Below are 72,089 nucleotides of genomic sequence, written 5' to 3' on the forward strand. Positions count from 1 at the left end.
ACATCTCTAAGTCCCCTGCCGGGGCAAAGAAGAAGAATAAGGGTCAGTCCTCCAAGGCTGGCCCCCAGCCTGCTAGTAGCTCGGAAACCGACAAGGATCCGGTCTACACTATAGCAGGCGGATTTTCATGTGGTGGCCCTACCATCCGGGGCACCAAGAGCCATCTTTGAAAGATGGATAAGGATGATGATGAGCAGGCGTCTGCCTCTTCCACCTTCCCAGACGTCCTCATAACTGAGAAGGATAGGGGCAGCGTCCGCCGTCCGCATGACGACCCGGTCGTCATTGAATGTAAGGTTGCCAACCAGCTGGTTGGACGGATCCTTATTGACACCGGCAGCTCGTCGGATATTATCAGCCTCCGGTGCCTGCAGAAGCTGAAATACAATGTCAGCAGCATGCATCCGGTTACCCACCCCTTGGTTGGTTTTGGGGGTGGGATGGTCTACCCAGCCGGCAGAGTTGACTTGCCTATCCGGCTGGGAGAAAAAGGCCAGGGACGACATATTGTCGTCAGGTTCTTGGTCGTTGAGGAGTTGACCGCCTACAATATCATCCTTGGTAGGCCAACCCTCAACGAAGCTAAGGCGGTCATTATCCCGTCTCTCATGCTCATCAAGTATGAGCGGGATGACGGCTCTGTTGGTTCCCTGAATGGGGATCAGAAGACGGCAAGGGAGTGCTATCTCTCAGCCGTGAAAGATACTGTGGCCCCAGACGGCCAAGAGAAGGAACCAATAGACCTTGACGATGTCAAGGATACCAATCCTGCCCCACCAGCCGTTGGTAAGAAAAGAAAAGCGCCTCTGCTGGTGGAGGTGAAGAAAGAGAAGAAATAGCAATCACTGACCGGTGAACGGTCAGACGAGCTCCGTCCCCAACCGGCTGGAGAAAACATTGATCTCGTTCTAGACGACAGCAGTCCAGAGCGTACGGTGAAGGTTGGGACGGTTGCTTATGCTACTCTGGGTGCAAGCTTGCACCTTCTGCTGAAAGAGTTCAAAGACATTTTTGCCTTTGAAGTGGAAGAGATGCCAGGCGTCAGCCCGAATCTCGCTGTCCACAAACTCGCCGTGGATCCCAAAAAGAAGCCCATCCGGCAAAAGAAAAGAAACCATGGCGAGGAAAGAAGTCAGGCGGCAGCTGCCGAAGTCAAAAAGCTGCTAGACGCCAGGTTCATTCGGCCCTGTAATTTCCCCGACTGGGTGGCCAATGTGGTCCTTGTCAAGAAACCGAATGGGACCTGGCGCATGTGTGTAGACTACACAGACCTCAACAAGGCGTGTCCAAAGGACAGTTACCCGCTTCCAAAGATCGATAGTCTGGTCGACTCTACAGCCGGTCACGCCTTGATGAGTTTTATGGATGCCTATTCCGGCTTCCATCAGATACCCTTCTGGAAAAAAGATCAAGAGAAGACGGCCTTCGTCACTGATTTGGGGTTATTCTGTTATACTGTGATGCCGTTTGGCTTGAAGAATGCGCCTGCCACTTTCCAACGGATGATTAATACGGTCTTCATTAATCAAATTGGGAGGAATGTGGAGGCGTACATAGATGACATGATAGTCAAATCCAAGCAACAGGCGGATCACCTTGCTGACCTTCGAGAAACATTCACCACCCTCAAGCGGCATAAGGTCATGTTAAACCCCAAGAAATGCGTCTTTGGTGTTGAGTCTGGGAAGTTTCTCGGATTCCTGATTGATCAAAGGGGGATAGAGGCTAACCCCGAGAAGATACAGGCGGTAATTGACATGAAGTCACCCTATTCTGTCAAGGAAGTTCAGAGACTAACTGGTTGTCTGGCCGCCTTGGGAAGGTTCCTCAGCCGGTCAGGTGACAAATGCCTCTACTTCTTCCAAGCAATCAGGAAGAAGACCAGGTTCGAATGGGGAGACGATGCTGAGACGGCATTCCAGAAGCTGAAAGAGCACTTGCACTCTCTGCCTAGGCTGGTCAGTCCTTTACCTAGGGAGACGTTGTATATGTATTTAGCCGTCTCAGATCATGCTCTCAGTGCCGTTCTCCTTGCTGAGCGAGACGGCGTTCAACTCCCGGTTTACTTCATTAGTCATGTTCTTAAAAATGCTGAACTCCGGTACCCTGTGGTGGAAAAATTTGGTCTTGCTTTGTACATGGCATTCAAAAAGTTGAAGCCTTACTTTCTGGCTCATCCGGTGGTGATTTACACCGACCAGCCACTCAAGCGGCCAATGTCTACCTTGGAGTCATCCGGCAGAATGTTAAAATGGGCTATTGAAAAGCAAAGTCTTGAAATCACTTACGAACCAAGAAAGGCAGTGAAAGGTCAGGCGTTTGCCGACTTCATTGTGGAAATGACCCGTCCGGTGGCCCCGGATAATCTCAATCAGGTTTGGAAAGTGTATGTAGACGGGAGTTCAACAAAAAACGGCTGTGGTGCAGGCGTAATTTGTGAGTCTCCTGAGGGGGACAGATATGAGTATGCACTACGGTTCAAGTTTCAGGCCTCAAACAATGAGGCGGAATATGAAGCCCTGCTAGCCGGAATCCGCATGTGTAAGGCGGCAGGGGCAACAAAAATTGACGCCTACTCTGATTCACAGTTGGTCGTTAGCCAATATGAGGGCACATTTGAAGCAACTCACCCGGCTATGATCAAATATCTTCAGGCGGTCAAAGAGGAGGCTGGGTCACTTGAGGAATTTCATCTGAATCAAGTACCTAGGTATGATAACAACCAGGCGGATGCTTTGTCAAAACTTGCATCCTCCGCCTGCCATGATACGCCTCGGTCAGTCTTTTGGGAAGTACTTGAAAAAATAAGCATCTATGAAGATCCCATTGCAATCCTAGACCGAAGCTCTACTTAGATGGATGGCATCCGGGCTTATCTCTCAGACGGGACACTTCCTGATTCGCCATAGGAGGCAGCCGTTCTGAAAAACCGAGCTGCAAACTTCGAGTTAAGAAATGGAGAGCTCTTCAAGGCGGGGTTTCTTAAGCCTCTTTTGAAGTGTGTAACCCTAGAGAAGGGGAAGGAAGTTCTCGAAGATTTGCACTCAGGGTTCTGCGCCTCCCATATAGGCGGCAGATCTCTAGCCGTCAGAGCCAGACGACATTATTTTTGGCCCACTTTAGAGGCAGACGCCAAGGAATTGGTGAGAAAATGTGACAAGTGCCAGAAATTTGGCAAGCTTATTCACCGTCCGGCTACTGATCTGACGGCCATCCACATCCCAATCCCGTTTACAAAATGGGGCATGGACATCTTGGGTCTTTACACGCCTGCACCAGGCGGAAAGCGCTACATCTTGGTGGCTGTGTATTACTTTACCAAGTGGGTAGAGGCTGAGGCGGTAAAAAATATCAGGACCTCAGACGTGATCTCCTTCATCTGGAAGAATATCATCACCCGGTATGGGGTTCCTATGTCTATGGTGTTTGATAATGGGCCTCAGTTTGAGACGCCTCAGCTCAAGACTTGGTTGGGAGATCAGGGGATCTCATGTTATTTTGCATCAGTTGGCCGACCCCAAGCAAACGGCCAAGTTGAAGCCTTCAACAAATTAATCTCAGACGGTATAAAGAAGAAAATTGAAAGAGCCGGTGGCTTATGGGCTGAAGAATTAATTCATGTCCTATGGGCCATCCGGACAACTGCAAAGGGGGGCAACCAGTGAAACCCCATTTCTCATGGTTTATGGTGCTGAAGCCGTCTTGCCCATTGAGCACTATGAGCCTACTCTCCGAGTCATGCTATATGATGAAGAGGCAAACTGGGAGGCAATGCGCCTAGCATTGGACTCACTTCCAGAAGCAGGGGCAATGCCGCCTTGCGTCATGAGATTTACCGTCTGAGAATGACAAGAGCCTACAACAAGAGAGTACACAGGCGTCCCTTGAAAGTGGACGACCTTGTGTTACGAAAAATGGAGGCAACCGGTAGGGCCAATGAGCTTGGAAAGCTAACTCCTAATTGGGAAGGCCCCTACCGGATTTGTGAAGAAGTAAGAGACGGCACTTACCGCCTGGAAACTCCAGACGGCAGGCGCCTGCCTAGAACTTGGAACGTAGATAATTTGAAAAGATACTACGTCTGAGATTTTGTAATAATTTTTTGTAAACAAGAAGTGTACATTAATGAGAAATGGCTTTTTGTTTTCATTTTTGAAGTTTTTTATACCCCGTCTGAAACACAGACGGATTACATGTTTATTTTTCAAAGTTTGATACTTGGAAATTGAATGAACGTCTGATTGACAAAGAGGCCAATGGCCAGATAATTAAGCTGAGCACAAAAACGCTCAGTGGCTACACAGCCGGTCTCAATCAAGACCAAAGGCCAATGGCCAGACGGCTGATTTTCCCATAAAACCGCCTGTCCCTACATGGACTAAGGCGTCCGGCGACACCCCTCCGGGTGCAATCGTCGCAGAGAGAAGCCAACATGCTTACTCTACGTACCAATGCAGGCGGCCACGATTGGACGGCTGAATCAGCCACTCATAGCCGTCTGCCTGAACAACTTAAGGAAATATTAAGGTTGGAGAACCGGATGTCAATTGACATCAGTCGGCTTCCTCTACCGGTTGCATTCCTTACTTAGCGTTTTTCGCATTAAAATTGTACACATCCTCGTTTGGGGCAAAAGAGTTGTACAATGGCTAAATGAACTTCACTTAGGCGGTCATAACCGTCTAGGTAGAAGCGGAAACGCTTGTAAATGTACGGCTGTGCACTTGGTTTGGGGCAATCACTATTGTGATTGATTGACTTGCAAACGTATCATGCTCTCTACAGCATCAGACGTTCCCAAGTCAATCAACCAACCCCGCTTGAAACCAAGCACACAGCCGTCCAGGGGCAAGGACAGCCGCATGCTTTTGATAAGTTAGGCAAAAAATTGAAAAATTAGAGTGCAAACACAGGCGCAGAAAATATCAAAACCGACTCAGTCGGTGCATTCATTAAATTTCCACCCAGCCAAACGGCTGTGGTGGATCAATTGTTATCCGGACCCCGTCCGGGAAAGAGAAATTGTTTGACAAACACGGCTCCTTAGCCGGTAAAGATACAAATATACTCGGCACACAGGCCGGAAAAGCAAGTTTGTTGGCATACTGCCGCAGAGAAAAAAAATAAAAAAAAGCAAAGACTTGGCTCACAGCCGCTGAAACTATTGCCTTGCAGACGGCCCCTCCTGGTCCTTCCCGCCTTCCTCGAGGATCTCAACCTCTGGAGCTTCAGCCTCAGCTTCGGCTTCAGGCTTAGGTTGCTCCGTCTCAGCCCAGACGAGGAAGGACTCCGGCTCAGGCAGACCCTTTTCTCTCAAGTAAATGACCTCGTCGGCATACTTGTGAGCCAAAGCCCAGACGCCATACTCCTTCCCAGGATACAAGGCTTCCCAGGCGATCCTCATCATGGCGTCATTGTCGGAGGCCATCTCAGCGACTAGGCAGTTTTGCTCCGCCTTAAGAGTTGCTCCGAAGTTCTCCTGAGCTTTAGCCGCCGCCTCCTCCATCTGGGCCACTTTGCTCTTCAGATCAGCATTTTCTGAAGAGGCGCTTTGGAGCGCTTGGAGGCTCTCCTGGGCCTTTTTGAGGTCCTCCCTAAGTTTAGGGAGGTCAGCCTCCGCCTTCTTCTGGGCCGCCTCTGCAGCCTCAGCCTTCTGGTTGGCTGCCTACAGCTGCGACTCCAGCTCTGAGATCCTGGCCGCCTGCGTCATTTGTGTTGCTTTAGTTTTAAGTTCATTAACTATAGACGTGTGTAAAGCAACGTCAGTGGCATTTGTGGCGGACTGATTGGCCCGTCTTACCTCATCCCGTTTGTGGGTGTAAGGACGCTTGAGCCCGTCTACCCGCAGCATGGCCTGCAAAAATAAACAAGGTCAGGAATACAGGCGGGGAAAGGGGCAGAAACAGTTATAAAAAAAAAAAAGAGAAAAGAGAAAAATGGCTAAGTAAGCTACCTCAGCCAGAAGGGTCAAGATACGTTCCAGATTGAACGTCTCAATCCCCGGGATAGCATCTTTATCCCGTTTGCCCACAGCCTCCAGCATTGCCCGCGTATGCTGCTGGACGTCTGGCCAGCGAGGCGATCGATCTGCACCACAATCAGCATCAGATTGAGTTACTAAAGCTGCGCCTATCTGGTTTCGACCGTCTGAGGATGACGTTTGTTGGGAGTGTGATTTTACTCGCAACGGCCATCCCAGCTCAGGCGGGGATTCAAAAGGATTCTTACCTGCAGAGCCGGCGTGGCGAGAGCCGCTCACAACCGTTGATTGCCCCCCGGTTGCAGGAAGACGGACCAAATCTAGGCCAAAGGGGCCTGACACTTGCTCGCTTCTCCCCCCAACTCTCATTTGCCTCCCAGACGAGACAACAGGGGTGGTCACGGAGGCGGCCTTCTTTGAGGACTTGCTAGTTTTGGAGACAGGGGTCTCCTCCCTAGCCCGTTTGAGATTTTTCTCAAACGTCTTGTCCACTATGCCTCCCTGAAAAAATAACAACTTAATGTCAGCAGACGAAGAGAGGTAACTTGGAAAGAAAACTCTTAAAAGGGTCAGACGGTTACCTTGGCCTTGAGCTCCCTCGCCTGCTCCTCCGCCAAGTCTCGGCGGATCTGTGCTGAGGACCACTTGGGGGTCTTCTCTTCTGGCAACATGTTTAATGCGTCTTCTGCAAGTTCAGACGGGAAAACAGTTAGAACATTATTAAGAAATATATTTCCGATACAAAAGTACTACATACGGAAGTAAGTCAGGCGCATACGTCTATCAAACATGTGCCCTAGCCCGCAGGCGGCTAGGAAGCACTCATCCCTGAACCAGGTGCTCTTGGGGATCCAATTCTTTGGAACCTTTATTGTTTCGCCGGTTGACAGAGTTGCGTCTGTGAGGCCGAAGAGATCAGCCTCAATTATTTTGTCGTAATCCTCATCCGGGATTCGAGGAAGACAACACTTCCAACCCATAAGGTCGGGCTTCTTATTATACTGACGGAGTTCGTAATTCTCCCGCTTGGTGGGAGCCGTGCACAGGTAGAACATGTGTTTCCAGCCGTCAAACTTGGACACCTTGTCCAAGGTCATCATATACTGAGGGAACGTGGTCAGAGTATACCACGCTCTGTATCCGCCTGGGTTGCGGCTAAGATAGTGCATTTTGGCAAATGCCTCCCAGCCGGGGTGAACCCCTTGAAATTCGCAGGCGGCAACATACCCCAATATGTTTGCCCAAGAATTGGGGGTAAGTTGCCAGACGCCGAGGCCATAGCCTCTCAAAATTGCCTTCATCGCCTGGTGAAGGGGGAAACGAAGGCCCGCCTTGAACGTAGCCTCGTAACAGCCAAAGTAGCCGTTTGCATTACGTTCAGTGTTTTCCCAAGAAATGGTGCCGTCTGGGGGAGGCACCCTTATTTTCCACCCGTCTCCCATAGGGTGAGCCTGCAAGAATTTGTCAAGACCTTTTTCCATAAGGTCAATATCTTTTGAGGAGACGTGGATCTTGTAGGGATCATCTTTCTCCTTCCACGTCTTCCTCTCTTCTTCCTCACTATCCTCAAACGGAGGAAGATCGTCGCTGCTCTCTGAGGAAGAGATGTTGAGACCACTTCCCGTCTCCTCCCCAGACAAGGATACGGAAGCTGAGGCGGCCTCCTCACCGCCTTGGTTGTGGATATCTTCCACGCTTTGGTCGCATTCCTCCAAAAAGGAATCTGGAGGAGTTGGGGGGCCACGCGGTGGAGATCTTTCTGGAGCCGTCTGGTGTCCAGAGCTAGACGTCTCCCTTTCATGCGTTTGGCCGCCTGAGGCATCACTTCTATAATCTGGGTCTTGTGCCGTCTGCATTGTCCGAGCCATTGTGTCCTGCACAGACGCACAAATGGTCGGAATCCAAGCATGAGGGTGGTCCCAACACCCTGAGACGGCACTACCAGTCCTAGACTCAGCCGTCCCTGGTGAACGGCTGGATTCTACCCTAGGTTGTGCCGTGTGTGTTAGTGATGAATCCATTTATTGCAAGGAATATATACAAACGGAAAAATATAAAAAGAGCTGAAAGAGTCAGAGACGGTACCTTTAGATTTGATATCTGAAGGTAGACGGGTCCGCCTGTGTTGATGCGACAATTCTTCGGAAAATACGCCTGACTCAGACGGATGACTTCTGTTCTCTCTTTCAAGAATTTCTCTAAGTTTACTCTGAAAATTTTTGTGAAGCGTAAATGAAAATATGAGGGTAAACGGCTATATAAAGAGGGTAAATGAGGGGTATTCCCGTAATTTACCCAGAAGTTGAAAAGTTAAAATTAGGCGGTAAAATTACCACCACTCAGAGAGTGACACGTGTCACAGATGCCACGTGGCGTGCCACGTCACACCTGTGAGGGGCAAATGTTTAGGGTAATTTTACCCCTCCACGTGGCCCAATCAGAGGGTGACACGTGTCAGCCCGGGGATGGTCCAAAATGGACCTATCCCTGTGTGACACGTGTCATCCCAGATATTTGGGAGAATGTCGGCCTTCAGGCCCAAATCCCGAGAAAGCCATAATACGGCGCAACCCATCTCTGATTAGGGTTATGTCACCTAATCAGGGGCACAAATCCCAATGACCCTATAAATAGGGAGATTCCCCTCTTTTGGAGGGCACGTTCTTTCATTTACTACAAACTGTCACTTTGATAAAGACAACTGAGCTAGAAAACCTAGCAGATCCCCACCTAAATTTCCGCACCTTTTTCTCTCCTTCAAGTTACTAACTTGAGCGTTGGAGGCGGAGCACCACCCAAACGGTGTCTCCGTGATTTTGCAGGTACAGAAGCCCTCCAGACCAGTCTTCGAATTGTAACTCTCCCAAGGGACAAAAATACCCAAAACAACAATGGCCAATTAATGCTAAAATAAACAAAAACCCCAATTCAATTAAACCCCCAAACCTTAGAAATCAAAATCCCCAAATAATTTTACACTCATGAACCCTAAAATGAATTCTAATTAAAACCCTTATTAGATTAATTAAGGTGAATTAAAACCTTTAAACAAACTCGGAGAGTTAATTGGGTAGCAAAAGTGAAAAAAGTGGGCTCCGATAATGTCTTAATTGGATGGAAAATGTTCATGGGTAGTGCTACCCAAATGTATTCAAACTTGTGGGTAGTTCTAAACAAATAAAAAAAAAATGGGTAGTTGTTCACAAATGACCCTATCTTTAGGGTAGTTCTACACAAAATTTCCAATAAAAATATGATGTATTAAAGATGAGGCATACACAATTATATTTGTTATGATTTATTGTTGTATTATTAAAAGATATAGGTAACAAAGTAATATCTATAAAGGGATAAATTTATTATAATAGATTTGAAATATATTAAGATAGCCATATTATACTTAAATTCTCAAGGATGATTTTAGCAACAAGGGGAAGAGGTGTTTGAGGGAAAAAACTACACCAAAGCCGGAATAGTTATGATGTCTGCGGTAACTACTTTAGTATTATTTACAGATTTATAATAATAATAAAAACTAGATTTAAGCCCGTGGCGATGCACGGTTTTTAAATATTTCATTTTGTATTTTTTTTTGTAATTTCTTAATATTTTTTGTATTTATTTTCTATTCTATTAATTTAACATTAATTTAAGGTAAAATATTGTGTTAATTTTTAAATTATTCTTATTTAAATTTTACTTATATAGAACTTGAATTTATAAATTGAAATACGTAGTAAATATTATCTCATTCATCGGATAGTTAGATAAAATCATTAAATCAAAATCTATTTTTTAATTTCTAATTATTTGTTAAAATAATATAAATACTAATGTAAAAGATAATATAAAAGATAATTTTTGTTTTTTTTTTCATAATTTAAATCTTAAATTACTATTTTTTGTTTTCAATTCTCAAATTTCATTTATTAATTTTATTTTAAATGGCGAATGAAAATTTAAATTCTAAATTAATATATAAATCTAATTTTTCATTGGTCGAAATATTATTTTTGCTTATGTGGCGTGCAATGCACGAATTTTTTTATACATTTTGTATATAAATATTTTTTTGGTGATCTCTTAATTTTTTTCTTGCATTTTAAGTTTTAAAATTTTGTATGAAGATATCATATCATCAGATATAATATAATTTTTTGTTTTTGGCTTCAAAAAAAAAATTATATATATATATAATTTTTAGTTTTTTTAAATAATTTAAATCCTAATATCTAAAGATAATTTTTAGTTTTTTAAATAATATAAATCTTGTTATCTAAAGATAATTTTTAGTTTTGTAACAAACAAAAATGATAAAATTTAGTGTTTATAAATAATTAAAATCCTAATAAATTACTATTCGTCATTTTTACCTACGTGGCAAAAATTTAAAATTTCATTCGTCACTTTTGTTGAGGTGGCGAGCGATTTTTTTAATTCTAAAATAAAATAGAAATCTAATTTTTCATTGGTAAAAAATATACCTTTTCTTACGTGGCGCTCCCAATGCTCTCGAAAAATGCCTACTTTATTTATATATATTAGATTATTATACATAGATTACTGATTCGAGTGTATATGAAGATTTAAATTTGAAACATTATATTTGCGATATATGCAATAATATTTTGGTGATGATTTTATATATTTTTTTGACAGGAAAATGGCATAAATTCTATTTAGTGTTTGACAAAAATATAGTGATCAAATAGGAAGGTTATATTTTAATAATATGGAACATGGTAAGTATATTTGATGAAGATTTGATGAATAAAAAAAAAAAAAAAAATAAAAAATAAAAAAGTGGTTTTGAAGGGAAAATACAGCACCAGGAAGTGACACGTGTCATTCTTGGTGTCTGTTTTAGTATTATGTTGTTGATTAAAAAGTATATAAGAGCTTACCACAGGTAAAAATACTGATGAAAGCACCTACAAAGATTCACAAAAGAGACCAGAAGAAAAAAGATGAATGAAAGAGAAAGAGAAAAACAGAGAAAAGTGAAGGCATACCTTCAAGAAAGCAGAAAAAATCTAGCAATGGATTGGAGGCTAGAAAAACCCTTTCAAGGGATAAACCCTAACCAGAAAACCCTCCCAAGGAAAAACCCTTCTCCCTCTTCCGTCTTCATTCTTTTCCCCAATTTTTTTTCTACTGAGTTAAGAAGAGCTCTAAAATGATTACCAAGAGGAATCAAGTAAAAAGTAAACATTGTAATCTATATATGCTTAATTTTTAAACTAAATATGCATTACTCTTGTAAAATTTGTGCACGTTTTTAATCTAAATTAGTTTTTAGGCCCGGACGATGCCCCGGATTATTACATGAAACTAATTGATCATAAATATACATTGTAATATATGATTTAATTTTTTTAAATGAATATGTGTTTTTTAAAAAATAATTAAATCATGTGGTTTATATATATATATATATATATATATATATATATATATATATATATATATATATATATATATATATATATATATATATATATATATATATATATATATATATATATATATATATATATATATACATATACATATGTATATGTATATATATGTACATATGTATATGTATATATATGTACATATGTATATGTATATATATGTACATATGTATATGTATATATATGTACATATGTATATATGTATATATATATATATATATATATATGTATATATACATATATATATATGTATATATATAATATGTATATATATATATATGTATATATATATATATACATATATATATATATATGTATATATATAATATGTATATATATATATATATATATATATATATATATATATATATATATATATATATATATATATATATATATGTATATATATGTATATATATATATATATATATATATATATATATATATATATATATATATGTATATGTACATATATATACATATATGTATATACATATATATATGTACATATATATATGTATATGTACATATATATACATATATGTATATGTACATATATATACATATATGTATATGTACATATATATACATATATGTATATACATATACATATATATATATATACATATATATATATATATATATATATATATATATATATATATATATATATATATATATATATATATATATATACATATATATATATACATATATATATACATATATATATATATATTTTTCATGTTAATAACATGTTTGATTATTAGCTTCGATGGCTAAATAGTCAATTTTTATGTAAGTGGTTTGGGGTTCGAATCCTCTCATCTTCATTTTTTTTTACATTTAGTGATGATGTGACATGTTGTGATCGATGTTGGGCAGGTGAGCGTGGTGTCATCAAGTGCTTGTGAATTGACGTGGCGTCATAAATTGTTAGTGAAGTGACATGGCGTAATTAGAAAGAGTCTACGTGGCGCATGGACGTTTTTATAAACGCCTTTTAATATATTAGTATAGATTGTGCATATTTATTGAGTTGAATATGCAAATTTTTTGTACTAAAGGTGCTATTATTTCAATTATATGAGCATATTGCTAGCTAATTAAACATTCTCCAAAAGACATCGTCGCCCGATTAATCCTTATTATTAGGCTTACAAGCTCTTCACGACCACTATTAATTTCTCATCTCTAAAATTATAAGTTTGAACTATGAATAAACTTTAGTGGTGGAGAGAGAGAGAGTTCATCACAATGAAGAGGAAAAACAATGAAAAAATGAAAAAATGAAAGTGAAACATGAATGTGCATAATTTTTTTGAGTTAAACGTGCATAATTTTTGAGTCAGATGTGCATAATCTTTAGGAGAGAAAATGTGAGATAAAAAAAATGTCTATGTTATAGAATAGAGATGTTGGGAAGAGAAGAAAAGGTTAAAGATATCACATAAAAAGTGGAAAATGAAATGTGCATAGTTTTCAAACTAATTGCACATATATTTTGTACTAAATGTGCATAGTTTTACAACAATGAAATTCGATCGTTGGACTAACATACATGGTCAAGATTCCTTCTTAGGCTCTGTTTGATTCACCTTAATTTTGCTGAACTGAAATTATTTTTGCTGAACTAAAATTATTTTTACTGATTTTCTATTATATTTATTCTTTAAGAAAACTGAATTATACTGAACTGAAATTATTTTTACTGAACTGAACTTATTTTTACTGAACTGAAATTACTTTTACTTAATATTATTTTTTTAAAGTGAAGAGAACAGGACCTTATTCTTCTCATTTTAACATCCTTCTTACTGGATCATAACCCTATATATATAATATAAAAGGGCCAAGTTAGCCCTAGCCTAGACAATTTTCGAGCCAGGTCAAACATTTCAGCTCTACTTTATCCCCTTCTTTGTTGATTGTTTTGCTTATTTTAAAAATATGTACATTATTTATTTTTTTAAGTCAATTTGGTTCAATTCATCCAGTTTCATTCACAATTTGGTTACGAAAGATAAGAGAGGATAGATAGGTAAAAAGATAGGGGTCTTGAAATTCTTTGGTTTATTTAAAGGTATGGGGATAATAAGGTAAAAATGGGAACAAATATTGTAGAGAGGAGAAAAATTAGTAAGCATATATAGTTGGTTTTTCTTATTAATCTAATCTAATTTTTATAAAAATTCTAATATGGTCATTCCTCATTTTTGACCATCACTATAATAAAATTTGATTGGCCAATTTTTCCTTTACTTAAATAGTTGGTCAAACCTTTTTTTTATTTTTTTTATTTTTATAATTCTTTTCCATTTTCGGTAATTATTTTTTGATTTTTGGAAATTATATTTTTTTATTTTCGAAAATATTATACTAAAATTACTTTTAAATAAAACCCTAAATAAGATTAAATAAAAAATCAAAAAAAAAAAATTTCCTCAATGTTCTTCGTTGTTTTTCATTGTTCTTAATCTATGAATGAATTTCACCTCTAATTAATGACCAGTTTCCTTTAGTGGTACTTGCGCAACAATGGACATAAAAAATATGGCCAGATCCAAATAGTATATTCGAAATTTTTGAGATTTTCAAATTCCGAGTTTTAGCGAACATGGGATTGGGTTTTTAATCCTTCAATAATTGTTTTTGATTGTACAATATCCATCCATTGATGCGAAATCGCCGATTTTATATAATCGAAATCAAAATTTTTAAGTTTTTCAAGAATGTGGGTTCGTTAGAAAATTCTAAGAAGAAACCGATACAATATTTTAAAAAATCTGTTTGATCTAAAAAAAATGAATATGTAAATTAAAATCGTGTTTGTGTATATGGATCATATTTTACCCAAGTACAGATAGGACATAACCTATATGAAACATCTCTATTAATTATTGGCCACGACCATACGTTCTTTGGACATTACCAAGTATTGTTTTCTAATTCATTAATATCCTATTGTATTCTTAATTGATAGTGAATATGACTTTGGTCTTCACTAGATAAGGTTTGATATCAATGGTAACTTATATATCTACTATAGTGTATTAATTCTATAAGCATATACTTCAATATAACTAATTAAAACAGTAAAACACCCACTAATTATAGGTAGTTTAAGTCCTAATATCTATAATAAGCCATTTTCCTATGATAACAATTTTTTTGTAACTAGGGCAGCTAACGCGCGCGATGCGCGCATCATAGCTAGCCATATCTTGAAGGTTTTTTTGGTTTGGCTTTTAAATCAGAAATTTAGTAAAATTAACAATAGGAGAAATTTTCCTTAAAAAAAGGAAAAAAAAAAAGAAAATAAGAGAAAATATATAAACAACTATATTTAGGTGGTATAAAATATAAATGTTCAAGACAACTAACATAAATGAAATCATAAAAGTACATAAATATTTTAGAGGGTATAATTGTCTAAACACTATTCATTAAAAATAGCATGTACATATTAATGAGGGTATATATGTAAATACACATTTTAAAGGGTATAATTGACATTACACTATTCATTAGAGTAGTTTTCTATTTTTTATAAGGTAGGGATATCAATTATACATACAATGCATAAGGGTAATACCCAAAGCAAGTTTATACCAACACCCTTTTTCTTAATTGTTTGATTACATTCATTTTCCTTACATTTTAAAATTTCGGCCTAACCAAAAGTCCAAAGACGTGTATCAACACAGTTACAATGTGTAAATTACGTAAATATCAAAACACTATTCCTTTGTCTGCTAGTAAATTATATTTTGGGTGACAACTTTTGTATTATGTATACATATAACCCCTCAAAAAAAAAAGTATACATATAATCATAGCAACTATTCAAAAATACAATACAAGTTAATAATGGCATGTGATAAATTCCCGATTAATATACAAAAATCTTTGCCTTTAGTATAAGATTAAGATTAGCTGTTGATTGCTTAATTTTACGAACACATAGCACATTCAATGTTTCATCCATACCTTTATTTGTAAACAAAATATTTCATATGAATTTAACTGACTTAATTGATTTTTTTAAAAAGAAATTTAAAGAATTTAATTGATTTGCTTTATGATTGATTTTTTTAACAAAAAAAGAAATGAATTTGATTGAATTTTTTAAAAGGAAGGAAAATAATTGAGTTGTGAGGATAGTTGCGCCTAAGTGGAAGGAGGGTCCTCTACATTTCTCTGATTAGTTTGATGTGTTTACTGTTTAGGCGTTTCTGAGCTCATAATTAATTTTTCTTTCAAAAAAAAAAAAAAAAAAAGGAAGGAAAATAATTCATATGAGTTTTATCATTTTTGTTAGAATATATGATATAATTATCTTATATTCTGTTTTATACTTTTATGTACATATCTCTAATTTAGTTAAGAGTATATTTTGTGTATATCCTTCCCTTGTATAATGCCTTAATTGTAGGCTAGCGAGCTTTTGACTTGTAATCTGTATATATGGGTTACACAAAGTCTTATATGTGGCTAGCCATACCGTGTGGCCAATTATTATAGGGGTTACTTCGTTAGTGTAATATGGATTTCTTGGTTAGCGTTACAAGGGTTACTTGGTCAGTGTTATAGGGGTTACTCTGATAATGTTACAGGGGTTACTTTGTCAATATTATAGAGGTTACTTTGTTGTTTATATAAGTGGTCACACGGTGTGACCAGCCACACACAAGACGTGCTGTGTGTGTTAAGCATGCTAATGAGAAGGTCATCCAATTCTGAGATGGGAATATTTTGCTCCTTATTCTCATTCAATTGTAAAAATATATACAAAGTATAAGCTTGACCCTAGGCTACAAAGTAGGAATCAATCTTCATAAAATACGTTACATGTAACAGAAGCTTTAAACTAGGAAAATAATTGTAAAGCTAATTATCTACTTTGACAAAAATACTCGGTATATACATTAACTTCAACAATAATTAATACTCCCTCCGTTTCAATTTGTTAGTCCCATATACTATTTTGGGCGTTTCAAAAAGATCTACCCATATTGAATGTATTCCAATTTTAACTTAATTTTTATTTTCTATTTTATACATATTAAATTTTGATTGGTTATATTCATTAAATGTGAATTGATGACATGACTCTATGTAAAGAAATTATTCCCTTCAATTATGCAATTATGTTTGACAGTTTCCTAAAAAAATCAAAAAAATTTAAAGAAGGCAAAACTATTTATGAATTGTTTTGACTTTAATGTTAGATTCCAAATATTTCTCTTTTCTTATTTTATGTGATAGATTCCATATGGAACTATCATATTGAAACGGAGGGAAAATTATAGTTGTTTAATCTTTAAGTATTGAGATATAATTTTCTATTACTAACAAAATTGTGGGTTTTTAATCAATAGGTACTAACATATAGTATAATTAATAATTACCAATAATATTACAATACATATACTTCCTTTGTTCTTTTTTACTTGACCTGTTTCTTTTATCACGCTTGCCAATGCAAAACTTTAACGATCAATAACTTGAATTCCCCATAAGTAAAAATTATAAAATTTATATATTATGATATTATTTATTAAGACGAATTCAAAAAGATCCCACATGAATATGTTTTTTCTTATATATTATTCACAAAAGACGGTCAAAGGAGGGGTGATGAATAATGTAAAAGTCAAAGCGGGTCAAGTAAAAAAGAACGGAGGAAGTATAACATATTAGAATTTGAATCGAATTTCAATATTGTTGGTTTATGACACAAATGGTATAGTAGTAGGATATTACCAGTTTAAAATTGCAAAGTCAAAAAAATACAATTTAGCAATGTCAATTTATTATTTAGAAAGTATAAAAACATAATATACACAGCAATTTTTTTTTCTTTTTCCCGAAAACATATACACGGCAATTAGACATGCATAATTGGTACAAATCCAATTAGATTTTAATCACATCATCTAAATAGCATTCGAAGTACATTTCAATATAATAATTAGTAATGTCCAAATAAACGTATGGTCGTAGCCAATAATTAATGTAGATGTTTCATACATGTAATGTCCAATATGTATCTGGGTTATTTACATAGTTACATATACACAAACAGTGTTTTTTCGGATCAAATAGGTTTCGCAAAAAAATTTTATCGTTTTCTTCTCATAATTTCTTGTCGAACCCAGATTTTTGAAAAACTTAAAATTTAGATTTCGATTACATAAAGACGACAATTTCGCATCAATTGATGGATTTTGTATAGTAAAAACAAATTATTCAAGGATTAAAAACCAATTTCATTTGCGCTAAAACACGAAATTTGAAAAACTTAAAAATATGGAATAAACAATTCGGATCTGGCTATATATATTTGATGCCCATTGATGCACAAGTACCTCTAAAGTACAAAGATCATTAATTGGAGGTTAAATTCATTCGTAGATGAAGAATATTGAAGAAGTTTGAAGAACAAGAACAACGAAGAACAATAAATAACGATTTTTTTTTTTAATTTGATTTTATTTTTGGATTTGATTAAAAGATGATTTTAGTAAAATAATTTCAAAATATAAAAAATAGAATTTCGAAAAATCAAAATATAATTTTCTGAAAATAGAAAAGAAATAAAAATAGAAAAATAAGAAAACAAGTTTGACCAACTTTTTAAGGAAAGGAAAAAATGGCCAATCAAATTTTATTATAGTGGTGGTCAAAATGAGGAATGACCATAGTAAAATTCCCCTAATTTTAACCCATAGACAACATATTTTTTTTATCCTTTTATCAGGCCTATTATTTCTTTATCCTTATCCCACCTTATCTTCTTTGTCCATATCTCTTATATATGAAATTTCTTGTCGATTTAATTGATACTCCTGTAAGTTATAGCTCATTCACTACAAATAAAGAAAAAATAGTTGAGTATGTGGATATAATCAAATAAGCAAAAGCTGCATCATTTCATAATACTCAGTTTTTTACCATACCTGCTAATTGAGAATCATCTACATCTTTGTTTTCTTTTCTATGTATTACAATCTAAAAGACTCATTATTCCTTGACAAACAATAATACTAATAACACCTGCTATTTGCAGTAAAAAAAAAAAAATCATGTAAATGCTAGATAGATCCTGCACTGTATACTGTACTAGTAGCTACTTGCTTCTTATACTCTCCTTTATACACTTATGACTTCCTGTTAAACATTTTAGCCAATCCATCTGGTAGCATTATAACAGTATGAATTCGTCTAGAGACATCATGGAATTCAGCTATAAAATTGAAGTATTATCACCCGATTAAGGTTCCAACAAGTGAAAGAGATCACCCAAGAAAGCCTTAAGACCTACTGAAATTTTTATCTTGGATTGGAATTTCCTTGAGTGTTGCCATCTTGGGAAGCATCAGATTTCTCCTTGTCCCCTAGTATTTCATCTGATTCTGTCGTAGACTCTAACATGTCTGTATTAGTTGCAGATAATACTTCCCCTGCAGCTATGCTGATTGGTCTGTTGGACTCATCACCAGCAGTGGTATTTCCTGAGGTCGAACCAGGACCACTCCCAGTTCCTTGAGCCAGATGAACAAAAGGCGGCTTTGCATTTTCAGAATCACCTTTGTTTTCACCATCTTGAGCTCCCGAGAGCAAAACATTACTTGAAGTGCTTCCACCTCCCTCATTAATAACTATACCAGTAGAAGGCAATCGGTTAACCAAAGGAATCATTTCCTGCATATTTTCTTCTGATACTGTACTTTGTGTCTGCCTCACATTTATCTCAGCATCTATCCACTGAATTTGACTTCTGTAGTCATCACCACCTTGAATAATATTGGTTGAATCAACTTTACCAGTAGGAGGCAAAAGATTGGAAGGCACCTTTGCATTATCAGAATCACCTCTGTTTTCAGAACCTTGAGAAGCTCTTGAGTGAAAAATATTAGTTGAAGTATTTCTGCCTCTCGTATGAGTGCCAACGCCTATACCAGTAGAAAGCTATTAGGTATTCAGTAATGCAGAGAACATATTCAATAGATTTTCTGAAAATAAAGAACACTAGTACAGATCAACTATCAAATAGATCCCAAGAAGTAAAACATATATATGTACATACTTGCTTAAATACAAATATAAATCTCTAGCTACGACCATATCCTGTCAAGCATAAGCTTACAGAAACCCATGACAACCCCAGATCAGTTGTAAGGTGAATATAAATAATCTACCTGCATCAGGAGATATAGTCACTGATCCCAACTCATCATTAAGTGACTGAAGCTTTAGGTGGCCTAGTGGTGAATCTAATACTCCAGGTAGGTTTAGGGAATCAACATGCAATAGAAACTCATCTGATGCAGCTAGATCAATAACAATATTAACAAGTTTTGAACTTGATCCTGGTTGATTCAGGGAACCATGATGAGGCTGCAACTGATGCAATGGGTCAGGATTAGAAGCAGAATTCGATCTTGATTTTGGCTGATCTATATCAGAACGAGGCGACAAGTGAGATGATAAGGCTTGACTGGCTGAAGAAGGCCTTGTAGCTGACACTGGCTGCTGTTGTGCCTGTTGTTTCTCACTACCATCAGGTTCTAAACCAGTATCTTCATCAGCTTGGCTTCGGGTTTTAACTTCATCAGCAACTACAGGATTCAACTGAAATACCTTGAAATTAAACAACCTTTAATACTGCTATATAAGTATCCCAAGAAAATCAACAATTACAAATCCAACAATGAAAAGATAGCAAGCAAGTTTCATTAATTTGGTTAACATGCCAAGTTGAATAATCCAACAAATAAAACACCCATTTACTTTTTTCTCTTAATTAACCATTATTTAGTGATTCGAAAGGTATAATCAACCCATGAAATCAGAAAACAGTAATTAATTTCTTAATACAAATAAAGCAGTAAATTTAATACCAAGAAATGTTCTACAATACGACAAAATGAATGAACCAACAAATTAAACACCCACTTGATTTTCTCTCATAATTCGCCATAAATAAGCAATAACGAATATACATTCAACCCAGAAAAGCGAAAATGCAGAAAATAATAGAGACATTATCAAATGAAAACAGCAAAATTGTACGAGTAATAAAAAGAGTAGAAATTGTCAAAATGAATGAACCAATAAATTCAACATCCATTTAATTCTCTCTCACAATGCGCCATTAATAAGCAATAAAGAATGTATAATCAACCCAAAAAATAAAAAATGCAGAAAAAAATAGAGAGGTAATCAAAGAATTACAGCAAAATTGAAATAATGAGAGTAGAAAATGTCAAAAATCTTACAGCAGAGTTGGTGGGTTTAGATTCTTGATCATTGTTGTCATCGTCTTTCTCCATCATTATCTTCTTGCTTGCAATGGAATTACAATTCTTCAAAAATTTTAGAACAAAGAATTTTTGTTTTTCTTTTGTATTTTTTTGAGAGCAATAAAATTGAAGTGGTTTTTTTGAGTGGAAAAAAAATATTGAAGTGGTTTTTTGAGCGGTAGAGTATACATAGTGGCTCGCGCTCTTTTTTTTTTTTTAATGATTTTTTTTTTAATTTTATTATTATTATTTTTTTCTTATAATATTTTTTGGTAATTATGGAGCGCTTAGTCGAGGGTATTCATTAAATGGTAAGGGAATGAATCAATTTTAATCCAATTGGTGTTGTTTGAATGTTTGTTTTTTATACTGTTTTGTTTACCAATTTGTTTGTTTAGGATTAGGGGATGAGAGGAACGATAGGGTTAAAAGGAAAGTGAATTGCAACAAATTATTTAATTCAAAAGGACGGGATTTTTAGGGACTTAAGGGTGATAAGATGAGGGAGTAAAAGACATTTCTAGATTAAAGTAAAGGGAAGGAAGAGGGGAGAAAAAGAAGGCGAGTAATGGTTGTTAGGGTTGTTCATTGATCTAAGATCGGATCGAATCGAAATGGTTCAAAAACTAAAATTTTGAACTTAAAAAATTGGCAACTGGAGATTGGGCCAATTATCTTTGGTCTGGTCCGAACCAGCTTTTGAACACCCCTAGGCTTTACCGCCCAAGGGCAATTAAATGCAAAGTAGTTTACCTATCCCAATTTAATTATCAACCTATAACAAATTAGAGAAACATCCTTTTTATTCTATCACACCTGCCAATTTTCTCTATCCTTGTCCAACCTTTTTTATCTTCTTTATTCCTATTTCTCATTACAAACGCCATGTCATATAATACATAATTCACCAAAAAGAAGAGCTATGTAAATAATTTTTTTTTATTATATTATGCTTTTTGATTAGCTTTCTTCAATTACTTAATGTGCAATGCATGAAGCTATAGAGCTTGTACCTTTTTTTTTTTATTATTGACATGGTAGAGCTTGTACTTGATAAATTCTTGTTTTGATAATTTTATTTCCATCAAATTATGAATCTCTATGTTGCTATTTTGGATATATATGGTTGAATCTCTTCTTCTTACCAATAAATAAAAAATTATAAACACATATTATATGTATTACTAAGTGACTTTGTACAGATAAGTACAACTCTAATTAAGTATTTGTTCTGTTCACCTTATTTTCAATTACTTCAAATCTAATAAGTTTAGTTAAGTACAAATAAGTTCAGTTAAGAAAACAAGTTCAAATCTTTCAAAAAAAAAAAAAAAAAAAAAAAGAAAACAAGTTCAAATTAGTTCAATTTAAGAATAACAAGTTCTAATAAGAGTTTTACAAATTCAAATTACAACTAAAATAAGTATTAATTAATAAGTTCAGTTAAATTACGATAAGTTTAGATAAGTTCAGTGTTGCTCAAATAAGTTCTGTTAAATTTAGATAAACTCAGTTAAGTGAAAATCAAGTGAATAAAACACACCCCAAGAAACTTTCTTTCGCTCTAGGTCTCTCCTTGGGAGGTTTTCTTTCTAGTGGCACTGTAGACACCTGAAAATGTCTCCCCAAAACCAAAGCCGATGATGAACACTCATTCACCGCCGTTATTAGTCGGGTTGAGTATTTAATCTTTGGAGTGCTTAAATCCATGTTCAATCCCAATAAATTTCATAAATCAACCCAATTCCTAGCCCATTTCCCCAAAGCATAACTTATTTTCCTCTTTTCATGCCTTTAAACCCAAAATAATTCATTTCGTGTCCTTTAAAATCATTCATTTCGTTTACATTTTATAAAACGTTTAGAACATTTTATTTTGGTCCATAATGTGGGTTCAATTATTAAATGGTTGGATGGGGCTTGAAAACAGCTTTCCAACGATATATCATAAGCCCAAATCCGAGTTTTAACGAATAAATTATGGCCAAAATACTAAACTAGGTCTAAGCCCACCTTACCTATGACCCAATGATCAAGTGGAGGGTCCAAAGGATTAAATCCCATTTCTAAACCAATCAGGATTAATTGGAAGCTTCTATAAGTTTTTAAAAGATCTTAATTATCCTTTTTGAAAAGATAATAAGATCAAAGAGTTTGAAATGGAATAAAACTCCTCTAGTAATTCGATTCAAATTGAAAGACGTTCAAAGATAGTCAGAAATTATTTTTGTGCCTTATAGTTTTTAGCTAAATCTTAGCTGTTTGGATAGTTCTTGAAATTATCTTTCCAATAATAAATTGAAATATTGATTCTGAGCTATAACGAAAAAGATATGAATGAAATATGAAACTCTATCCAAAACTGACACCGTCCTACTATTTTGGCCATATCTTTTATTCTACAGAATATTTTAATCTGATTTTAATTGGGTTAGAAAGAAAACTTTAACAGATTTCCAACGACATATTATTTATCTTATTCCAATTTCTGGATCAAAAGATAGGATAAAAACAAAACCGCAAAAATTGCTGTGTCGAGTTTTATTTCGATTAAATTCGGATCTTATCTTAATTCTTCGACCTTCTTTTTTCCCTATTAATAGAGTTCATATCTCCCCTTTTTCAATCATCAACAAGCTTGATCATCAAATCATTCTCTCTTCCTCTCTTATACACCAAAACCTTCTCTCTCCTCTCTCTCTTGCTTTAACCTAATTTCTAGCCACGATATGCTTCCATCATACATCCCTTAAGCACTCCAAAGAGTCCATACTTGACCCGAGGTTCTATACTTAAACCAAGGCGTGAAAAGTATAAGTAACTGAGGGTTTGAACCAAATCAACTCTACTTTTAATTTAATTTAATTTCCATTTGATTTATTAATATTGAAGTTACTAACAATTTATTCATGAAGTGGCAAGTTAAAGGAGCGCGTGGAATGTGAGTAATTAATTAAGTTAGCTACTTATTTTTATTTTATATTGCTAATATCATGATTAGGTTTATTATTATTTATTTTGACTAACGTTAATATTATTAAATTGCTTCCAATACTAATATTTATTCTATTATTATTTATTGATCACCATATTGCATGTTAAAGGGAATATGTAATTGAAAATCACGTCTAATAAGATAATTTGGACGACCGCTTTATGTTCCTTTTTAATCTTGTTGTTTAATCGAAGTGATCACAATATTATAGAATTATGTGTTGCATTAATATTCAACCAATTTAGCTTTATAATAGTTTGAAGCAAATTGAATATTTTGTTTGTATGCCTTTGAGATCACAGAAATATTTTTCACTATAATTTAAGAATCGAGTAGAGGCCAATACGGGCGAATATGACTCCATGACTCACTTCGTACCATCATCCCCGAACCTCCATTCATGGTTCCGAACCATATGGAATTAGTAATCTCATGGATATGGGGTGTAACCTTCACGGGTCAATTGTTGTTTCCTATCATTTTCCCTTTATTCGTGGTTGTCTTAAATGATCCATGAACTGTTACAAGTTCCTTAAAAACTTGTTGGCGGCTCCCTACTTTCCTTGTCCCTAATCGTGTCCCTTATCGTATATGTCAATTCTCACTTCCTATGAGTGCCAAGCATATTCACACATGCTTTAACAAAGGCACACTTCAAACGATGCCTACAATTTGGCGACTCCCGTGGGGAGGATTCTCGGTTATTTATTGATTTGAGTGATCGGTATTTAATTGAGATGAGTGGATGAGACTTGAAAGATTCTTGAATTGTATTCCTGCGATTTAACTGGCATTTCACATATGCATATGCAATTTAGGTTGCCTATTTTTTCCACAATAGTACGTGTTCTACGTATTTGGCTAGCCCGGGGGAGTTAAGCTCTATCAACCCGAAAACGTTCATGACAATAAGGGTTCATCCGAGTTTTTAAGTCCACCCAAACCATGGAGTTGAGTTTGATTTCATTTCAAACTCGCGGAGCCGCCCGTTGGCATACACCCTCAAGGGAGGTACCTTGCTAACACGTCCAAACTCTTAATCATGGTACCCTTTGACACCCAAATAAGCTTGACCATAGTGGAACATAGATCTTGACTTTAGGTTGCGAACTTCGTTGCATCATTCGTGACAATGTGCTTACGTGTGTATATTTTTATTTTTAATATTTTCTTATATAACCCTCCTTTTTTATTAGAGTCGAGTCATAGTTTTTTATTTTTTTCTTTTTCAATTTTTGGGTCACCCGGATTTTTATTCCCGTATCCTGCATAAGAGTCAACTTGTTTTGGTCATAGCCGGAGTTCTAGAAAGAGTTACGTGTCATGCCACCAATGGATCTATAGCCCCGAGTTTAATTTTTCATTTGGCGTTGGTTTCGTCCCAATCAGAATCACAGAAAAGAAGTAATAACCGATATACTACAGCATGTCTAGTTTAGGTGTCTTTTTAGCGTCCAACCTTCTTTTTTTCAAAGTTGTTTTTTTTCTTTCTCTTTTCGTGTCAAGCTAGTCTTAGCCAGTCCTTTAATCCATGTCAAATTATATAACATAGGATTATAGACTTTTATTTTTATTTATTTATTTATTTATTTATTTATACCCGTGAGTCCTAACTCTTCTAGAATTCCAATCATCTTCCTAGTTTCTTGTAATTATTGTGCTAACCTTAACATGTGAACTTTGGTTGTGCTTGATCTTATTTATGACTAACGATTTCCAATGGACCGTTTCACCTACTAAATAGCATAAACATTAAAATTAGACAAAATTAATCATGTTAGTTTGTCTTTTAGTCTTACGTGCTATTTGGTCTCTTGGTCCTTTGTTTTTCACAACGTCCTCATGTCTAGCCATGCGATCATACCATGAGTCTTAATAAATTAACCTAATCACACATGTTGAGTCGTTGCACACACTTGGTCTTCAAGTAATGCACTATATTGTTTATGATCGTATACTAGGACCATGCATGCGTCGTTTTTTTTGTCATAATAGGAATGAGTAGTGTATTTCCCATTGGTTTTCAAAATTCTTTCATATAATCTTCCTTTTCAATCCGAGTATTGAGTCAATGCAATAAGTGATCTCATTTTGTTCCATAGTACTCGAGTTCAAGAATCACTAGGCAAGAGTTGGAAGAATAAGGGGAACGTCATTCCTTTCTTCTTTTTTCCAATCAAAGCATCAGCAATAACAAACTTCTTGTCCCTCTTGACGGCAACAAGTAATTCATAAGCAACCATGAAAACAAAGCATAAGACAAATTTTCATACAAGATTTCAAGCTTTTTTTTCTTTCGTTTTAACCCTGTTCCCCTGGAAATAAATTGAGGAGTTTATGATTAAGGGAAACACATTTTGTTTCCAGTAGTTGGATAAGGGTAACAATTTGGGGGATTTTGTTACCCTTTAAAAACGGTATTTGTTACTTGTAGCTCATACCAAACTAATAGAAATGAAAACACTTATTTGTTTACGTTTCCTACATTACAAATTTTCATACCAAACACTCCCTAAATACCCATGCAAACTCATCTTGTAAGATACATAAAAAAATCATACAAAGTAACAACTTACAAGTTGAACTTTTACCTCTCTAAAAATTACCCTCATCTCTATATATATTTCATAACTTAACAAGTACTCCGTAGAAAACTTAAACTCAACAAACTAACAACTAAGGGCTTGTTTGGCATCATTTTTGGTTTTCAGTTTCCTTTTTTTTTAAAAAAATAAAAAATAAAAACTAAAAACCAAAAACAAGAAACAAGAAAAAGGTATTTTCACTTTTCTGTTATCAGTTTTCAAAATTATCATGATTTTAATAAGTCTAAATAAATTTTTTTTCGTTATGTGACATGCATAATATACTTTTAAAAAACAAAAAACCAAAAAAAAAAAAAAAAAAAAAAAAAAAAAAAAAAAAAAAAACCACAGGCCACAACAATACCAAACGAACCCTAAATATTTTATCCAAGTAAAAAAATCCTACTAATGTCCAAAATATAGCTTTTATCCCATTAATTTTTGTTTTATATGTATACATATAACATATATACCTGTTTGAATATTTATTGCCATATATTGATACAAGAGATGAATTGCTTTTCCGTGTTTTCAAAAATTGATTATAAATCAACAACAAAATCTTAAGCTAAAAACTGCTCACTACTAGATGTGATCCCCAATATAAATGAAACGGGAACAGGTCAGGAACTTCAGTCCTTAGGCTTAAAGCTCACTACTCCTCACTCTGCCTCCGTTAAATGGCGCTTCCTACAGAATTTGCCCAACAAAGTACAAGTGAAGTCTCACACCTCTACTAATTAATGCGAATTAATTAGTCCTTATTCCTTGGGCCTTTTGCTCATTGTTTTGCGTTTGTTTACATCTAGATATTTTTTCCTTAACCGGATAAATTTGGGGGTAACCTGCACAACGAGTCAATAAACATTTGCATAAGACAACAGTCTAAAAAGAACTAGATCCAGCACACAGAGCTTGATATTTTTATTAGGATTTTAGGAGTACTGAATTCGATTTTTTTTTTTCAAATTAATACCCGCTCCAAAATATACAGGCTAAGTTCTCTAAAACCAAATTCAATCCAAAATTTTGTGGAATTTAGTCCCTAGTAACAAGCTTTTGGAGAATATATCAGAGTATTACTTAATATGCTTCCAAATAATTATTTAATATTTTGTGTTGCAAAAGAAAAATGGATTGGAAAATCAGCTTACCTCTATCAATTCATCAGATTGAACATAACCAATTGCTTCTTCTAGAGATATCTGAAAGCAAAATCATTGAGCTGTTAACACTTATATTCAAACATGTGTGTGTGTGTGTGTGTGCGCGCTTATTTTTGGGGTGCATATTTTTCCTCGTTTTATACCCAAGCCCATTTTCTACCACCTTCTGGTGCAAAACACATCAAGATTTCAAACAATTCAAGTGAACAGCCAAAATTTTATATAAACAGGAATTGAGGATGATAATTTCTATTCAAATCTACTATTTGATATATCTTGGTCTTTCTCAAATCTTAAGGACTTGCCTAAACATTCAATTGTTAATGTGAACCACACTTATATTTTAACTTTTGAAGTCCCACATTTTTTTTTCTTCTCCTTCATATTTTGTCGGAGATAAGGACGATGAATTCGGAAATCAACAAAACAGTAAAATATTTTTAGTAGCATTCTCTGGTAGAAGCAAAATACCACTGACTTAACTAGAAACATCATTTAGGAGTTTGATTGCAGTCTTACATTTAATTCGTTGATAGCCCCTCAATAACAATAGTAATATGTGAATTAAACTGCTGAAGGGTTTCACTCATTGTGATGCACCAGCTTCCCTCACCTTACCCAACTATGTGAATGACTTATGCTAGGCATAAAAACAAGGACAATTTGGAGATTGCAGCCTAAGTGGGTCCTTCTCAACAAATCATTAAAGAATGAGCCTTGGAAAGCATGTGAGAAACAAATGCAGGTAGGAGAAATATTGTGGCAGCTGTTAGAGATAATTTTATACATAAGGAGAAAGTTGTAGAGAGTGGCAAATTGATAGTGATGTAATTTCTTTTATCTTCTCCAGCTACTCACTTGTATACACCTTTCATAATTTCATAGCATCAGTAATACAGGGATTATCACCTCCTTTTTCATTTACTAGCTTAATACAGAAAAATACCAACCAAATTAAAATGATTCCAAAACACAACGATTTATGCAAAGAAAAAACCTATAGCCTTACATGTATCATGTTGGTTAACAAATTTATTTATGCCAAGAGAAAAAGCAATATCACAATTTACTTCCAAACTTCATATTAGGGCAGAAATGATAGAGAGTTAAAAGATGGAGTCAGTTTAGGATTACGTACAAGGCGAGGAGGTGACAGTTTCACATTTTCATCCTTCGAAGCAGCACGTATATTGTTTAGCTCCTTACACCGGGCAGGATTAACCTGTGACAATGAAATCCCAACATCAGTTAAAAATTAATGCAAATATAATGCACAGAGAGAGAGAGAGAGAGAGAGAGAGAGAGAGAGAGAGAGAATCGTAGGGAAAAAAAAGTTAAATTCTCTTACATCAAGATCTGACTCACGGGAATGTTCCCCAATGATCATGCCATCATATGTCTGCATTGAAAAATTTGTCAACACAAATCAACAAGCCAATCGAGGCATGGAAGAAGCTCAAATGCAAAAAAGAATAAACACTTCATCAGCGTGGACAAGGGATACAAAAGCAAGACATTAATTGAAAAGATGAATCATATTTTCCCAATGTGCATAATCTCAAACAGTTTCAATCAATGATGTGCCAGTGTGTCACTATCAAGTTGATCGCATCTGAGATGAACCCAATATTCATACTTGGATTCGAAAGATTGTATCCCATGTCAATCCAATCTGACACAAGAATGCAACCATATAAATAGGCCACAGACAGTGTTGGAAATTCAACGAGTTCAAATCACATCCCAAAGAGAGATAAACCACAATCTTCCCGCATGAAATGAATACCAATGTTTTCAACAATTTATAAAGGGGAGTGTATTACAGCTTGTTTGGTAAAGGGCTAAACCGCTAAAGTGATTGGTTGACCACATGCACATGCAACAGCTGGACCAGGTTCATGGCAAGGCACGGGCTGTGGGTCAGTGTTCATTTTTAGTAATCCATCTTATTTATTATCTCGCTGATTGCAAGATAATAATTTTTTAATTACATATCTTGGGTCGATCATCAAGATCAATGGTGACATTAATCAAGGCGTGGCCCATAGGATTAAGTCAGGGTGGCTTAAGTGGAGAGCGGCCACGGGAGTGTTATGCGACCGAAGCATTCCCTTATAGTTGAAAGGAAAATGCATTCCCTTACAATTGAAAGGAAAATGCATTCCCTTACAATTGAAAGGAAAAATGCTAAATGTTAGGCTTCTAAGAAAGAGCACATTAAAAAGATGGAGGTTAAGGAAATTTGAATGTTAAGGTGGATGTGCGAGAGCACCTTAAGAGAAAGAATCATAAATGAGGTTATTCGCAAGAAGGTAGGTGTGGCGTGGCAGGCATTGCAGACAAACTAAGGAAAAATCGTCTATGGTGGTTTGGGCATGTAAGACGGAGACTTGAGGGTGCACGATACGAAGAGTGGAAGAGTGAGACCATGGAGGGGTTAAATGAGGGAGAGGGAGACCGAAATGACTTGGTTGGAAGGAGTTAGGAAGGATATGAAGTATATAGATGTGCATGAGGATGAGGCAATGGATCGTAAGGGATGGAGGAGGAGGATCTTTGTTGATGACTACACGTAATAATCAAATTTGGTTCATGTAGCCGACCCACTTATGAGATTAAGGCTTTGATTGATTGATTGATTAGCTCAATTAAGTAGCCATTTCAGAGATCGTTGATTTTTGCCCATTTCACTCCCGACTTTCCTCACCCAATTTATTTCCTTTCATAATTATCATTCAACCAGTGCCTATTTATTTAGGCGATTAACCTACAATCAAGTACTCCCTCCGTCCCCGATTGATAGTCACTTTTGAAGAAAAATCACGGGAATTAAGAAGAGTTAAAGAAAGTACATTGAAAAAGTATTACATTGGGTATACAAAAAAGTACAGAGAGAAAGTAATTAAAGTACATGGGAAGGTAAAATTTACACGGGAAAGTAAAATTTCCACAAATATTTATGCAAATGTTAGAAAATTTTGGTAAAAAAATAACATTAATGCTACTTGAAAAAAGCAAATGTGACTAACATTTTGAGTCACTAAAAATGGCAAAAGTGACTATCATTCGGGGACGGAGGGAGTATACACCAATTCCCAATAATATATACCACATACATTTTTTCCATTCATCTATGTTCTTTGGATTTGGGCAAAAGTTATGATCTTCACTACTCTTGTTGTAAGTGCAGATACTTTGTGGGCCTGCTAATCTTGGAAGGCAATTCTATATACAAAACATACATAGATTATAAAACCCTAATTTCAAAACCCATGGTTCTATTATCCAAGTTCTATTTTAAAGGAAAGGAATTTCTAGTGTGTTACAAAGTGACAATCCAGGTGTACAATGTGGTAGATCCTAGTGCCTATGATATACATGATTCCTAATTTACTTCATTCAACTTTTGGCGGTCTTTTGCTATACTAATGACCACCTTCAGAAGACAATCAGGTTCCTTTCCTGGAAAACATTCAGATTCTCCATTGCACATTTGTAATTTATCAACAGAATACTTCACTGAATCTGATAAACATTGCTACTTTTAAGGTGGTATTTTGTGGTAGATGCACAAGAAATAAACACAATGTTCAATACTTTTACTTTTACCCCTGAACTCGAGTAACACAATGCTAGTTAAAGTAAATTCCATATTGCAGTAGATCTCGTTAAACCATGAACCAGCCAACAATAGCCTTTAAATTTCACTTCTAACAACATATGTCACTTAGACTCTTCATACCGACTCCGACATGGGTGTGGAATCCTTACCTGACACTTCAATGCTCACCTAAGACACTTTAACTAGATTAAACCACAGTCATAGAAGAAAATGTTCAAATCAAAGAAAGGAAAACAAGAACACTAGTGGTATGTGCTCACAAATGGGCTTCAAATAAGCCTTTTAACAATTAACAAGCAAGTCAGCCATAAATGTGTATATTACATTAAATCTCATGTGGAAATACCTTCCAAAATATCAAAATATGATCCATTTATGCATGTCCCAGTGTCTGAAATAATATCCTTGATGTATCATATACTTGGATATGTACCACACCCGCTATGTTACTTGGACTTGGGTACCAAGTCCAACATGGGTATGTGTCCAAGCGTCCAACTCGGCTATTTTGTGAAAATCTCCATGATTTTGAACTAAAAGTGAAGTGTCCGAGTGTCATACCCATGTCCAAGTGTCGAGGGTCCGACATTGGTACGTGAGGTGAAATGAAAAGTCCGAGTAACATAGCACACCCGACACTCATACCCGTGTTAGAGTAACAGCAATAGACTAACAAACTAAAACTGATGGTGTCTCAATACCCTCAATTCAAGATGGCAAGCAAACAAGTCAATTAATTTCGTTTATATTTGCAAAAATATTTCAAGCAAAATACAGTAATATAGAGGACCAATAATCTTTTTTATAAATGAGAGGATAGAATTATAACCTCCATCCCAGGAGTTACAAAGAGGATTCCACGTGCTTCCAAACCCATCAGTGAATGAGCTGTAATAGCTCCGTATCCCATGGACACCTGTGCAATAAAGTAAAATACAATCAGGATCATGATATGTGATGCTTTTTAACCTTCAAATCACAAGAGCCATAAACATCTAGAAAGTGCACCCAACAAAAGTGTGACTTCCTAACTTCATTAATATAAGGGACATGATATAGTATGGTTGGAGAAAAAGAACTTTTTGATTGTCTGCTATAATCCTTAAGTATTGCACAAAGAACATTGCATACTTTTTCAAAGCTTCTCTTCAACAATGCATCTCTAAAAAAACTCTATTTATTATACCAGCAATAAAATTATACTGATGGGAAATTTTTCATTTAGTTTTAGGTAATTGATGGGCATTGAGTAAGAAAGACAAATGCATGCATTTTGGTCAAGTTAGAGTAGACTTTTTTTTTTCTATAATGTAAGGAGAAGGCATCTTCATACTAGAATTAAGAACCTTAAGCCCGAACCTCGCACAAGTCAACTCAACCCGGGTTAATGGACAAAAACCTTGTGGGGAGGGGGGGGGAAGGGTAAGGGAATCCACAACCTAAAGTGTCTATAGTGAGATGCAATCTTTACCACTACACAAGTACTACTTGATGTAAAAATAACCATATTATTCACTTAAATTGTTCTGATTATGGGCCAAATCACAATAGTTCCGAAATTTGTACGCCCACATCACCCAAATATATACAATGTAATTCCCCAAATTGATAATAACTAATGTGATCGCTTAATTCCCTAAACCCCTAAATTGCTTTAAGAGCCCTAAACCGCTAGAAAGATTTAGGAACTCTAATTACCCACCCCAAATTTAAATACACTAAATCACTAATTCCATTATTTCAAAATTTATAATCTCTAATTCCCCAAATTTATAGTTTAGAGATTCATAATTGCAAATCAATGAAAGTTGGAGCTTTTTTAGTTAAGCTTTGCTTTGAATTACCAGGAAATTAAAGTTGAACGAGGATGAAATACAAAAATTAGAGATAAATAAAACATGAAGTGGGCATCACAAACAAAAAAGAAATTAGAATCCGTTTTTCATAGTGCTACTAAAACGTTTTTGATTTTTGGGTGCGATTTTAAAATTGTAAACTTAGAAGATAGTTGTTTCCAAAAGTGAGTATTAAAAAGGATGTTTCAACAAAAATTTTCTTTTACAAACTTGCTATGCAAAATATCTTTCGTGATGTTTGGTAGGAACACCAGAATTTGGATTGGAGCATATTGGAAACCACTTATTAATTTTAAAGCCTCAAAAAACATTGCGAAGCTTTGCAGTACTCCATTTCCTTATGAAATCTCGTCCCCCCCCCCCCCCCCTATGGGCGTTTAAAGTTCATTTTACAATAATAATGATTCATGATTTTCGGTGTCTATTTAGTAGGTGTTAATAGATTGTGGCAATAGTAATGAATAAATATGTAATTATTAAGGGAAGTCTCATGCCAATGTCAATAGTAATGTTTGTCCATTCCAACACCTACATAGCATCTAGTTTTCATATATTTCCATTCAAATTACCGAAGGAAAATTAAGTTTAACATTGTGCATTAATGAACCAAATCTAATTTTCGTGTGTTCAAAATTGAGGACATACTAGTAACTAGTTTTAGTCACTTTATAGCTAACACTAATCAATATTCTGATTTTATTGAAGATCTTTGTGTCCTTAAATAGGCATTACAAGCTAAAAATACATGAAAGAGCTAGGCTAAGAAAACTCAAAAGATAGAGCTCAATTCATAAGACTCCCTAACTAAACAGCTCCATCTCTAAAACAATCTGAATAGTTAAAGAATCCTAATAAGCTTGAAACAAGAAAAAACCCACTCTAGTGAATGGTAAAAACGTGTAAGCAAACATCGAGGTAAAATCACTATGCAAATAATAACTACTAATGCACCCTCCATCATTTAGTAGAGTTCCTCAACCACATTAATTGATTAATTTGGGAATTGGGATGTCATTTATTTATTTACTTTTTGTCTTCAAATTTGAACATTATTAGATTTGAACACTCTTTCAAAAATCATATACACAAGCCATTGTGATTAGTTTACCGTAACCAACAAAAACTTAAAACTTTATGTCCTTCGCACATATAGACCGCGGCTAGTATCAAAACTTATTTTGGAAATTGTGAACAGGCTTCTCTAAAAAGGTAATGTAGCAAAGAAATACTTCCTTCGTTTCTATTTATCTGACCCATAGTTTTTGGTACAATCTTTAAGGAGAGGGGAGAGAAATTGTAGTTGGTGACCCTTGGTGCAAATGAATGACATGATTTACTTTATTACCCCCAAAAGTTGTCTCCACCTACACTTTATGAGGGTAATTTAGAAATTTTGTCAACCAATGGCATACCAAATATAGTATGGGTCAAGTAATATGACATTTTTATTTAGGAATGTTAGTCAAGTAAATAGACACGGAGACAGTATATTTTAGCTTACAACAAAATTGAACAGACTAATCTACAAGTGTAATCCCCAAGGTAACGACTACTGCTAAGATTCTATAAAACAGTGATTGAAGAATAACTTACCAATACTCCTTTCCTAACATTCCCTAAAGGACCTCGGTGCTTACCATAAGCTGTCAAAAATGCACATATATACGTCAAAAGAATCTAGTATTTACAACAAACGGGAACATAGAAGAGAGTTAGTAAGACGTACCCTGGAATGCCCTGTGCATGAATCCAGTTCCTCGTGTGACACTGAAGAACACACTTCTATAACCAACCAATCCCCTGAAACATTACCATAAAACTAAGATTATCTGCACAGTAAAAAAGTGAAAAGTCTAGCAACAATTACGTCAAAAAAAAAAAAAAAAAAAAAAAAAAAAAAAAAAAAGAAATCTCACATCATAAGGCCTAAAGAATAATTTAGACTCCTACTTTGTTTCTGTGAAAGTGAACATTGCAATGGTCGACTAGATACATAAATTGTCCATGCACAAGACAAATGTACCATCAAACACTAGTACAAATGAAAATTTAAAATTCAACTACTGCTACCTACTACACATATTAATTGCTAAATTGTCAGAATTCTCTTCTTCTACACATCAAAGAAGAGATTTAAGCACAGCTAAACCACATACAGCATTATCTGGAAAACATAGATGAATTTGTAAGCACAGCTAGATACATAATGATGTAAATGTATGTACTTTCTCATAATCCGGAAAACATAGATGAATTTGTAACACTACATACAGCATTTAAAACTGTTACCTGCATTTCTTAAATTTTCTTTCTTTAATTACTAGGCTTTTTAACAGTGAGGAACATCTAACCGCGTGATAAGCATATGAAATGAAACCCCGTCACATAAAATTTATAAGACGAATATCACCATCATTAATTATTAAAACAAGGAACATTAAGAATACAGTACAGAAGTAAAGGGCTGAGAAGTCTTGTAAGGAAATTCAGTGGGAAAGGAGTGTCATAACACTGTACATTATTCAACAGCAATCCTATAACACACAAGTATAAACTTGAAATATGGACACATGCAGACAAAAAGATTAATGATTAATAGCACAAAAACAGATACTAATATCTAGGATACACTGATGGTCAAAGTGCTGTTTAGCCATATAGAACGTACAATTTTGCTTTATGCCCAGCATTAGTTTGTGATGACGGCTGATTCTATTATTAGTTCTTCTAACCCCAAATCCCCAATACTATGACTTCTAGGTAATTTGTTCAAATCTTCCCCCATTCTCCTGAAATGATAGATATCAGTAGCCTTTGTCAAGTCCAATAATTCCCCATAATGACAAAGCAGCTTAATTGTGAGTTTTAGCTGTCCCCACTGCCAGATAAAAGGGGGAATATAAAAATTCAGTGATGACTGAAGTCCCTGAAAGCAATTTTTAACAATCAAGGCACTGGAACATAGTTCTAAACATTCAGGACATATTTTGGTAACCCGCACAGCCCAACACCCAAATAAAACATAAAGGCTGCTTCCCAATGTTATACCGACAGGAAACATAAGGTCCAAGAACTATTTTAACAGATAATTAAGAAAAAAAAAAACATAAATAACCAACCTTGATGGACATATCATGGACAATCTAGTCCTCCCAGCATGACCAGGTACAGGTCCCATGTCAACAACTTCACCTCGCCTATGAGATAGAGCTTCCATGACCAAACCCACATGCTCTTCATTGACCTGGAACAAGAATAATATATGTATCAATAAGACAACCATTTTTCTCGGAAAAACTGTCTCTTGGTGCATTCCCTCAAGACACCAATAGTAATTACCTCTATAGTTACTTCCTCCAATGGTTCAAGTTTTTCACCCTTTTCAATTTTATACCTGATTCAGCAGACAAAGTAGTTGGTTACCAATCTACCATGTAGTAGCAAGGGAAAAGAGTTGCCATTGCATCATATGGTATTATAAATAATTTATCATTAATAACCTATAGCACAAATAAGGTGAATCTCCAAACACAGACAGAGAAAGAAAAAGTAGTTGAGGGACAAGAAGATATGGGCTCAAAATCATCATTAATCCTACTTAATCACACTGATAATAGGAATACATATTTTCTTAAACCAGTGAATTCATACCATACTAAGACAGTGTTTAATTGTACAATCTATCCATCAATCAATCTTCCCTGCATACAAAATGATTTTTTTTAGGAAAAACAATCATAGATTATATTTCTCATTCCAAACAGAATATCATCTTAAGTTCTAAAAAAAAAAGGTTAAATGTGAATGACGTCCTTTCCTTTTCCATTTTTAAATTCTAAATAATTCAATACATGAAATTAAAGATTATTGGTTATCCCGTTGTAGTTTAGACATCCTAACCTTCCTCTAATTTGTTAGAGTGGAGAACTCATTAGGTGAGACTGGGAGCATTTTGGTAGTATCTTGTATGCAAATGAATTTGCTACTAAAAAAATAAAAAACTGCCTTTGATAGGATGTTTGTGGATGTCACTGTTCCTTAACCTGAATTCTTTAAGTATAAAAAATTTATATAGAAGGTACTGGGGAAGAAACTAGAAACCATATCTCTGTAAGAGGTTGGGGGCAATAATTGGTGAGGACTGGGAGCCTAGCAGTAGGCCAAGAAAAAAACCTGTGCAAAAGAGAAGTTTGAGGGCCTAGAACATTACAACCTGTACCTGCAGCTACTTCTAGGTCTTCATTAACCCTACAGGATGTGCTGCAGCTGCTACTCCAAGTCAGCCACCACTTCTGCTTCCTCTGCAAATGGCGCTGGCTGGAGGATGGTAACAAGAAGAAATAAATGAAAGAAGATTGACAATTCTGGGGTGAGTAATGCACATTCTTTCTTGTCGACTGTGGATCCTACGCTTGAAAAAGTGATAAATGGCAGTGATGGTGATTAATACTAGAAGCAGCCCCACAAGGCTGCAGAGATCAAGAAATCCCTGCACTATCGTGCATAAAATGTGGTAGCAACAATAGATACGTAGAAGTACCAAAATTAAGAAAAGGTTTGGTAGATAGTGAAAACGGTGAGATAATTACGAATAGCCAGGAAGATTGCTGTAACCAAATTAAATATTTTATCAATTCATGAGCAGTTTATACATTGCTCAGTTAATGTACTACGGGTTATGAACGGCATACTGTTGAGCACAGGACAAAATAGACAAGGAAGGCTTTGGGGTTGCAGAATTCACCATGGCTGCAATTCAGGGATCTTGATGCTATTCTACTAAATATTGACATATTGAATGGTGAAGTAGTTACCTTTTATGAAACTAGGGATTATAAAAAATTCTTCAAGAAGCAGATTTAAAAGGAAATGCTTTAGGTGAGGTTGCAGCTTATGGAAACCAAGATAAATGATGGGTGAATAATCTTTGTTTAAAAGAAGAAACTAGATAATAATACTATAAAATAGGTCAATGTTGATAGGGGGCAGCTTATCATGCAATATTTTCCTGCCCAAGTGTGTCCATTTCCTTCTAGAGAGAGAGAGAAAGAGAGAGAGAGGGGAACGATTGAGAAACAAGATTAGCAATCACCTCCTTCATGATTTAAACCATTGATGTATCCTTGACAACATCTCTCTATCTCCCTCCTTCCTCTCTTTCTCTGTCCTTGATTTATGGCATTGTCTGACTTGTGTTAAAAGTAACAAATGGAGGATCTGACCCGGATCTTGTATCCGTGCCAATGTCGGGTCATGTCAGCACAGGTATGTGAGCCATTTTACCAAGCCATTCCAAATCAACGATGTGGATTTGAGTTGCACAAAGTGCATCATGACTAATGTAATATTATTATTTTATTTTCGATCATTACTTGCAAGACATAGAGCAATTGAAATTTGAAAAGACAATATTATAAGTAATATTAAATGACAATCTCAAGAGTGTATATTTACATTGCATTTCAGGGCCAAAAGACCTCTTTTGCATTATCTTAACATTTGTTAGAGCAATTTTCATTTAAAACCATCCTATTGCAGAAAATTTAACATTACACCATCATCAACATTTGCTACTAATTTGTACATCATCACATTTGATACTAGTTTATACAGGTCACTTGCACTTCCTCTGTTTTAATAAAATTGCAACACTTGCAATGGGCAAACTATTTAATGCAAGAGGATAGAGAGTGCTAAAAGTTAAAAGTAATAGTATTATTTTTTAGGAAGACAGAGAGAAGAGGAGAGAGAAAGATTTAATCAAGTATGAAGAAAGTAGGTAAGAAAAGCTGTAAAAGTTGTCAAAAAAAGAAGTGTTGCAATTAGTTTGAAAAAACACAAATAGGCAAGTGTTGTAATTTTAGTGAAACGGAGGAAGTAGTATATTAATGGTTTTAAAATTGTAATTCTTTGGTGACAAGTTATAAGCTAATTAAAATACGACTAAATGGTTCAAAACTATCAATCCACCCAAAAAAAGTTACTCGATATGGTTTAAAATATAGGGATTTTTTTAATTAAATTGGGCATCTACATAAATCGAATAAAGCAGGTCTTCGAATTAAATTCATGTGCAATATGATAGCCAATGTAACTTTATTCAAAGTATCCCAATGAAATAAATACATTCCATTCCACAATGTTCTTTTCATTTACTGTAGATCCACATACTAAGAAAAATGAAGTAACGCAGGTGGATAAATCTAAGAATAATGAAGCACCTATGTCTAGTGTAGAAATGTGTTCCTACTATAAACAATTTTCATAGGTTTTTCAGTTAAATCTGATCACGTGGGGATTAATCTAGCAGAACAAAATAGGTAGCTTGCAACATATACTGTCATTTTCTAGAAATCAAATCATAATTCACAAAAAAAAAAAAAAAAAACAAAAAAAAACAAAAAACAAAAAACAAAAAAAACAAAACAAAAAAAAAAATTAAAACAAAACAAAAAATTGCCAAAATAACTCACATAACTCTAGGCGGTGAGACAGATAGCTCAAATCCTTCACGCCTCATATTCTCTATTAAGATGCCTGTATTGGAGACACAGATAGAAAAAGTCAGTAAAACTCCAGTAGAAGACAAATTTCACATATTTCCATGACCTAACATTACAGCAATTTACACTACTCTAAATAGGTACAAGTAGTTTATGGTGTAATATTTTCTGATTTTGAAAGTTTGGTATGTAGTATTTTCTGCTTTTGATATGGAGGATTTTTTCGAATCATCTCCTTTAGTCCATGGTTCATAAGGTATAGATCAATTACATGATTTTCTGATGAAAGAGAAGTCCAAATTTAACAATGCAAGCTTCATCATAATACCAAAAGAAGAGGAACTCTGAAACTATTTAAGGATTGTAGCTATTATCTATGATATCAAAATAATTAGACAAAAGAAACCAAAAAAAATTACAAGATAAAAATCGTGAATTCCCATGGAAGAAAGAGAGAATATAAGGGGGTAGAGGAGAAGAGAGGAGAGTGAGACAGGTGGCTAGGCTGAAGTGTTACTTGGGTAATTGCTAGGGGAGGGGGGTGGGTTAGGGTATTGTATTGCTCTCATATGGAAAGGAAAAAGTTACAATTTAGCCTCTATTTAGGCCTACAATTCCAACCCATAACTTTTACTCCTCATTCCACCCAATCCAGGCACACCCTAAGGCAGTTTACTTAATTAGTACAAATATAAGTAATTTTGTGCAAGGAACAATTTTTTGTACAGAATAGACAATAACAAAAATAAATAAAAATAAATAAATAAAATGGTGGTGAATCTGATGATTGAAAGAAGCAATAATCCAAACATATTTAGGTAAGGATAAAACCAAATAAAAATTAGATCAGATAAGCAATTCTAAATATGGCCTAAGAAAAACTCAACTGAAAGCTGAAACTTTTTGGCCAAGTCTCCCAACGAAATGAATTGCTTTTTTGGGCCCAAATAAGAAATAACAGAATGAAGAGACCATAGCGAATAAAAATTATAAAATATTAGAAAACTTATCTAGAAAAGGATCTAGAAAATGGGATCAAGAGTAGCTTCAAGATGTGCAAATTGTATAGAAGCGTTCAGCAAATTGTAAAGTCAACTATTAGACAGAAACGAATTGAAATAAAACACACAACAGCACGTGTACTAACCCAGTTGGAGCTCTCCCCTTCCCTGTACTTCAAATGACTCTGATAAAGTAGGGATTACATTAATCGCAAGATTGGTTTCTGCCTCGGCCATTAACCGATCACCAATTTTTCCACCAGTCAACTACACGAAATACAAAAGTAACTGAGTTTATATCCAAGCAAACTATTAGATCACCAAGCACAAAAAATTAGTTTGGAGCACCAACGAAATATGCATTTTATAAGGGAGTATATGTTAATTCCACGATTTATGGTGGCAAATACAACTCCATCAAAAGAAAAGTAGAATACAAGGGAGGAATGAATTCCATTAGAATAGAATTCCATTAGAATTAAGATTTTTTTTTTCATTGGAAAAAAAAAAAAAAAAAAAAAAAAAAAAAAAAAAAAAAAGTTAACAAAAAACTACTCCTATTCAAGGTCAGTAACCACAAAATTAAGAATGTCTTGGTGAGTTACCCACTACCCCAACCAAACACCAGTGAGTATCAATGGCCTGGTTTTTGTCTGATCCACACCAATTTGCTAAAAGAAGGCAAAATGAAGATTTGAAAATCTTATATGATAGTTTGACATAAGTACCCCTCCCCCGGCGCGCGCCCGCGCACACACACACAGCCCCACCCAGAGCACAAAGAGAAAAGATGAATTTTGAACTTAGATCTGGTATTCACTGATAATAAAGGAGACATGCACAATGGTAAATCACCACAAAAGTTGGTAGTTAAAAACACAATTAAGTCAGCAGTGTTCATTACTTCATTTCTCACATAGAACCTACAGAAAATCGATAGCTAACATGATCCAATATCTTCGCAAATAGTAGATTCGTAATTCACGCTTGTGAGATAATATGGTTAGTATAAGGGTTACAATAGAGCACATGCAAGTTGAATACTGCAAAATGATATAAAACAATACTTACATGAGTTCCATCTTTGCCAGCAAGTGGAGAATCATTCACACCAAAAGTCATTGAAATGGTTGGAGGATCTAACTCGACAGTAGGAAGTGCATCCAATACCTAATATTAAAATTTTAAACAAAATTACTCAAAGCAGTATATGATTTACAAAATATCAATAAACAAAATATGATTGTTATTCATTTACTATCAATAACGGTAACACACACAGATTGACACAATTAAAAATTATAATTATGAAAAGAACAAAAAATTTAGAGGATGAATATAAAAAAATTAAATAATAAAAAAATAAAAAAAAAGCGAGGGGCAGATCGGGGTCAAATGACCCCACTTGATTGTGGGTGGTAAAGCCTTTTTCAAACATAAAAAACAGGAAAAAACAAATTTGGGCCTTAAAATTGATAGCACTTGACATTTGACCTGGGATAATGTATTGGCACACTTTGCCTTTGATAAAAGGTTCAATCTGCAACATCCGACACTAACGCCTAAGCTATATGCCTCTATGCATTTACTATACCACTTCTAATAGTATAATAACTATTTTTAAATGCTACTCAAAAAAAAAAAAAAAAAAAAAAAAAAACTATTTTTAAATTAGTGGTCAAAATCTATTTAAAAAGTGCCCCATTGGCCCATCCCCAAAAACAGTAATTCACAAATAACAGCTTTCAGGCAGTCGAGCATACAACAAGACTTTTTATAAATCCTATTTCCATAAATTCTTCATCTCTTTTGGTCTTTCTGTCAATTGGATGCCATGGTAATCCCTAATTAATAAATAGCATACAATGACTGAGAAATTAACAAAGCAAGAGTATTAATAATAGATTAGCTACTTATAATGTACAAATTAATTTAAAATAACAAGGATCTATACATTGGAAAATAACTGTTAGTATAGAATAATTTCTCCCATCATAACTAACAAAATTAAAAGATCTCAACAATGGAATATGAAACAAAATATGTAATTTAGGCATTTAAGTAACCAAAGGCAATTAATGAAATATCACATCTGAAAGATATGATAGGAAATGAACTAGCAAACCATAAACGTAGATTAGGAGACAAAAGCATTGAGAAATCCCGTAGCCTTGTGGCTAATTTCATCATTGATTTGCAGCTAAATCCGACAGTGACAGAATTGCAGATGGTGGAGGAAATGCCCTATTAATGCAGAACATTTCAATTTCTTTCACTTTGAGGCCATCTAGAGAAAAGCAAAGAACACTTGCCTTGTCAACAAATGTAACTGCCTTCATTGGTGTTACACTACATCTTGTTTCTTTCCCACCTCAGCCTACAACAACCATCCTATGTCCATCAGGAATTTCAACTAACATATATTTAGAATAAACTCTTCCCAACTTAAATTCCATTGCAATAACAATTGTTGTCCAGTTGAGCTAAAAGGCTGCAATGTGAATATTGCACCTTCAATATTCTATGTTTGATTGACCCTTATTTCTTTACATTCTAGTGTTGTCTTTAACCCATTAATCTTTAAAGCAAATTCAAATCTTTTTGGGCCCAACTGAACTGAATTACGTTGTGATAAAATAGTATATTGGGATGTCTTGCTGCTTTTTATAACAGGGTGAAAAACCTTAAGATGGTATAAACAAGTGTCTACCATCCAGTAATGGCCTGGGGTTCACTTGAATCTGTCTAGAAATGGCATCTAATGCTTATTATCAAGGCATTGACCCCTAAGTATATAGCCTACTCGTGACAATTCTTATTAATTTTCAGCCATGATAACCAACCAGAAAAAATTGGACAAGAGCATTCCCAATAGCAATGCGTTCAATCTATTTTAGATTGTCCCAAAACATAGGCATTAAGTGTCCCAAGCATAGCCATCTGATTTTCAAAATTTCTTGATCTAGTCCCTTAATCATTGAAACCATTTCTAAATGTCATATAGCTTTAGAGATTAGAGGTCGAAATTAAAAATCTCACCAATACCCAATCATTATCCCCTAATATAATGCCAAGCCATAGTAGGATCTTGGATCTGTGCGCACAACAAAATGAATAAAATGAAATCGTATGTCAAAAGACACAATCACTAATGTTGAATAACAGCAAGATAATAGATAAGAAGCTACCGTCTATAAATATCACTCAGGTAATTTTCGGAATATACAGCCATATTGAATATGATACGTATCCAATTCAGCAATACATGGTTTACATAAAACTTAAACAATTAACAGATCAACAGTAACAACCTAGAAATCAGCCAGAATTATTTGTTTTAGGTGTAGCAAATAATGAAAGAAATGTTCAACACTATGTAATGTATCGAGCTGGCCCGGCACCATAGCCACCTATCCAGGTCTATGTTAGGAGGAGGAAACAGTCACAAGTGGACAGGGAACAGGGCAATCAGCAGCAGGCAATTGGGGGGAGGGGGACAGAACATCTCACCAGAAGAGTAACATAAGGGTAGCTTTTTATTGGTGATGCTTGACATATAAGTTTAGCAATAGAACAATAGTTGTCCATGTGACTTGTGGGAATGGTAAGAAGTGAGAGTTGTAGCCTCAAGCTACTTTTGGAGAGTTATAGCTTCAAGCTATATTCTTTGCAACAATTATCTTTGAATATCAATCAAATATACAAGCTTTCACCTTAACCTATCTTCTATAAAATAAGTATCATAGTGCCCTAGTTTATAGCACACAAGAGATTGACCTAGAACATAATTGTCAAGTGTGAGAAAAGTGAGGAATAGTATGAAAAAACTTTATTATGAACAAAACAACAGAAACTAACAGACCTCTGTACTAGCAACAGTATGCCCTATTGACGGAGTTGCCAAACCTGCCATACAAATAATATCACCAGCTCCAGCACTGTCAACAGAAAACATGCTAGTACCCTTCTTTTTAATCAATTTGACAACCTACAAGAAAACATTGAACCCATGTTATACTAAATTACTAATGCACCAAATATCCAATCTAATTGACAGAATTAGAAATATTTGGAAAAGCATAAAGCTTATTTTGTTTGAGCTACTTTTAAGTGTCATTTTTTAGTTGTCAAGTATTAGAAGTGTATAGACCAACATACTTGGTTAGAAATCTTTGCCTTATAGTGAACTGAAGTCAAATAATATCAGCCACTGAAGGATTTTTTCATCTTGTATCCTGTAGCTTAATTATTATTACAGGACTTAGTAACTTGCCCCAAATCACAATAACAGAATTATAGGCACCAGCAGGATAAGTGGTTTTTATTTCTGGATTAAAACATATTCACCAAAAATAAGGCGACGAGGACAATTAAAAAAAAAAAAGGTTCCAAAGACTTAAAGGCCTGGCAGATCTAGAAACTGACCTTTCCTTCCTCAATCTTTTGAACTCCTGTATCAGTGGCACGTAGTCCATGCACTTTGTCACCAACACGAAGTACGCCAGAAGAGATGCGACCAGTCAATATTCTTCCAACAAAGGAGTCTTTTTCCATCATGGAGACCTAAAATGAACTTATAAAAAACTTTTTTCAAGGTTTAAAGCTAACACCAAACAAATAAACTAAATGATAGTGCATCAAGTACACAAATAACTATCCATCCCAAAGGACTACAGACCTGACAATGGTAGCTTGGAAGCTTTATGACACTTTTAGAAGACTTTCAATGTTGTGTATCTTCTTTTCAAGTTTCCATATCCATGTTCTATAGCCTATTAGGTTTTCTTAAATCAAGATAAGATTAAAATTGCAGAATTGAATAAAAGAGGTAGTTTAACCCTTCTCTTCTTCTATCCTCTAGGCCCTCTACCCTGCTCTCTCTCCCTCTCTCTATACATGAGATGCACATGCACAAATCACAATCCAAGAAAGTTTCTAGTAATGCATATTCAAATACAAACCAGCATCTGGAAAGGAGCATCAAGATTCGCTGCTGGTGGAGTAACATGTCTGACTATGGTATCAAGCAAATCCGACATATTCTTAGCTTCTTCAGGGGGGCTCTTGGTGTACTCTGATGATGCCCATCCTTCTTTTGCAGAAGCATAGAGAACAGGAAAATCCAATTGTTCCTCTACAAGATCATTAAATTATGTCATGCACTATAAATTTGAAGAGACGACATAAACCATAAATTAAGTAGCATTCATCAAGCGGCCATTCTCATTTAAATTACAAACCTGTAGCACCAAGATTTGCGAAAAGATCAAACACCAGGCTTTCCACTTCACTACATCTCTCTTCAGATACTGCATAAGCATCATTTAAGCACAAGCATTAACATGAAAACTGAGTGATTCACATATACAAATGAAAATAAAAACACACTTATATGAAAAGTCTAGTACTCAACAGAACCCCTTAATTAAAATACAAACAAAACTAATAAGTTAAACAAGCTACACATATACCAAAAACCTAGCTACACCTATATAAAGTATGGACAATAAGAAGTCATCCACCTCCTAAGTCAAGATTAATAGCCCAACCTTGTCCAATCAATATAAATATGAAGCCCATGTCCTGAGCTTTCTGGTATATATCAAGTAATTTTGATGCTTGGACATGCCATTTGACCCAGCCATACCCGTGTTGACACAACCTGACCAAAGTGCAGACACAAAATATGTGTCGAACCTTAAAGGCAGTATATGGACTCTACACTCCCTAACCCTAGATCTAAAATTAGAGTTGAGATCCACATGAACAACAATAGATAAACTCAAAAGTATGGCGTAGTTTGACTGGCCTCTTCTAAGTTTTCCTGTGTTTACATTTGTCCTTTTCTTAGCAGTCTAGCTTTGTGTTTCACTAATTTCCATGTAGCCTTTACAACCTATAATATCTATTTTATCTTAATTATTTTATTTAAAGATAATTTTCCTCGTCACCAGTTATTACTAGTATTTCTTTTAGGAAAAAAAAAATTCATAAATCATTAATATAATCATATTTGTCTTCAAGTAGTAAATGAAGCCAAACACAGATATCGACCCCAACTTGGCTTAGGCAAAGATGAAATGCTTCTAGATAATCTAGAGTTGACAAGGAGGTGTAGGAAAATCAAAGGAGAAATCAATGGTGTACAGTTAGAGTTGTCAAAATCTGACCCAACCAGCAAAGACCTGTATTCGACACGTACCCAAACAATAGAGGCTTATAACCCAAACCAAACCTGGTATGATATCAAGCGACAACCAATTTCACTTAAACCAATTTCAACACGGCACACTTGTTAATGAACTCATCCACGATAAACAGTAACCCAATGATATCTGACCCATTGTTAACCTGATTCGTCATTCACCTAACTTGAAACTAATATAAGAGCAAAAGCCAACGATAAAGTGAAACTAAATTTAACCTTTAGTAGTTGACCTTTAATTTGCTTACATTGTTAAAAAAAATATTAGTACTTACTAGAGTTGTTTTTATTAATATTGGTTTCAATTTTAGTTTTAACAACATATTGCTACAAATCTGACCTGACAATGATATGATTGGATTCGAACTTGACCAGACTAAATATTGATCCCAGCCAAACTAGACCCCGTAGAATGACCCTATCTGATACTGATGTAATATTTATGAACAGATCTGACTCAAATTTAAGTTTACAGCCATAAGCCCCAAACCCAACAGACCTGGAGGCTATATTGACCTGATCCAAATATGACCTGAATTGACAGCTATATGTGCAGGATTAAATAATGGTGGAATATGGACGTAAAAGCACTAATCAAGAAAAACAAGGAGAGAAGGATATTTGGCCTTGGGTAATTGTAGGAATGTGTAAACATTGCAAAATAAAAGGATGCTAAAGTTAAAGAAAAAGAGGCGTGCTTCCCAAAGGAAATGGAATGGAAAGGTTTATACCAAATTGGATTCAAATGAGGGGAAGAAGTTTATTCATCGGATGGAAAAAAGGAGACACCCGATGAACGAGAACCATTACATGGTGGAGTGTATACACATTATGATCAAAGGATTTTGGTCCAGGAAGAAGACATCAAGAAGAGGAGGATGGGATTTTTCAATTAGTTGTTCAATGGATGTCAAGGGGGTGTCACACGGGACATCTCTATAAATGGGAAGAATTAAATAGGATTCTAAGGATCAGAAAGTGAAGGTAGCGAAGGAAATATTAGAGAATAAAACTAAGGAAAGCAATTTGTCTATCAGATATTCCTATTATCCTATCAACGTCTGGAGGTGTTTTGACAAAGTTGGCACGAGATGGTTAATGAGCTTATTAAATTTTGAAGCGCAAAGTGGATCCCAAAAAATTGGAGAAAAAGAACCTTAGTACTCCCTCCGTTTTTTTTTTTTTTTATTTGCATCACTTTCCTTTTTGGGGTGTTTTTTTTAAATGCATCACTTTTATGTTTGGTAACTTTATGGTTTCAAAAAAAATGTTTGGTAACTTTATACTATATTTTATCATTGCTCTCTCTTACTTTAAACTCCACTCAATTTATTTTATCATTTCTCTCTCTTCCATGGTCCCCACTAAAATAATAAAAATATCTATCATCTCTCACATACTTTCTCTTTCATGGTCCCCGTCTTACTTTTACTATAATAAATAATAATTTATTCACCCACTCACAATATTATATTACTCTCCTAAAACTTTGTGCAATCCAAAGTGATGCAAATATATATATAAAAAAAAAAAAAAACAGAGGGAGTATTCATTAGTAATAACAAAGAAAAGCTTATGAGTCATAGTATGAAATTGTGGGAGAGAGTAATAAAGCATTAATCAAGGAAATGTACTAGTATTTCAAAAAATTAATTTGGGTGCAATTATGGAGTGATTCATTTAATAAGGCAAATGATAGAGTAATAGGTGCGAAAGAAGGATTTGGAGCAAGATTCTTTATATGGTGCCAAGAGAAGTACATTAGTGGAAGTATTAAGGTAATTTATGGAGTACTAGGCAAGAAAGAAGGATTTGGAGCAAGAATCTTTATATGGTGCATTGGTGCCAAGAAAAGTACATTAGTGGGATGTGGCTAAGAAAAGCACTACTAAAAAATATGTTGAATTAATAAGATATGTACCAATATGTGCAAACAAATGTGACGACATTTGATTAACAAAGGATGTTTAAATTACAGGTTGACATTAAGCCTCTTTTAGTTTCTTTTACATTGCAACAGTTTCGGACAAAACAACAAAGTCTTTTAAATAACAAAGTCTATCCAGAATCAAATACCATAGCGTATGCTTTTTACATGATGACATTTGTACTACTGATAGACAAGACTAACGTAGGGAAAAATGTTAAATTAGAGAAATGGAGAGGGTTTAGATTAGTCAGAGTAAAACGTAGTATATAAGCGTAGTATATGGAGATATGAAACATAATGTGAAGATTGTGAACCATGAAATTAATCGCGAGTGGAGCAAGTGGAGAACTACAACACTGTGTGACAACAGCATACCTTTGGTATTAAAGGAGTGCAGTTAAAGTTGTGCTTCCAAGAAAGACCATGTTAGAAAAATGGGACTAGCAAAGATGCGATGTGTGGGAACATCTAGAGGATAGAATTAGAAATGAAAATACACGGACAAAAGTTGGAGTTGCAAATGTTGAAATTAATTAATGAGGAATCAATTACACTGATTTGGGTACTTAAAACTAAGATAGGAATAAGAGCAGGTAAGAAAATTATAATAGTGAGATCATGAATCTTGAAGTCAAGAGTGGCCTAAAATGACATGAATGGAAGGAGTTATGTACGATACTCCCTCTGCCCCAAATAGAAGCCATATTTTACCAATCATTATCTATATCTTTATTCACTTTTAACCAATCAAACTCTAGTTTCATATTTTTCTTATCCAATTTTTATCGGTCATTCACTGTCTTGTTTTTTACGTTCACCTTTAATCTACCAAACCCCACTATCTTATTTTCATATTCATATACCTAAAAACATGTGCATTAGGCAAATTGGTTTATAGGAGCACATAACACACCAAAAAGGGGGATGAAGGGTGAAAATTATAGCTCATGATCATTAGTGGTTCATGTAGCTACCCATCATTGGGATTAAAGCTTTGATAACGTTATTGTCACCCATGTCTCCAGCTTCATGTTTGAATTTTGGATAGTCTTTGGGCCCTTCAATTTAGAATATTTAATGTCGACTCTCGAATTCATACCCGAGTCAAGCCCTATAGTAACTTATAACCAACTTGAATATTATTTCTTCAAGAGGAGGAACCTTTATTAATTTTCTAATATTATAGTGAGCCCTCCCATCTTGGCTTATCATAGTATAAAGAGAAAATATATGATACCCCTCAATCCATGAGAAATTTTTTATAATACTCACCTGAAGGTTTATCCACCTTGTTCAATAGTAATATAGGACGCAACCCATATTTCAACGCCTTTGCCAAAACAAACTTTGTTTGGGCAAGTGGACCCTCACCAGCATCTACAACTAAAATTGCACCTTCAACCATGCCAACAACTCGCTCAACCTATCCACCAAAAAGGGGTTATAAAAGTTGTTCAAAATTATATACATTATACAATATGTATGGCAAAGGGAAAAAAACACATAAAGAAATTATGTCAAGCATGATATTTGATAATCAAAGGTTGGTGAGATACTAAAATCCTTATGTAGATAAGATATACCCACTTTGCTCACATGTTATTTAAATTTTAACTGCATATAAGCTCCATCATCCAAATACAATTAAACTTTAATTAAACAAAAGGCAAACATATCACTTAAAGTCTTTAAAGGGGGAGGGGGGGGGGGGGGGGGGGGGGGAGTCAACATTTCATGGTGCGTAATAAAACGAATTCGCATGATGCAACCTATGGTAAATCTGGTACATATAGCACAAAAGTTTTCTATGTGAATTACCTATACCATTACAAAGGAGCTCTTCTCATTTGACAAATCAACTAGCAACCCTTCAATTATGTTAATGAGGATCTATGAGAAATTCAACAAGTCTTATGTAATACAAAGTTGATAAATGCCCATTGTCAACTTTAAGGAAAAGAAATACTAACACGATACAAAGGGCACACGTTGGAGGTATTCTTACAGAGTTACAATTTTACAATCTTGCTAACAACGCAAGAGTAACTAAGAAAATGCATATAAAAACCAAAAAATAAAAATAAAAAAAATAAATAAAAGGTAAAAAAAAAAGGTAATACCACTTATTTACAATTAACCAATAGTATAAAGACTCCTCGTCAGCTCTCACAGTACACGAAAACCTTCACCAGGGTATTCAGGCCAAAGGATTTTTAGATCTCTATCTCATTTCCCTAGGTAAGTTTAAAATCTTGATCAAGTGTATTCCATCTTTAAAGCTACAACAAAGATTTGCTTTAAAGCATACATGTTAATCTCTCGCTATAAATCTTTTGGCTCTCATCCCAAATCCGAATGAGTGGCTTTACCTTTGATATTCTCAAAAACTCCATAAACTAAGTGGTGGCTTATAGATAAATAGCAACATTAATCCATCTTTAACGCTGCATTGCTACAACAAAGGATTGCTTTAAAGCTTACATGTTCATCTCTTAATATTAATCTTTTGGGTTATCTTCCAAGTTCCAAATGAGTGGATTTCCGTAATATTCTTAAACACTCTTTTTAATTTAGTGGCGGTTATTGATAAAATAGCAACATTCTTTTTCTCTCTCACAAATATCAGTCCCGGCACCAAAATTAAGCCATTCGGTGAGCTCTTAAAAAGTTAATATTAAAGCATTCTAAGAAAAACTAAATGACCCCCCTCCTCCCCTTAAAGTCCCCCACCACCCACAAGGAATATAAAACCTCTTCATTGATGCTTATACTAGCTAAAACAAAGAGACCAAAATAACTAAGAAATTCTTCTTCAAACTATAGATAATTCAGATATATTGCACAACAAAGACTTTGTATATATCTTCCGTCGTTAACCTCATATATGCTTGAGCATGTATCGAGCAAGACGGTTAAACTTAAGTTGTTGAGACGTCAAAAATTAACCCTAAATACTAAAAAAAAATTAAGAAATAAAAAGTAGAAGTAAATTCAAATTTTGCTTCCTTCATTTTACATTTAATGATCAAAAAGTACTCCGTACTCCCTCCCTTTTTTTAAAGTGCAATATTTAAGGAATCGTCCGGTTTACAAATTGGTTTGGGGTTGGAATTAGGAATAAAACCGTAGTGGTATGGGTTTGAAACTTGATTCTTAATACCATATGTTTGTTTATTATGAAATGAAGTCTTTTTTTTCTCTTTTATTTAATACCTAAAAGTATTGGTATTGAGCCAAACCCAACTTCCCCTTATGTCTAAACCCTATACCTTGGGGGTTTGAGATATGGGTTTGAAACTCTTAAGGTCATAAAACAAACATAATCTATGGGTGTAAACTATTCTTAACTTATACCTCATACCTAACTATCACACAGTTTTAGGCATTCAAATAAATTTTTTTGGAATATTATGCAAGTATGTTTTGTTGGGGATTTTAAATTTACTGTAAAGAGAAAGCGGGCAAAGTATTTTTTTATTATTTATTTTTAAAGTAAATGATGTGAGAGGAAGGACATAAAAAAAGAATAATAAAAAAAAAAATTTAAAAAAAAGTAAGAGTAGAGACTATGATAGGAGAGAGATAATAAAGGATTTCTACCATAGAACTGTTGCACTAATTGATGACCTATTTAGGAAAGAGTTGCACTTAAAAAAAAATAAAAAAAAAAATAAAAACAAATGAAGGGAGTAACACATTAACACAATTCTGAAGAAAATACCAACCAAAAAAACATAATATAACAAATTTTACTTCGTGTATTGAAAGAATATCACTAACATACCTCCCCGCCAAAGTCTGCATGTCCAGGAGTATCAACCATGTTTAATTCTTTGTCTTTCCATGAAACACATGTAACCTACATTGCCCAAAAAAATTAAAAAAAAATGAAAAATAAAAAAAAAATAAAAATAAAAAATAAAGAAAGATATTGTCTAGATGTAACAAAATTATCAGAAAGATAAAGCAATGCATCTCTATACCGGCACCCATTCCAATTTCCCAACATACCAAGTGAATGGTCTACTTTCCCAACATAGCAAGTGAATGGACAACTAATCAAACCTATAGTGAAGTATCTACTTTTCATGTATATAAAACAAATTGCTGAAAACCTTAATCCTATACATCAGTTATGCGATGCAATGTCAATAATAAAATGGTTATAAAATCATGGGAATTGTAAATGTTACTAGATCCACACACTCCTAAGAAGAAAAAGCTCCAAAGACACAAAATTACCTCTATTATACAATTTTTACTTTTAGGGGCTTTCATTAGGTGTCTTGTACTTTATAAGAGGTGCCCATGTATCCTTATGGTTTTAAAAGTACACCAGGTATGTAGTACCCCTACAATTACTGCCACTCTCTTTCCTCATTTTCCATTAAACTTTTAACCACATCTCTCTCCTCTGCCCACAAACTATCCTTTGCACTTGCCTCTAACCCATCCCCTGCTACCAAAAAATGAAGATGAGAGTGAAGAGTTAGTTAGTTGCGTGGGGGAGCTTGGGGAAGGGGGGTGGGGGTACTTGGTGTATATATGAATTTTGAAACCAAGCCTGAGGCACAAGTCTGAATCCCTAAAGTTTTATTGTTGTTCACTAGATATCCAAAGACATTAGAGCAAATAATTGCAAGAAAAAATAGTTATTGGAAAACTTCACTTTACCTAATTTAAGAATACTAGATCTCATACTAAAGGTGTATTAAAATTTTACTGGTACAGATCAATGATGAATTTATGACCAAAAAAAGGTCTTGATAGTCATGATAGATAATTGCAAGGTTACTAGCTTATAACAAAATAACAAAAACACGAGTGAAAAAAATGGTTACATGAATAGAGACCCAAAAGCAAGTAAATAAAGTTTCATTATATGAATATAGTATCTCAGTCAAGGAAGCCAAACTCCACAAAAAGGTTACAAGTGCGAAACAACAATGAAATGTAACCAAAGGTGTATCAAAAATGAAACACATAGTAAAAAATAGAGCAAGAAAAGTAAAAAAAGATTATGATATTTTAGTATTAGTTGCATTAAGGATAAAAGACTATGTAGGAGATGTATTAGTAATTAGATTAAATGAGGATTTAAGTAAAAAAAAAAAAAAAATTTGGAAAAATTGAAACTAACAATCCTACCTTTAACTAATTTGCTGAAAACAATCCCACCTTCCCCTTCATCTCAAAATAATCACACTTTCCCCTTCATCTTCTTAAAATGATTCTTTTGACCTACAACCTATTTTACAGTGTAAACTCATTTTTTGTATAACCCTCTCCTCCCATCACCACCCTCAAAACCCTCTCACCGCACCACAACCACCTCACTACCACCAACATCACCATTGCCCCCACCATCACCACCTTAGAACACCTAAAACCCCTTATAAATGCACTCCCACCAGTCCACCACACCTCTTTCACCCTCACCCATCATAATCACCACCCGCGGACCCACCTCCCCACAGTTGGTCTTAAGCCTTCTACTAAGTGTTGCTTTGCTTTTATGCTTGTTTGTTGTTGACCTTTATAGATATTGTGTCTTACTTGCATAATAGCTCCCCTCCAAACCAACTTGATGCACTAAGAACTCGTGGTTCGGACCCGCTTGTGCCCGCTTTGAAGTATCAGCCGTCACAAGCCCCCGACCACCGCACTCCGTCGTCCAAAATAGACGTGAGTGCTCCTTTGATTTAATTGCCCACTTGTGTTGCTTTGTACTCACAAGCCTCTTTTCTGCTCAAGGCTCGCGTTCTAGCTGCCAAAAGACTAGAGTGCGCCGCACGTTTCGGAGTCCAAACTCCCGGACCCCTTCCTCCTACCATCACCCACCACTACACCTTCCCCTTTCCTCTTCACACCGCCTTCCAAAACATTGCATTACTCACCATCACCACAAAGCAACACTGGCATCGTTAATTCCTCACCCACCACCACCACCAGGTGCAACCACACTCCATAGCCATGGCCATCAAGATTGGCACATCACAAGGAACCCAACCCGCCTCACTGCCACCAACAACACACTCCCACATTAAAATCGTACCCAACCCACCATGGAACCACCTTTCCACCACCACAAAACCACCATCCAACCTTTCCAATTTCACCCAAACCACCCACTAAACCCTTACCCTCATCGAAAACCGTGAATCAATGGTTTACTTTCACCAAACTCCATCAAAATCGTTCCTCACCAGTTTAATTTCACCAAAATAGAGTAAAAGGTTTTTATTGTCTTTGAGGTGGGGCATGGTTTTGACAAAGGGGTCATGGAAAGGGGTGGCAGAAGAGGAGGAAGAAGGAGAGGAAAGGGGTGGTTGTTTGGTTCCGTGGTTGTGATAGGGTGGTGAAGGGTACAAGGAGGCGTGGAAGGAGGGGTTGCCATGGAAGGGGAAAGGGAAGGGAAAAGGGAAGGAAGCCCTATAAGTTTAAGGAGGTTTTTAGTTAATAAAAAAGTAGACCACTTAGAAAGCGACACGTGGCAAATGTGGCATGGTTACTTCCTCAACCAGTTAACATAACAAAGCAATCATGACCGTTTTAAGAAGATAAGGGGGAAAAGTGGGATTATTTTGAGATCATCAAAAGGTGTGATTGCTTTCAGCAAAACAGTAAAAGGTAATATTATTAATTTCAATTTTTCTAAAAAAATTATACACAAAAGTAGCTAGCTTAACTGATGAGCAATAGTGACCAAAACTTCAAAATTCACATACTTTCCCAGCTTATAAGGAGTCACCTGGTTTTGGGGTTTTGTGTTAGATTAAAAATCAAAGAAAGTACAAGCAAAAGATTATAACTTGATTTAATAATTACAGCAATATCATTAAATCTTACGCTAAGGTTCTGTTTGGTAAATTGATTATACATTTCTATTGGCTTTTGGCTTTTTGATTTAGTCAAACATCTAAATGTGTTTGGTAGATGACTTTTTATGCTAAAATAAAAAGGCTATTTGGATTAGCTAGTAGCCTTTGGCTTTTAATTACACAAATTCCTAATATCATTTAACATCCTATTTTACTAGACATGTTTTTAAACAAATAAATAAAATAAAGTGTCAACCAGCCAATATAAACAACTAGTCTAAAACCAACCAAGAGGCAAACAGGCCCTAAGTAAAATTAAGATTGAATAATCACAAAGATAAAACTAATCACAAAGAAGCACCCTCATAGATTGATCGACAATATTGTTAATACAAGTTTTGTCTTTCCCATTCACGAAAAACTTGCACGCCTACTCAAGCAACCATCTTGTTAGTTTTGCACACTCATGCAAGCTTGTATGTGCAACTACTTGCCTTTATATGCTCATGAACTGCTTGTCTCAGTTTCTACTAACTTAGCACAAGCCAAGCAAACATCCTACATTTCAAATTCTATCACTTGACCTTTTAAAGACCCTCAGTTTATACTAAGCAATTAAAAGGCTAATACTTGATCGTTAGTATGGTCCATAATTCAATGCCCCATATCATTAAAAAAAATTCACACCCAACTTAAAGTAAGACTATAAATTGCTCTTAGTATTACAATCTGTGAACAAAGTAACTTACACAACCTGAATATAGCATAATTAGAATTCTAAACTACAAAATTCAAACAGTACTCAACAATTAGAATCTAAAAGATACAATATCAATCAACCAAAATCAACAAAGCAAAGGACAGTCAAACCTTGGAGGAGATAGTAATACCGCGCTCACGCTCAAGCGATATAGAATCCATGGCACGTTCATGAGGGATATCGGCGCCGCACTGACGAAGAAGCCGATCCATGAGTGTAGTTTTACCATGGTCAACGTGCGCAATAACCGCAACGTTACGAAGGCGCGAGGGATCTAAAGAAGGGTTGATGTTACCGGCGGCGGCGTTGGCGGCGGTGGCGGTGGAGAAAGGGCGAAGGTGAGGAAAGATGCGAGAGGTTAAGTAGGGTTTGGTGGTTGCGGAGGTGGTGGAATTTTTGGCGGCGGTGAAAAGGGAACGGAGGAGTGGTCCTCTAACCATTGTTGTAAGATGGTGTTCCTCCTCCTCAGCTGTCAAGCGTCAGCTTAGAAATTGAGGAATGGAGATTTCAAGAGATTTTGCTTGTGTGGGATCTTAATTCTTAAACCCCCAATTCAGGGTTTTAGATTTCACAGGTTTTTTTTTTTTTTTTCTGTTTTTAAAAAAAAATTATTTTTTGGGTTTTTTTTGTTTGTAAGTGTACTCGGGCCAATGGACCAGATTGGTAAATAAAAAAGAGCCTTAGGGACAAATTGGTAGAAAGAACTTACTCCGGTGACAATTTTGGTAAAAACAATAAACTCCGGCGACATTTAGCCCAAAAAATCTTATTTTTGTCGACAAACTCTTTAAAAATCTAAATTTAATTTGTTTTTTGTGTTTTAAAATTTATTTTTCCAATTTAAGATTTTGAATTAATAAACCATCCCCTTTTTAATTTGCTAAATCCCAATACCAAATTTATTTCCAACCCCTTTTTAAAATAATTTCGTTAATAAGGGTATAAAACTTAAATGAAATTGATACTTCAACATTTTTTTTCTTGAAATTGTTATTTTCATTAAAAGGGTTGGTAAAACAACCACGAAAAACGAACTAAATTAACAATCGCGAGTAATTTGTTGGAAATTTTTGTATTTTTTTGGTTAATTGTCGCCTGAGATTATTTTATTTACCAAATTGTCGCTTATGGTTAATTTACTTGCCAAATTGTCGCCGGAATTATTTTTTTACCAAATTGTCGCTAAGAGCCTTTTTTATTTAACAATCTGGTCAATTGGCCGGTGTACTCGTAAGGGCACAAAAATATGGAGTGCATCTCAACGCAAGTATATCATAATGTACCATTATGCATGTATAATGTATTATTAAATTATAAGTTGTCTAAAACTTTAAATGGTACTTTTTATGTACTATTATGCATGTAGTGCTACTTTTTACCATCTTATAAGTTGAATATTTTCCCCCAAATACTTACCACCTGTGTTGTCACCTATTATACATGTAATGGTACATTTTTCATCCTATAGTTTGCTAAACTAATAGGAGCTATATGCGCTAGAGGTTAACCAAAAATATGAATTACCTCCGGTTCATATTATATGTAACTTTTGCCAAAAATGGAAAATTCACATTAGATGCAACTTTCCCTTTCTTTCCTTTTTTAGTAAATTTTTATAAATGAAATTACTCAAATACCCTTACTCAAGATATCATAAACACAATTAAACAATTAAATCATAAATTATTAAAATAATAATTTAACTTAATTAACATAATTTTTCTCACCAGATACCTATGTTATATTGACACAGGTACGGGTATCCGATATTGGTATGGTTCCGAGTGTCCAATACGTCATTTTCAAAAATTTAGGACACGGGGACACCGTCTTAACTTTGGACTCGGGTACGGATACAGCAATAAAAGGAAAAAAAAAAAAAGATAATTGTGGCAAATTCCCATAAAAATGTTAACAAGTTTTTATGTATTAGAATATATGGTGGAATAAGTATAGCCCACTACCAGGTAGGGACAACACATGTCCATACCCACGTTGAAAAAAAAATTTCGCTAAGTGTTGGAAAATCAAAATTTTCTATTTTTATACTGTTATTTTAAGTCTATGCTTGTTATAATAAAATTAAATACTGTTATATGTTTCTTCAATATTGTTATCAAAGTGTCGTTTTGCTATTTTCAGTTGTACTTTTATTTGCATACAGTTATTGCTCAAGAAAAATCTGTTATTACGGAAGACAATACTAATATTATAGGGTTAGAAACTGTTTTAGTAGTGCAACTGGGATAATTTGGTATCAGAGCTATACGGTTAAATCTAAGTAAAATAGTTAATTAAATTAAATAATTAAGTAAAGATAGAGAATACTAGACCTCCTACTGAGTGTAAGAAGCCTGATTTTAAACAACACTATCATATTCCTGAAAATACTAATAATTTCGGCACAGTCCTTAATTATATTGTAGATCAAATTGGTGAGCTTAAAGTAGAAGTTGGTAACATACATTGTCGTTGCATGAGCAGTGAACATAAACTATCAACAACGATATCAGAGATTAATAAAAACATAAGTGAGCTAAAAGAACAAGTTAAACAAGTACAACTTGCCTTAACAAACGAAGTAAGACATCAGTTTAATAAAGAAGTATCATCTAATAAGGATAAGGTTATTCCTTATAATTATAAGTATCCTTTTCAAAATTTAGATAAAAATAAGAAATTTACTGTATCACTCCCTAAAAGACATACTAGTAATCAAGAAAAGAACAAAGAAACTAAAGATGAGCCATCATCTTCAGGAGAAAACGATTGAAGAATTGCAAATCTTATTTGATAAAGAAGAAAACCCTAATAAACTAAATGATATCATGAAAATAATTTCTGAAAAAATGATTGTTGCTGGTGTAGTTTGTAATACCCCGTATTTTTAACGTATTTTATATTTTATTTATTTATTTATAAAATATATTTTGGGTCAAACTATTTTAATTATTGGATTATAGATTAATCAAGTATTTATATTTGGGACAACAAGTATTTAATCCAAATGTAGCCCATCTTCATTATAAGCCCAATCACCCTATTTTTACTTTTGGGTCACCTATTTCAACATTTAAAGTCCATGATTATATGAAGCCCAAACCTACACTAATTACCCTACACTATATATATCTACTAGATCCCCAAAATTTCCCACACAAAAAGGTTAGTCTTATTTTCTTCCTTTTTCTCTCCTCTTTTCATTCTAGCTATTTTGATGATTTTATTTATGGATTTTGGTTTTAGTTATTCAAAGTATGTTTAATTAGTATCATAATTATGTTTTGATGTTTAAAGATTGTAAATTTTAAATAATAAAGTGTTTTATTTTCAGATTTCATAAAATTATAAGTTAGGGTTTTAAAATTATTAAAGACTTGATTTTTAGGGTTTTATGAACAATTGATTTAGGGCTTTTATAGTAATGATATTTTGGAAATTTTGGTGATTATAACTACTAATTAGTTTAACTTAATCCTAGATTATTTTGAACACATAAATTCGTGTTTTAATTTATAGATTTTCGTTCGTTAATATTAATCCCGTTTTAATCCCGATCAGGTTCTAAACTCATCCGATTTTGACAAAAAAAGTAGTGTTTTCCATGTGGAAACAACGTTTTAAGAAAGACTCACTACCTTTGGTAGTGAGCACCACCCTCTCGTGGCCAAATTCAGCCTCTAAGTATGATTTTCGGGCAGTTTTTGATTTTTAACGAAGTTTTTTTTTTTAATTTTATCCTTGAGTTTAAAGGGTAAGATATAATTTAATTTTTCTATGGATAATTCAAGTATAGAAAATATATTTTGATGAAGTTTTAAAGGGGTTTTAGATTAGTTTAAAATGCTGGAATTTTATTTAAAGTAGTATAATTGTGATTTTAATAAAAGGGTGTGATAACCTATTAAAAAGGAGTTTAATTAGGGGTTTTTAAACAATTTTCAGATTATTCTAAATAGTTTAAAGTGAGTTTAAGTTGCTGGAAATTGTATATACAAGAGTAAGTAATTTAGTATTATTGTCCCTTATTGTAGGAGACTTGATTCGGGAATTGTTGTAGTATTTTCGGCCACTTTATGGGCTTAATTGAGGTACGTTCGCGTACTTAGCATATTTGATGATGTAGAATCATGCTATGTTTGGTTTCAATCAATTACAAGTAGCATCATGATAGAAAACGTATATACAAGTATATTTGAAATAGATTAGTGTATTGTAGATAGATTTTGAAGCAATAAAGAACCCATGATGGTGCTAGGTTGAAACTTGATACTTTATAACATATGATCGGTTTTATTCAAGAATGAATTTAATTCCCTCACTTTAATACATATAGTTGCAATATGAGCTAATTACGCCTCTTCTCAATGGTTTCTAAACCCTGCATCTTTTATGTTTGTTGTATGACATTAAAAACAATAAAATTTTCAATTAAATTAAGGATATGAGCTATTTAGAAAATGCGTGGACCTAATTCCCTTAAAATTTAAAATGCAATTAAATTGTAATGTAATGAATACCATGGAAGAGTGCAACCCTTTGTTGCTAAAGAGTGTCTATCTTCCTAAAATACGTTATTTAACATGAGTTTGACAAAGTTCGTATTTTGAAATTTTATTTTGGTACATTGAGATAAAGAAAAAAAATAAATTATAATAGATTTGATCTAGAATTATATTTTAGGGCAGTTATGATCTCATAAATTTGTCATCTAATGAATAATCATGGAGGATTTTAATATTAGTAAATTCAAGTCATTTTTAGTATATTTGTTTTAATATTTAAAATCTTTGACCCCTTATTTGCTTAAACTTATTTTCTAAGTTGACATTTTACGGTGTCTATAGTGAAGTACATGAGAGCATTAAGTTAACTACGTAAAGGCCTTTTCATGAGATGAGAGAGTCACCTAGCACGTAAATTTTATTTGGAACCCTTTTTAATAAATTAGTATTATATATATAACCGTCATAACAACGTAGAGAGCCTAAAGTAAAAGAAAAATAACATACAAAAATATAGAAAGATTGTGGAAAATAGAACACATTTCACTTTAATAATATAATTTTAGTTTTTTATTATTATTTTATATATATGTATATTTTTATCTTTTATATAATTGCTTTTAAGTTGCAATGATAAATCTAGCTAGTAACTCTATTTTTATTTGAAAATTTTCAAAATTAATACTTAAAAATATCTTTACAAAAATAACAATTAATTTCAACCATTTTTAAAATATATACTAGCTAGCTAGTTTAGCTCCCGTGACATACACGCTAATTTTCAAAAAGATAATATCAACTTTTAAATACAATTGGATAGTTTACAAACAATAAAGAAAAAATCTTAAAAAGTTAATAAATATACACACTGCTTTGATGTGAATTCTAATCAATAAATAAACAACTATTTTTATAAGGGAAAAAATGTGAATACTTCCTTAAAGTAAATTAAAATATTTCGCAAATTATGTTACTAAATGTTTGTGTTTGTGTGGAAAGATATATCAAATCTTTCTTATTTAAAGTAATTATCTTTGTTATTAACATATATAAGAAAGTATTTTTGTAAAAGATTTTATACTATTATTGAAATTTTTCAAAAAACTATTGTAATTACTAAGGACACACCAGGAGATGACATGTGTCATTATTGGTGTGTCTTTTAGTATATAGTTATTGAATTATCGATATGTAGCAAGTAGCAATCTTCATTTATTGTACTATTGTAAAGTATTTAAATTTTATGTAATTCATTAAATTGATTGAGTAGCCCTACATAATAAGTTTTTTTTAGCATGCCAAGAGTATAATGCATATAAATAAATAATAATATCTCGAGATTATTGACCAATATCTTACAAAAATAAATTATATATGTAATTGACCAATATCTTACGAAAATAAATTATATATATATAATTGACCAATATCTTACGATAATCAATTATTTATTGAATTATTTTCAAAATGTGTCAACCTTGATATAATCTACTCTAAGAAGCCAACATTACTCATCAATTGTAATAACTATTGAGCATAGTGTTATTAAGCTTATATTATAAGCTTAGTAGTTGTTATTCACCTGGAAGGTAGTAATGCTGACCATGGTTAAACCCATTCAATAGATGTTGTTGTTGAGGAACAACTGAACCAACATTAACATCTATGTCCTGCCTCAAGTTCTCAGCTCCATGCAAATCATCTTGAGATCCACAATTACCATATATGCTTGAACCAATAACTGGTCCACATTGGGCTCGGATACAATCCACCAATCCAACATTGTCATGGATTCCCCCATTATAATTCACCTTGTTAATACCTGCTGAACCATTAGTATTTACACTCCACCCAATCATCCCATTTCCTGTTTTGTACACTGATCCATTAGTGTGCCCATTTTGAGCCACAAATTGACTTGTTTGGTGATGGACTTGTGCATGGGTTTGATTTTGATATGACTTGAGTTCATCGTAAATTTTGCGATATTCACCATATGGACCAAAAACAGGGTCCTTTTGGCGACACAAGGCCTCCCAAACAAGAGAATCTGCCGCCCGTTTACGGTCTTCGTCATTATGCAAATTCCTCACCATTTTTTGGACATTGCTAACACCAAATACCTTATGAACTGCTTGGAATTCTCGAACTTTTTCAGCTGGAAAAAATGGAGCTAATATGCACTTATCAGTGCATCTCTTCCTTTGGTGTTTACATGCTGCACATGCTTGGTGTGTGCCAGAAATTCCATTTGTCCTATGCATTGTTTTTATAAAGAAAAGGAAGATAAAAATTATATATGTTTTAATCTAAATTAATAAGTTTTAAGAACAACAAGAATATGATATATATGATTAATTATACTGTGATTATTTGTAAAAGAAGAGAAAGAACATTGATTAGGATGGCCAAAGGAAAGAAATTCTAGTATAGTCTATGTTTTGTTTATATATTAAGAGTCTTAGGTAATTTAAGAAATAATTGCACTTATATTCAAATTAAAATAAGACAATGACAAGAAAACATCATTAGAAGTTGATGAACTATGCCATATTTTGAGCACGAAAAGATGGTTTACTGTTAAAAAACAACCAAGAGCTTATGATAGTTTAATCTAGGATGTGTAGGTTGATCACAAGAAGATTAAGGTTGGAATTTAGTATTTTATGAGCCAAAGCAAATGAGAAGATTGATTACGAAAATTAAGGCGGTGATAATATAGAGTTATTTTGATGATAATAATTAACTTATATACTTCTACTTATATCATTAGCCAATATCTTACCAACATTGTTGCTTCTAACAATTTCAAATCATAAAAAATTAATATTACCATTAGTATGAATGATAATACATTGTTCTTTCAATTTCTAACAACCATCTAATATGAAATATGTTGGTTATGTATATATAACGAAAATTTATGTATTTTATAAGTTTAGTCTTCCAAAATTATTTTGTATGAACTAAAATTTTCTCATTGCTCAAGGAGACACACCAAAAAAAAAATCTTAAATTAATTGATTGTTGAAAAACAACAAAATCAAACAATGCCTATGTGAGAATAATTAGAAAAAATAAATCGTAATTTAATTGATTGTCAAAAAAAAAAAAAACAAAATCAAACCATTTATATATAGAAAAATCAAAAAATTCCTTAGTGAGAATGATTAGAAAAAAAAATTAAAAATAAATTTAGGCAAATTAATAACTAAGGGCTCGTTTGGCATTGCTGTGGTTTCCTGTGTTTTGGTTTTTTGTTTATTATAAGTATATAATATATGTCACATAATGAATAAAAAATTATTTAAACTTATTAAAATCATAATAATTTTGAAAACTGACAACAAAAAAGTGGAAACACCTTTTTCTTGTTTCCAGTTTTTGGTTTTTAGTTTTCAAAAAAACAGGAAATTGAAAACCAAAAATGGTGCCAAACAAGCCCTAAGATTTATGTTTTCTGAGGAAAATAAAACTAAGATTTGTGTTGATAATCAAATGTAAATAGAGATCATTCCAAAATTAAATTAACAGAAAAGGGCTTGTTTATTTTCGATTTCTCTTTTCTATTTTATATACATAATAAATATAATTTTGTCATTTCCATTTTCAATTTCATTTTTAATTTAGTATCGTATTGTTCGATTACGATCTCTTATGTAAGTGCCGTATCGCTTTTTATTAATGAATTTAATCTCCCCCCTTCAAAAAAAAAAAAAAAAAAAAAAATTAAGCTTGACTTTTTTCTTTTTCCTTTTTTTTTTCTTTTTTTTTTTCCTTATCATATTAATTTTTAAATTAAAAATCTAAAAACTATAGTTATGCTGCTAAGACTTTCAGTCGTTTTTTGAAGTCATGCCTTAGTTTTATTTTAACAATAAATTGAGATAATAATTAATATATCCTAAAAAACAAATAAAAAGCTCATTTCTCAATTCAACTTTTTCAATAACATCCATGTTAAAAATTCTAAATTCATACTCAGAAATGGAGACAACAAAGACACCATTTCATCACTTCCTTTGCTTTTGCTGCTGTTGTTTCTTCTTCTTCTTCGTACCTTGTACTTCATCTGTTGTTCTTCGCGGAATTCATCCCCTTGGTACTTTCCCTATCAAAGCCCACAAAATCATATATACCCTTCTTACTAATTTGAAATGTCATTCATAATTTCAATTTCAAGTCATTCCTTTTGAAAATTGCAGACATCAATTACTTCGATATAGATGTGATTAATTGCAAAGACGGTTCGACTTCTTTCACCAAAGATCGTCTTAACGACGACTTTTGCGACTGCGTTGACGGCACCGATGAGCCCGGTATGTGATTGTGTTGGGTTGATAACACTATGATTGACTTTATTGTTGTGGTCTATGTTCCGGTCTTTTTTTTGGGTGTAATTTTGAGGTGGAAACTTCTTTTATTGATACTGGTTTTTATACAAATCAATTAGTCTTAGCTAATTTGCGGTACGAAAATGGGTATGAGAATGCAATGGGCTACCTAATTCTAATGTAATAGTTGCACATACCAATTCACATGTTTTGGGTATACTTCTATTGTGGTGATAAAAGATTGCAATTTATATTTTTATTTGAAGGGTATTTTGTTTGTAAATTTTTTGGGTTAAATTAATTGTGTATTGTCATTTTTTCAATAAGAGTATTGTGTTGGTTATTGTTGCTTGTTGACTGATTAGTAGATTAGTGATGGATTTCAAAAGTGTGAAAACGGACATGCTTTGGGGTGAGTGTAGGAAGCAATTAGAGTGCTATTTATTTACATTTTTGAGAAATTGTTCGTTAAGACTTTCCCTCTGAACTGGAGCAATTGCTCGAGCTTTGAAATTATCAGCAAGTGTTGAAAGGTTTTTGAAGAAGTATAGCATAATTGTGATTTGAAACAAAATGACTCGATTTGGTTTTGGCATCTTGTATTTGAAGAGTTAAGAGTTAATGCTGGTGTAGCTTCTGAAAAGCTGGGCTATAGTAGTCTCTTGTTCATTACTATTATGACGTTTACTAAGTGATATACTTCCTCTAATCCAAATTAATTGACAAGTTTTGACTTTTGACTATTCTTAGACTCTGCTTCATCTACTCCATAGTTTTTTTGATTTATTGATAAGAAAAATAATCATGATCTCTTTATAGATATTTCTCAATGTGTATTTTCAAAATATAAACTTTTCTATATTTTCCTTATTGATTCATAGATATCTTAGAAATTATAATTGTTGAATTTATGCATCGACAAACTGATAAAACAAATGTGTTAACTAATTTGGAACAAAGGAAGTATGTATTACAATATTAGGGCGGTGGTTGTTAGTTGCTTAGTTCTTTGGATTTGTAGCACAGGGTCTGCCTTTTTTTGTCGATCTCTGGAGGTTTGGGTGTAGCCATTTATGCTATTTTATAACTCTTTACGGTTGCACGAGTTTTTTCCAATGCATAGTTATACACTTTTATATGGTTGAAGGTGCAGTGAAGATGGTTGCTTACTTTCTTGGGCTGTAATTATGATTTAATTAGTTTTTAGTTTAATATTTCCTTGGGATACTTAAACTTCATTAATCTTCAATCATCTGGGAGTATCCTGATATTGCCACTTTCAGTATGATCTCAATAATCAAATTTAAATATTAATTGTCGATCAATGCTAGATTTCTAACTGCCTAAAAACAGAATGGCGATCTATAATTGTTTTGTAGTAGTCTTCACTTTTAAGATCTTAATTGGTTTATATATATATATATATATATATATATATATATATATATATATATATATATATATATATATATATATATATATTGCTTCTTCCACTCTCAAGTATGCCATTGCCTGTAATTAATTGGATAATTCAGTTATTGCACATAACATAAGGTAACATGTATGGCAGAGTGCATGAGTCAAAAGACTCGCAACACATTCTAGGTTAGGAGAAATGTGGAAGTTAGACTGATTAGAATTAAAGTTATTATATTGTAATAGGAGTTCCATCAAATGATGTTTCCAGTTTCTTGGATGGTTGATTAATTTTGTTACCTGACATGATTTCTTCCTACAAGGGAAATCGAGATCCTTTTTCTAGAATATGCAGGAAATCAAGTTATTATATTGACAAGTTTTGACTTTTGACTATTCTTAGACTCTGCTTCATCTACTCCATAGTTTTTTTGATTTATTGATAAGAAAAATAATCATGATCTCTTTATAGATATTTCTCAATGTGTATTTTCAAAATATAAACTTTTCTATATTTTCCTTATTGATTCATAGATATCTTAGAAATTATAATTGTTGAATTTATGCATCGACAAACTGATAAAACAAATGTGTTAACTAATTTGGAACAAAGGAAGTATGTATTACAATATTAGGGCGGTGGTTGTTAGTTGCTTAGTTCTTTGGATTTGTAGCACAGGGTCTGCCTTTTTTTGTCGATCTCTGGAGGTTTGGGTGTAGCCATTTATGCTATTTTATAACTCTTTACGGTTGCACGAGTTTTTTCCAATGCATAGTTATACACTTTTATATGGTTGAAGGTGCAGTGAAGATGGTTGCTTACTTTCTTGGGCTGTAATTATGATTTAATTAGTTTTTAGTTTAATATTTCCTTGGGATACTTAAACTTCATTAATCTTCAATCATCTGGGAGTATCCTGATATTGCCACTTTCAGTATGATCTCAATAATCAAATTTAAATATTAATTGTCGATCAATGCTAGATTTCTAACTGCCTAAAAACAGAATGGCGATCTATAATTGTTTTGTAGTAGTCTTCACTTTTAAGATCTTAATTGGTTTATATATATATATATATATATATATATATATATATATATATATATATATATATATATATTGCTTCTTCCACTCTCAAGTATGCCATTGCCTGTAATTGCTTCTTCCACTCTCAAGTATGCCATTGCCTGTAATTAATTGGATAATTCAGTTATTGCACATAACATAAGGTAACATGTATGGCAGAGTGCATGAGTCAAAAGACTCGCAACACATTCTAGGTTAGGAGAAATGTGGAAGTTAGACTGATTAGAATTAAAGTTATTATATTGTAATAGGAGTTCCATCAAATGATGTTTCCAGTTTCTTGGATGGTTGATTAATTTTGTTACCTGACATGATTTCTTCCTACAAGGGAAATCGAGATCCTTTTTCTAGAATATGCAGGAAATCAATGTAGCCACCCCCCCCCCCCCCCCCCCCAAAACCACCACACACACACACACATCATACACACATTACCAGAAGGAATTGAGGAGCTTTATAATCACAAAGTGAAAATACTCTGCTTTTGTTACAAGCGTATTTTGTAGATTAGATAAGGATTACAGCATACAACATTGTGCTAGGCACCATTATGATAAATAGGCAAGTTGTAAAGAGAGATTCTTAAATGTATTAATTGAACTTTAATGAGGGAGTGTCATTCCTTTCGAATGAGTGGTTAGTCTGTGTTGGTTTACACACCCTGAATATATAAATGCAGTCATATTGCTTAGTGTAATTTTGTCTTTATTGTTCTATCTTTGCAATTTAACCTTTGCAGGGTGTTTCTGAATTATCTCAATTTTTTGGTTTAATTATTTCATTTACTCACTGTGAAGAAACTGTAACTAGAGAGTAATAACCTTTGCTTCTTGTACTATATGAGTTCCATTTCAAAAGGCTTGATAATTGTATGATTTGTACCGCATTCAACACCCTGCCCTCCCTATGCTGTATGAAGTTATAAACTTCTAGTTCCTCCTGAGGTTTCACATATGGAGATACCCTCAACTCCTCAACCTCCTGATATTGAAGGGGATTGAGTAGGAATGCGTAGTCTGCATATCATTGTACAGCTGTAAATACCATTTCTACATCTCTATGTACCTCCTATAACTTTTAAAATCATCAAAAAATTTCCCCTTCTCTCTGTAGGTACATCAGCATGTCCTGGGGGTAAGTTCTATTGTAGGAATCTTGGAAGTCAGCCGCACTTCCTGTTTTCATCTCGTGTCAATGACCATATTTGTGGTAAGAAAAGGGCAAATATTAATGTAGTTCTATCCTATCGATTTGGATTAGCGTAACTTATTCACTCGTAGTCAGTTTGGAACTCTTTAGCCTGTACTACCTGTATCATATTACACATTTTATCCATCTTTAGGCACTTTTAACTTTTAGATTTTCTTACGCAGATTGCTGTGATGGGAGTGATGAATATGATGGTGTCATTCATTGCCCCAATACATGTATCATGGGAGGAAGTATTGTATACAAGACTGAATTACACCAGACTTCAAATGTTATATTGGGAAACGAAAGCAAACCGCATGGCGGATTGGACATGATTCAGAATCTAAAAGGTTTTACTCATCAAGAAAGATCCTGTTATTTGCACTTTATGATTTAGTTTTCTCCTTATTTTTCGTTATTGATTGTTGCAGATTTGAAGGTGTTGGCACTCCTGCAGTTAATCATCCTTATTTTCTGGGCCCTTTGGCTCTACTGTCGTCGTTCTAAATCTAGAAAACGGCGATCTCATGTATGATCAGGCATTGCGTTACTAGATTTGTGGTCAAAAGTACTACCTAATCAAGTGCTTATGCAATATCTAGTCTGTGTATGGATATGTCATCATACTCTATACTCATACCAATTCATGATATTAGTAGCTTTAGTTGAACACAGTTTTGGTATTTGTACATGAACCTGAAACATGCCAAGAGATTACTTTCCTTCAGAAAAAAGCCAACTCAGTGTAATGCTTGGTTAAACAAAGATGTAACGTGCAGCTTGAAGACCTCTGTAGTACATTCAGCATGTAAGCTTGCAGGATATTGTTCTGCTCTGCATTTGCTACTAACCATGAGTTTATTACCTAATACGTTGTACCTTTTCTTTTATAAATAAAGGCATTTCATAGGTTAAGCTTTGCAAGTTCTATGTATTTGGGACAAATATTCAGACAGTATACATAACAAAGAAAGAGAGAGTTGTGTGTTTTTTGTTTGTTTGTTTGTTTTTTTTTTTTTTAAACTTTGTATTTTTCCGTAATCTTTAGCTATTGTTGGTTTGCTTAATCATAGACATAGTTAGTTGTTGCTTAATGCTTGCATTTTTATGTATTTGGGACAAATATTTAACAAATGAAGAGAGTTGTGTGATGTATATTTTTTTTTACAAGATGGAACATACTTCTATACTGGTCTATTGGTTATATACGAAGGATGTTGCAGAAGAAATAATGGAAAATGTAATCATGAGACTGTTTTTTCACAGAATGTAATTAGGAGAATGTTTGAGAAATGCTAAAATATTTAACTTATGCAAAACGAACCCAAATGCTACCTCTGCCACTAAGCACTAATGTAAAGTACTCCGTATTTGTGTGACAGTATTCACCCCATAAAAATTGTTCAAGGACAAGTGTTGTAATACACATTAACGGTGTGTTTGGATAGAAGGAAATGGAGGGAAAGGAAGAGAAAAGAAACAAGGGGATGGGGTATCTTTCGTTTGGATAGCAAATAAGGAAAAAAGGGAATTGGAGGGAAGAGAAATGGAGGGATTAAATTGAAAGAAATTAATCTCTCCAACAATGGAGAGATTTGGAAGGAAAACTCATCTTTCTTCCCTTCCCTTCCTTTCTCTTCCCTCCCCTTTACCTCCCTCGGTCCCTCCCTTTCTTTTCTTTCAAATTTCTTTATCCAAATACACCGTAAATGCATAAATGACCGGATTAAGTTAGTATTGTTAAATACCACCAACTAAGTACCTCATGCTCGATTTGACGTATTATTGTCTGATGTGCAGTATTAAAAATTTAAGGAAAATTTGTCAGGGACAACCTTTTATAAAACGTTTTTTGTCTGGGACCTTATAAATTTTTTTTGGCAAAATCAGACCACTTTAAAAAAAAATTTTGTAAAGTGAGACCAACCCCCACTTTCAGGCCATTGACCACCGGATTCCGGCGTTGACTCCCACGTGACTTGCGCTTGCTACCATATTCTTCTAATTACACTCCTTTTCGTCCAATATTCGCACATAAAACCCCTTTTCCCATGAGAGAGAACGAATGAATTTGTGTGTAAGAGGGGTTTTATGTGCGAAAATTGGAGGGAAAAGGGGTGTAATTAGAAGAATATGGGAGCACGTGCAAGTCTAGTGGGAGTTAACGCCGGAATCCGGTGGTCAATGGCCTGAAAGTGGGGTTTGGTCTCCCTTTACAAAATTTTTTTTTAAAGTAGTCTGACTTTGCCAAAAAAAATTTATAAGGTTGTCCCAAACAAAAAACGTTTTATAAAAGGTTGGCCCTGACAAATTTTCCAAAATTTAATGCAATTATCTATACTTATTATATATTAAAAAGCGTTCCTAATACAAGATATGTGCCACGTGGCACCCTTCACATGTATTAGAAGTATGCCACATCACCGTAATATACCACATCATCCATTGTAATATGAACAAACATGTTTCAATTGCAATAAAAATGTTTATCACAAGGTTTGAACACAAGACCAATAACAAATAAAGTAATGTTATTACCAACTTTGCTATCTTTTCATTGTGCTTCATATTCAATAATAATAATACACTAAATACTTTAATTTGTACTTTACAAGACATCAATTTGAGAGCATTTATTTAATTTCATTAGTTATTATTGTCCACTTATTTTTTGTAATTATATAGTTTATGATTTTATAGCCCAAATAATATATGTATTGATATTGAAAGCAAATCCCGGTGCATCGCCCGGGGCCACACACTAGTTTATTGATCATTTAGGCTCTATCAATTCTTGTTCGTAATGAAATCAGAATTTTCTTTACTAATGACTAATGAATGAGCTATTGGAAGAGACACAAAGTTCAGATATTAGAATTCCCTTTATTAATATTGAACCAAACAAAGCCCTAATACCTCCAGAACAAATAATAATAAAAAGGTAAATGTCATTATTACCCTTTGTTTCTGTTTATTTTCTCACTGATCTTCTTCTGCTCTACTCACTGCTACTAGTGCTATGTGCCACATTTTCTGTCTCTTCTGCAATTTTTTGTAAGAATTTTTATTGGCTGTGATTTTGTTTTTTTTTTATGTGTTTTAAATTCGAAGGAAAAATAAACACTTAAATAATTTCGAACAGTGATTTTTGTATTGTAAATTAATGCTTCTTCTAACTTTCCTTTGTTTTGTAGGTGATCTTTTTTATATTCTTCAAAACATTTGATCATCGTGCTTGCATATCAGGTGTGCGATCTGTTTTATATATTCCTAAATATCCTTAATCAATCTTGCCTACAAGGTGTTCGACAATATGCCTAAACGACCAATCTACCAAAATTTGTCACTTTTGAGTTTGATTTACTAGC

General features: G+C 34.1%; 3 protein-coding genes and 1 pseudogene across 4 annotated transcripts in view; 2 read left to right on the top strand and 2 right to left on the bottom strand.

The window, feature by feature from the left end:
- Positions 1-26,730: 26,730 nt before the first annotated feature.
- On the bottom strand, positions 26,731-56,745 carry LOC145619088 (uncharacterized). Its single transcript, XM_081673687.1, has 19 exons — positions 56,299-56,745; positions 52,392-52,466; positions 49,880-50,030; positions 45,713-45,781; positions 45,434-45,606; positions 44,898-45,035; positions 44,335-44,460; positions 41,544-41,642; positions 40,619-40,739; positions 39,442-39,505; positions 36,308-36,362; positions 36,088-36,212; positions 34,695-34,768; positions 34,562-34,611; positions 31,942-32,028; positions 28,839-28,889; positions 28,629-28,712; positions 27,479-27,529; positions 26,731-27,169 (listed from the first exon to the last, which is right to left on the bottom strand). The coding sequence occupies exons 1-19, from the start codon at positions 56,626-56,628 to the stop codon at positions 27,086-27,088; spliced, it is 2,007 nt and encodes a 668-aa protein (XP_081529813.1). The 5' UTR covers positions 56,629-56,745; the 3' UTR covers positions 26,731-27,085.
- Positions 56,746-62,267: 5,522 nt separating this feature from the next.
- LOC145619754 (LOB domain-containing protein 2 pseudogene) lies at positions 62,268-62,957 on the bottom strand (annotated as a pseudogene).
- A 1,671-nt stretch (positions 62,958-64,628) lies between these two features.
- LOC145621322 (uncharacterized) lies at positions 64,629-69,645 on the top strand. Of its 2 annotated transcripts, none has more exons than XM_081676062.1 (5): positions 64,629-64,795; positions 64,899-65,012; positions 68,644-68,739; positions 68,904-69,071; positions 69,153-69,645. In XM_081676062.1, exons 1-5 carry the CDS (start codon positions 64,651-64,653, stop codon positions 69,254-69,256), a joined length of 627 nt encoding a protein of 208 aa, XP_081532188.1. In that variant the 5' UTR covers positions 64,629-64,650; the 3' UTR covers positions 69,257-69,645. The 2 variants fall into 2 exon arrangements, with proteins under 2 accessions (XP_081532188.1, XP_081532189.1); XM_081676063.1 differs by having other exon boundaries at positions 68,644-68,664.
- A 2,187-nt stretch (positions 69,646-71,832) lies between these two features.
- The window catches only part of LOC145621382 (pentatricopeptide repeat-containing protein At1g06270-like), a 1,502-nt gene continuing 1,245 nt past the window's right edge, over positions 71,833-72,089 (top strand). Inside the window, exon 1 of the mRNA XM_081676113.1 lies at positions 71,833-72,089. This exon is cut by the window's right edge and continues 1,245 nt beyond it. The gene's annotated coding sequence lies outside the window, so the exon portion shown is untranslated.

This window comes from Chenopodium album, chromosome 27 (assembly GCF_948465745.1).
Source record: "Chenopodium album chromosome 27, dcCheAlbu1.1, whole genome shotgun sequence".
NCBI lineage: Eukaryota > Viridiplantae > Streptophyta > Magnoliopsida > Caryophyllales > Amaranthaceae > Chenopodium > Chenopodium album.

Excerpts from the sequence above, each read along its gene's own strand:
- LOC145619088 (XM_081673687.1), bottom strand. The coding sequence starts at position 56,628 with ATGGTTAGAGGACCACTCCTCCGTTCCCTTTTCACCGCCGCCAAAAAT. Across the intron at positions 45,782-49,879 it reads CAAGGTGGATAAACCTTCAG|TATCTGAAGAGAGATGTAGT; the intron begins GTGAGTATTATA and ends ATGCTTATGCAG. Across the intron at positions 41,643-44,334 it reads ATACTGTTGCTAGTACAGAG|GTATTGGATGCACTTCCTAC; the intron begins GTCTGTTAGTTT and ends TTTTAATATTAG.
- LOC145621322 (XM_081676062.1), top strand. The coding sequence starts at position 64,651 with ATGTTAAAAATTCTAAATTCATACTCAGAAATGGAGACAACAAAGACA. Across the intron at positions 64,796-64,898 it reads TCGCGGAATTCATCCCCTTG|ACATCAATTACTTCGATATA; the intron begins GTACTTTCCCTA and ends TGAAAATTGCAG. Across the intron at positions 65,013-68,643 it reads TGACGGCACCGATGAGCCCG|GTACATCAGCATGTCCTGGG; the intron begins GTATGTGATTGT and ends TTCTCTCTGTAG.